General features: G+C 38.7%; 2 protein-coding genes across 3 annotated transcripts; one reads left to right on the plus strand and one right to left on the minus strand.

The window, feature by feature from the left end:
• Positions 1-9,844: 9,844 nt before the first annotated feature.
• Positions 9,845-13,203, minus strand: zfand2a (zinc finger, AN1-type domain 2A). 2 transcript variants are annotated; one of them, XM_061026630.1, is made up of 9 exons: positions 13,108-13,203; positions 12,917-13,011; positions 12,419-12,550; positions 12,189-12,340; positions 11,948-12,076; positions 11,761-11,836; positions 11,592-11,668; positions 10,354-10,438; positions 9,845-10,161 (listed from the first exon to the last, which is right to left on the minus strand). In XM_061026630.1, exons 1-9 carry the CDS (start codon positions 13,160-13,162, stop codon positions 10,123-10,125), a joined length of 840 nt encoding a protein of 279 aa, XP_060882613.1. In that variant the 5' UTR covers positions 13,163-13,203; the 3' UTR covers positions 9,845-10,122. The 2 variants fall into 2 exon arrangements, with proteins under 2 accessions (XP_060882613.1, XP_060882614.1); XM_061026631.1 differs by having other exon boundaries at positions 10,308-10,438.
• An 11,676-nt stretch (positions 13,204-24,879) lies between these two features.
• uncx (UNC homeobox) lies at positions 24,880-29,151 on the plus strand. Its single transcript, XM_061026865.1, has 3 exons — positions 24,880-25,247; positions 25,714-25,889; positions 26,653-29,151. Exons 1-3 carry the CDS (start codon positions 24,989-24,991, stop codon positions 27,703-27,705), a joined length of 1,488 nt encoding a protein of 495 aa, XP_060882848.1. The 5' UTR covers positions 24,880-24,988; the 3' UTR covers positions 27,706-29,151.
• Positions 29,152-67,179: the final 38,028 nt, after the last annotated feature.

Genomic DNA, 67,179 nt, shown 5'->3' on the forward strand with positions numbered 1-67,179 from the left:
CCCCATGTTTAATGTCTTGTGTCAGATAACTTTGTTATCCTGGACTTCAGAGTTTTAATTGATTATTCTTTTAAAAACCTCTAGAACAACTTCTGACAGTACAGAACCACTGCACAAATCCAATTCATCAAAATACGCTCTGCCCAGCTGTACAGATCACTTTTCTTGGATTGAGGAGTCTTCCATAAAAACTGCAGTCCATAAGGTTCATATTCTGAACATTACATCGTCTTTAGCTCACAGCACAGACCAGGCTGGCAGCAGCACTTTTAACAGCTTCCCTGGAGGGGAAGGCGAGCGAACTCATTCTCCTATGATTGCACAATGGACACAATGACCATCCTAGAATTTGGATTTATGCAATGAGTATCATTTAGTGAGAATAAGGGAGGGGGATGAGTGAAAGACAGCCTTCATTGCTATGGACATTATGAGTATCTTGTTACCATGGCAGAAAAGTGTGACTTCCACCAATACTCTGTTCCCTTCTGGGGTTTGTGCTGGCATAGGGGGAGGTCAAGATGGATCCCGAGAAGGTTAGCGCTGTTAAGGCCCTGACACACCTGGGGAGACTGTCGGCCGTCGATCCCAGTTGGACCGTCGGTGAGCGGTCGTCGCCCTAGTTTTTGCGGTGTGTCCGGCTCCGTCACTACCCGTCAGCCTTTTTTTTTTTTTGCCGATTCGACATGTTGAATCGGCATGTGAGAGGGATCTCTCTGATTGGCTGTTGGCAGGTTTCATTTACCTCCAGCTCTCGACACAGGTTCGGGAGAGCACCTTGAGCATGTCGCTGTAGTATCCATGCTTTTACCCATTAGTGCGGTTTCTCCTTATTTGCTACCTACGCCTCTTATTTTCTTTTCCACTAAGACCAAGGGCTGACAACGCCAGCGCCATTTTCAACTTTTTATCAGACATTATTCGCGATTCGTAGGTTACCTATACTAGGAGTGGTGCACGACAGCGGTGTGAACATGGTCTTCACGTATCATAACAACGAGCTGCCGCCACCCCTCATGCATGCACAGACCATACGTGGTGGTTGGCTGTCGGCTGTAGTCTTTACGGTGTGTTCTAGTGCAACTTTTTGGCCATGAGGAGACACCACAGGCGGCCTTTGTCGCCACTAGTTCTTTGTTGTCTGCCTGGTGTGTCAAGGCCTTTAAAAACTGTCTCACACCTTCCTGCCACAATGATCTGTTCTCCAACCCCTTTTGTGTGGAAGACTCTCAGACTGAGTCAGCCTTCACCTCTGCTCCTGTCCTCAATAACCTGATCGTAGTCCACAGTATGTTGTGGAGGTGGACACATCCTATATATATAAAACCTGGACAAGAAAACCCAATGCCCCCCCTCAAAGACACTCTGTTGGAAAATCTCCAGAGAGATAATTTGTTTGACTTTGTCTTACTTCCGAGCCTGATAGCAACAACTAAAAAAATAAATTTTACAGGTGATCTAATGGTAAAGTTTAAAAACCTAGGCGTCCTTGCTGAAATCTACCTCACAATCAGCCATCAGTACAGGAGTAGTTTAGAGAGGCTTCTCCTGCATGAAGAGAGTTAAGGGCGACTGGAGGTCCTCACTGGCTACCCAAATGATCACCTATCTCACGTTCCTGACCATTGATGGGCAGATTTTGGATGCCAAGAAAGCGATATTGAGGTGGTGGCATTCTGGGAAACGTGCCAGTCCTTATTGTACCTGGTGTCAGTGTTCCAGCATTCTTCCTAATGTTCCTCAGAGTACTTTTGATCTGACTATTTTTGACCTAGCCCTTAACCTTACCTTTGCCTCCTGTCTTCTGAGTCGTGCATTTGGCTTAAGATTTGTTGGGGCAGTGTTACCACCTACCACTTCCACTGTGAGCATTTCTCTTCAATGAGGCTTGGACTCTGAAGCCATAATAATATGGATTTTGCAGTACCTTACAAAATTACATCATTAAAAGAAACACAATACAGTGGGTTGTTCAAATTTGCTGTCATTGAATGAATGAGATTCGATCGATAATAATCACACAGGGGAATTCTTCAGCAAACCTAATTAGCTGACTGGCATAATTAATCGGCAGGAAAGTGAAGTATTCATTACTCTCAAATAGCACACACCACTTCAAAAAAAACATCATCAAAACAGCAGATGGGGAGCCCTCATGATTCCCTGAACCAATGATTGCTTCTGCATAATTAACATGCTTGAAGACAAAAGACCAAACTAAGAGCTCTGCAAGAGAATCATAAACAAGCACCATCATCAAACGTGTTTTTTTTAATTAAATCCTTGCACTGGTATAACTTAGTAAAACATTGGAGTTTATACCTGCTGTATGAGTCACCACCTCAGCCTCAGAGCTACTTCAGTTTGTTCTTTTCCAGACTGCTGCAACAGCTGAGAACATCAAGAACCCAGCACAGTAGGTGTTTCTAAAGACATCGGCCCCAGACAGAGGAACACATATAACTACACATGTAACTAATACTGAATTTATAAAACTGGAGACATGTTACAGCCCATAGCCTAAACTGCCTGTTTGGAAAAAATCTATAACCTGATTAATCTCTAACATCTGTCGGAAGAACTTCTAGTAAAGCTTTAGACTATGCACTGCAAGGTACTGTGCTATTCTGTTGTTTTTAAGATGGACTGTTGTGTTCCCAAAACAGTAGATACTGTTACATACATGCAGGTTCCGGGGAAAATGTGTAGTTTTGAAACAAGGGGGTTAAAATGTAGGAGTTGTGGGTATTTTGTAATTAATGCCTAACTTACCAAAAAAAAAAAGAAAACCTCTAATCTGCATGTTGTAAGCGAGAGGCCAAAAACTTAAAATTAAGGTCACAAACTATGCAAAATGCACTTCACCATTGTTTTCTATTACTAACATGTGTTAGTTATCCTTTATAGAGTTCATGTGGAAAATTTAAATGCTAATTACCTGTACACTTTTTTTGATGATTCAGAATTAACCAGTTCAATTCAATTCAATTCAAACCCTAAAGGCATCTGGTTGGACACATGTACAGTCTCCAACCAGTCTATGTTAGTAGTATATTTGACATAGGTGTATCTTAATGAAATTGTAACCATCCCTATTCAATTACTCAAACCCTAAGAACAATTTGATGGAAGTTTGGAAGTGTCTCCATAAGCCTTCCAACAGCCTGTTAAATGTTAGTAGTCATGGTGCATCACCAAACTTGGATTTTGCTGCTTCTGTGGTGCTCAAAATGGGATTTAAAAAAAAATAGTCTCTATTAGCACTTCATAATGGTAAGTCCAACCCAACTCTCAACAAATTATTTAAAGCAGTTCTACTGTAGTTTGTAAAGACAGTGATGTGATTGTAGCTCTTCATCTAGCACCACCATACGAAGGCTTCTGAGTGAAATGTCTCAACATTTAGTGGATATCCATGCATTTGTCCCACAATCTCTTCAGCCTCTGCTGTTCTTTGGTTAGCAAATGTTAGCATGCGACACTAAACTAAGATTCTGATCATGGTATAAATTATACCTGCTTGCATTATCATTGTGGGCATATTAACATGCTAAGATGTAGCTTAAAATATCGACGTGCCTGCATTTTTTGTTAGCTTGCCTGAAGTCATCTTATTTGGCTTCTCAGCAGTGCATTTAACACAACAGTATATTTTTTTTTACACTTTGACACCTTTGAGTTTAAAAGGTTAGTAGTTCTAAGGGTCTTCATGCTTGGGTGCACCGTCTGTGTGTGAAAAAGAAATCACACCTCAACTCTGTTTGCTGAAGCATCACCATGGCAACACCATTAAGACTAATCCGCTCCTGAAATGTGGACACAGATTGTTTAGCATGCTATGTTAAGCTAAAGAAATTGTCCTTCTTTTAATATTGTTTTGAAGAAGAATAAGGCCGTAGCCTGTGATTTAAATGTTGATCGTGTTCAGTGGAACATTTTCCTCCTGACTGAGTGTGGCTGAACTGAACCGTCTTCTAATTGATTGTGGTGCAGGGTGGAGGCAGATTCTCTCCTGTGTCCTTGGGCTTGTTGGACTATGAATCTTGCTGCTGAAATGAAAAGCAGAGTTAATTCCAAGCAGGACCATAAAACCAAAGAATAAACGAATGACACCTTGGGTGATTCAACCTGAAGTGAAAAGAAAATTGGCGTTGGTCATAAATACCCTAACTGAGCTTTTGTCTGCTTCTGACATTCATCCAGATCCCAAAGCTTGACAGACTGACAGAAAAAAAAAGACCTCTGACATTTTTAGCTACACCTTAAACATTTGAATCATACTTATTGTATGCTCTACAGTGTTTCTTATGTACCGTATTTGCCCTAAGTAAGCAAAAAACCAATGCACTTTTTGTTTTTATACTAATGGGAAGAGACACAACGTGTGCTCAATAAATGTCAATAAAAAAGAAACCTGGGGATGTTCATTCAAAAATACTCTTGCTACTCTTGAGTTTATATTTTGGGTTTCTTATTCATTACTTTCCACAGTTGGTTAAATGTAGGCCTACTGTGAACACAAAGTTGAATCTACTATTGTGGGACAATATCAAATCAGTGTTTTACTTCTTGTCAGAATCGATGTTCTGTTATTTGGATATTTTTTATCTTGTGGATGTCCTGAGGTTTTTCTATCTTCTGTAATCATCATGTAGCCATCATTGTATTTTTAAGACCCTTTTAAATGTTTTTGGTATAAACAAGTCAGCCGCAGACAATAAAGAGATAATTAGTTTGTATTTTTGACAAAAACTACAAAAAGCTATGTATGTTTCAATAGGTAAGTTAGCTAAGGCTAAAAGAAAGTTGTTGTATGTGTGTTGTAATACACAAAATCAGAGGTCACAGTCTCGTCTTGGAATAAAAAACACATTTTTATTCAGTCTTGTCTCGGTCTCAGACTGGGTGGACTCCAGATTTTAATTCAAGTCTGGTCAAGACCACCACTGACAGGCTATTTTTCCAGGTTATTACTGTAATAAGAAGGATAACACGCCCTTCTTAAAGAACAAAAAACTTCGATTCATTCATAATTAGATTTTTAACCCCCGGTTATGGGGGTGTTACGGTGAGTGAGTGACAATCCCCCAGCACACAAGACGATTACTTTTCATTGATATTTATCGTCTCGGTCTCGCCCTGCCTTGGTCTTGGTCTTGGTCTTGGTCTTGGTCTTGACTCGGTCTGGATCCCTAAATGTCTTGGTTCTCTTGCTCTCTGAGCCCTCTGGTCTCAGGATTGTCTTGATCTTGGTCAGTGTGGTCTTGACTATAACACTAGTTACCACCAATATCTAGCGCTATTGTTCAGCTAGAAAATAAGAGGTCTGATTTAGAAGTAAGGATCCATGGAACAAATATAAATTCTAAATCTGGACTTCATATGTTCTGAGAAGAACGTCTCAGTTTTTGAGGACTAAAACTTTTATATAAATCAAACACAACGTCTTAACATATCAAAACTGTAATGATTCAATCAGTGTAAATCAACCTTCACTTTACTGAAGTTGGCAGATGATGATGACGACCTTAGCTCCTTAACTCATCCTCATACACTTTGATAATAGATAAATGAAATGGATGAGTTCAATCTCATTGAAGTAAAGGTCGTTTACTTTAACACTATCTTCTATGCACCTACAAGCAGATTTGACAGTGCACCAGAGTATGATCTGTTCTGATTATACACCACTTATCTGTTGATGACTCAACCTACTAGAATTATAAAGGATTACACTCAGTGAGATATTTCCCTGACTAGTCTGTCCTACTTCCATTCCCCCATGGGTGTCAAGTATACTTTACCTTAATCATACCTTTTGAGCTGCAGAGCTCTTACACAGCCTCTGGCTTCCACTTTTATTACGGATGTAATTATGCTCAACCATAATTGTATCCAAAGACATACATGGAACTGTGATTCTTTGAACAGAAGCAGAAAATGTCTATATTCACTTTATGGAAGAGCATCCGGTGAGGCAGAGCTATTATGCTTCATTAAAACGTAATAGTTTTCTGTGAAATGCTTTGAACATGTGACTTCTTGGTCTTTGTAAAGTACTAAAAGAAGGAACTGTTTGGTCATTAACTTGAGAGTTGGAAAAATAATATTAATAACCCAATCTCCTCACATTATGTAAGATTGACAAAAAAAAAGTGAATTATGTGTCTATTTTAAACTTTTTCTGCCAACACTTGGACTTTTCAAGCTAAAATGATGCATTTTGAGCTGAGGAGTAACTACACGTTAACTCAACTGCTACATGAATGTGTCCCTCTCTCTTACTTACATTGTTGCATTTACATAGTAAGCGTCTCGCTAAAATGTGCATTTTTGTTGTATGTATGAAAACTACTTCTGTATTTTGATCTTAATAAGACTCCTCAGGTTTCTGCTTCTTCAAGATTATTTTTTTTTCCTTTTGCAGAGAGGCCGAGTGAGGCACATCCTGCTCCACTCTCCTGTTATCATGCTGCGGAATCACACCTGTGATACCAGGAAATTGCTGCTGTATTTTGTGTTATGCTCTTCGGCTCATAAAAATACCAGCTGGGAAACAAGACTACACTTTTGAGTTAACACATACACCTGTTGCACAACATGAAGTACACATGTAACTATATGGAGGCTCACATTCTACATATAGCAGGGGCTTTTGAACACTTATAACATCCAGTGATCCTAAAATAGGAGTTTGTCAATATTGTAGCTTGAATTTAGCAAGTTCTCAGTCACACTGTGGTATCAAAACGTTTCTACAACAATTCAAGGAAGTTTGTGTAATGAATACAAAAAATCCCAATAGTTGTTCTTCTAATATACCAATAAAATATCACAATTCAAAGCTTGAACTGAGGTAAATAACAAACCACTTTTAAAGTACAAGACCCCTGTTGAAAATAATGACTGACTACATTAATTTTATTCATGGACAAATTTCATGGTCAGCAGTACTGGATCATTTTCTCCCCACTCCGACAATTACTGCCTTTCATTTAGAAAATGACTCAATTTCTCCACAATGGAGCATGCTATCAGTGAAAATGCCTCAAAGGAAGCTGAGTCAAACTCCCACTAAGGGGATCAAGGTCCCTCATTCATCACGGACAATAACAAGACACTTGTTTGGCTCACTGAGTCGGTGCCGCTGTGTCGCTGGGCTCAGGTGCATCAGAGACGGCGGCCTGAACAAGCTCCATCATCACCACCTCGACTGAAATCTTCAGCGACAAGAGGGCCACGTAGGAGAAAAGATTCTGCTTCAAACGTGTCAGAGGCTGAATGTTTTCTTAACCCGGGAAAAAAAAGAAAATTACCTTTACAAAGAGAGTGTCTGAATTTAAATAGATGTCTCTATGTTGATCTTCTAAACCCTCTCACCTTCAGTTTGTGTCATACAAGAAGGGGAAGGGTAAAAGTCATATCTGCTTTAAAGGACTAATGACATTTAGTGCACATGTTTACCTGAATAAACAATCAGCAGCAGTAGGCCTATTATTCTTCCCCTATATTTCTGACACTACTTGTTATTGGGAATGTGCCCGGTTTATATGCTTTGATTTTTGTGAATACATTTTTAAAAAATGCAACTGGTCAGGAAAACACAGATAGCTTACAAAAAAAATCTATATTACATTTAAGTTATTGATGCTCTTCTCATTTGTCACTGCCCCCCTTAAACACAGAGCGTATTACTCAGACAAGACGCTCAGTGTATTTATGTACATGCATCACAGTGCAGATACAGTAATATCTCCTTTAATCTCTTATGATTACCCGTGTTAAAATGAGCAGATCATTTACATTAATTCACATTTCTTCAAATAAAGGGGCCATAAAATTACCTCTATATTCTTTGTAAAGCCTTTTGAAGAAAATTACTTTCTGCATGAGTATGCAAATTCCTGCAGCAAGATGCCACAACCGAGCAGAAGATCTGACGATGCATCATTATGTTCAGCAGTATAGGCTAAGGCCTGCTCTGAATACCTTCAATGAGCTCTGTTCAGAAAAGGAAAGAACAACATGCTGTCACTCTGCAGCGATGACAGCTATTCCGGAAACAAACAGAGGTATAGATTTGATTATTTTGTGACTCACGCTTTACCCTGCAGCAGGCTGAAGAGTTCCGTCAGCAGCTGCCTGCCCTCCATCTGAGCTCATTAACTATTATTATGTAAATGGTTTTGGTCCGTTGGTGTCACCATCATTTGTCACAACACTCAGCTTCCCCACAGATAATTTCACAGCCGGCATTGTCGGTGGACCTTGACATTTTCTCACCTCATCATGTTTGAAAGAAAGGTCGTTGTTGGAACAAATGCAGCAGATTGTACATGACAATTGTTTTTTTTTGTTTTTTTTAAAACACAATAAGACTTAAAATTAAAATGATTACAAAGAAATAGTAGTGGTCTTCTCTAACAAACAGCATCGAAGCCTGCATGCCATGAAAGATTCAACATGAAGTCTTACTGCCCTCTGCTGTTCAAACCCCGAATGACTCTTACTGCAACAAGCGCATTACCAATTTATCTCTCCATGTCTTTTTTTATCCATGTCCCTTTCCTTCTGCCTGCATCTTATTTCATCTCCCTCCATCCCATGGCTGTTCATCATGAGTCTGAACAGAGATATCTGCCTCTATAAAGGACGTTTTTTCTTGCCACTGTCACTTTGCTAAATGTTGCTGTGCTTATCATGGATTAGCGTTGTGTCTTTGTGACATAACAATGAGTAAGGTCTTTTTACCTGCTCTTTTGTAATATTAAACAACAAAGAGTAAGGTATTTTATACGGAGTGTGTCTTGAGATAACATTTGTTATGAATAGGCACTACACAAATAAAGACTGATTGAAAACGTAAACACACATTAAAAAGTGTTGCCAATCTTTTATTATTCATTGAATTTGCTCAAAATGATTTCATTCAGATATAAAAAAACAAGAAAAGAAAGAAAATCCTTCAATTTTAAAATATCAAAGCCAACACTTGTTTTCTTCATAAAAGATTGATGACCAAAGTTGTTGAACAATGATTTACTGTCATTTGGCTTATCAGGGAATTGTTTAAATTCTCATAACACAGTTTTCCAGTTTTGTAAGGCTGACCTTACTTAAATAAATCATCCACTTTTAGGCATCATTCTGACTAAAACTCCTCCATCAGGCTGCATGAAAAAGCTAAAGTTGTGCCTTCTCATTTATTTGTGTTTCATTATTTCAGTCCTGAGCCGTTCATCATTAATAACTTTCTAAGAGGCAAAATAGATATTAAAAAAATAGACATTCATTTACAGACTAAACATGTTGTAAACATGATTTTGTGTTTCCAACTTCAGATTCATTTGATCATCATTCACATAGTTTTTGTATTTTAAGTGTAAATCTTTTCCTTGAACTGTCATCCAGTGCTGAGCTCTGTTAGCATTAGCACTGCTATACAGATGAATTACTAAAGCCCTGTTTCTACCGGAGGAACTTTCCCCCAGAAATATGGTCCTTTTGAAGAACTCATGAGTTTTGACCAAATCTTCCCAGGTTAGAGTGTAGATCTGGGGTAGAAAAAAGACCCTGCTAAGGGTCATGTACTTTCCAACTGACTTTAGGGGGCAGCGTCTGCAGAGGATTGGTTAGGCTATCGTAGCGTAGGAAACGTCTGATTGGCCAAGCAATAGTAGCGTTAGCGCCATGTTTAGAGTGCAGCTTCAAGGGTTAATATAATGTATCCACTTCATCTAAAGCAGATTTGCTAATTCGACTAAACAACAGGTCTCATCATGCAGAGTGTCAGTGTTCACTGTGACTTCATATGTGAATGAATGGAGTGCCTCACATTTCAGGGTGCGTCTTTCAAATAATTTATTCAATATTCATATATGCTAATATAATGCTGTCATCATGGTAAGCTTATAAAATATGTACAGAGCGAATCATTAAAAATGACAGATCCTGCTGGGAGAGTATGTGCTTATATGGTCCAAGGCGGTAATATCTGAGCAAACTTCACAGACTTAATTGAAACTTCATTGAACAATCATTGATCCTGGAGAGATTCATCCCAGATGTGCTGTTTCTAGTAAATTATGAGCACAATTTGGGAGTCTAGAAGGTGGGCGGGGCTTAAGAAAGGCTGCAGTTGGACTGTTTGGACTCCCTCCCCTAAACAGAAGGAAAAACACAGTAAGAAACAAAGACGGTTTCACACACTGGTTACAATGTATCACATGGAAAAAATGAGTCTTTCATCTGTTGCCGAGAAATAAAGTCTAAAGGAGAATGGGTTGCCAGGACAACAGTGTACCTACATGCGTTCCTGTTAGCATGCTACTGACGGCTAAGCTTTCCGGGTACCTGTTGTCTCTGCTGCTGACGTCTGAACTCTTCTTCACTCGCAGCGAGGGCCTGAGCCAGAGCCAGATCCTCCTGCTCCTGAGGGCTGAGACCCACACAAACAAACAAACAGTTAAAACCTGTGAAACACAATCCATTTACAGAGCCGCCTCATTGGTCTTTTACTTCACCTCTAATGACAGCTGATGACAATGTGTACTGTATATACAAATACATGTATAAAAAGATAGTGACAAATTGAAGTTCAATAAACTTCCTGTTTCGTTTCCATGTCATCTTTGTTATTAACACTCTTTGCTCATGTAAACATGCTTATTAGTAACACCCTGTTACTATGAACCCTGTTCATATGAATTACATCTAACATTTAATATAAACAAGTACAGCCATGTCCTTCTTAGTTAGTCTCCAGGATCAAACTCCTCCACAAAATAGTAGTGGGTGAATAAATCACTGTTTTCTTTTCTTTATGTCAGGATCCCAATCTCATCATGATTCTTTTTCATACTGATCTTAAAGACTTTCAAGTTACTGATTTCCCAGTATAATGTTTTTAAAATGCACAAAAACTGTCCTGTTAACTTCAGTATAAAATGTCTTCAGAAACAACCTGTTGGTCAATACTTGAAATAGTTAAATAATTGCTGATAGTTGGCAGTTAGGCACCATCAGAAGGGGGTCTGGAGGTCTCCCCCCACAACATTTATAGCAAATAAAAATGTATTTCTCTGAATGAAGACTGAAGCTGGGGAGTGGGATGAGGTCGCAGGTTTAAGTGTCGTTTTTGAATGAATGCCCTTTACAATACGTCTCCTGCTTCAAGTCATTAAGAATGTTTCCTCAATCCCCTGGAAACTCATTTCATGTATGATTCTTAATAAATTACTGATGTTTTCATGTGGAGATTCAACTTAGACAGCTCAATGACCATCATCTGTATTTATTTTGGTTCCTGTCAAAAAAAAAAAAAATCTCTCATACTTTTGAAGTTTTCCTTTCTGAATAGTGGTCGTTATTTATATTGTAAAATAATAAACTCAAAAAATGAAAGATTGTTTAGAAAAATGAGCCACACTCAACATTCCCTCCACTGATCAGCAATAAGCTGAGTGTCAGTGACGGGAACAAAGACTTCCACTCCTAACAGCAGAACACCGACACAAGTGTGCTAGACATAGTCATGTCGAGCTGATAATAGGATATTTCCGGGATTATGGGTTTCAATGACGTTTACTTACCTAAGGGCCGGCTGAACGGTCGGCCTGGAATCAGCCAGAGACATCTCCAGAGCCCTTTGTAAAGCCTGCTCCTCCGTCTGCAATGACAGCACCACACCCATGTTTACGTTTCGCTCTTATTTGATTTTTTTTAATCATGTGGTCACATGTAAATAACAAGGACACTTACCAAGCCTGCCTGAAATGATGCTGATGACGGGATTACATTCTGTGCGGATACAGAAGTAGGGATCCGCGGGACAGAGCTAAGAAAAAAAGAAAAATCCAGGACAGAAAATGAGAGAATTATTATTTTAGGTGTCTCTGAAACCAATCATATAAGCCAATTAAAATCAACCACAAGAGGAAACACTTGCCCACTGCTGTGGCTTCTGCTATTTGTACTGATGCCATTAGAAACAGGTCGAGAGTGTCCTGAAGCAGATGAACTAGAACCAGAGGCAGAGGAGGAGGAAGCAGCTTGGGCTCTCAACACAGCAGCATGTCTAACACAAGAAAATAAAACAACTCTCAGTCCAACATTTTAGATGAAAGAACAGTATCTGAAGGCATACATTCATACATTTGACTTTGAAGGCATAGTGTGGCTGCACTTACCCGGATTTGGACCGAGGTTTCACATCTGTATTACAATCATGGTCTAGTGGGTGCCGGTGTTTAAGACAGTAATTTAAATGACACTGATCGCAAGTCACACGCATCATTTCCTTCTGCTTACAGCCTCCTTTAGAACATTTATTGGTAAAAATCTGAAACAGAGAAAAAAAAAATGTACATTAGATGTTTAAACTCATTAAGAAGTTATAAAGACTATGTTTAAAACGTACCTTTCTCTTCCTCTGCGCAGGGTCTGATTTACAATCACTATCAATGTGTTCACCGACTTTAATGTCGGGCATTTCTCCTCTCTTGATGGGAATGGGGATGTTGCATAAAGGACAGACTGGAACCTGGACATCCTACAAGGGAACATCAAATAAAACACATGACATACTCACAGGGTTACAGATGATCGCATAATGCATTCTATATTACATATTTAACAGTCTCCACTGGTTTGAACTCTGACTTTTCCAGTAGAGAGAAAAGTAAAAGGTGTTAAGTGGAGTTACATAGCTCATTCGTTGATCATATTTATTTTTGATCTGTTAATTCTTTTGTTGACAGCACATCTTGGTACAGAATAAACTGAAAAGGTTATAATGTCACAGCCTTGCTTGGAAAAAAAATCTTTCATTTGCTATTTTACTTTTCACTGGAGTCCATGAAATAAATACATTTAAAAAAAATAAATAGAAGTTGTACTAAAAAGAGTTATAAATTACCTTTTGGTAGGAGGACATGCACTTGTGATTTGCATAGGTTATGTGGTCCTTGCAGAAAATCTCTTGACAGGCATCGCATTTCATGGGAAGAAAATCTGTAATACCAAGTAGGATTTTAAACACGTGGTTCAGATCTTACTTTTTAGGATTAGTAAACAGGACATTGTCATCCTTGACTGACAGTAACTCACCTAAACGTTTGCAGGTCTTCTCAGAGCAGTGCTCTCCTAAATCTGGAAACTCCATGGCAGAAAAAAAAAATGCTCTACAGCTGACAGTGTTTAAACCTGAAAAGACAAGACAATGTTTGGTGTTTAAAGCAGAACACTGACAGTTGCTGTTAATATTATGTAAACACACAGGAAGGGTGGACTGACTCATTGCATGCTAGTAAAGCTAACATTAAAGTCAAGTCATCATGACTTTTAAGAAATACTTAAGCTTGGTGTTAAAACCGTATCAACACACACATTTTAATTGTATTTAATTGTTTGATTTAATTTAAACCTGGCTTTGATTTTTACAGGTATCCTCTGTCCCAAAAAAATGTGTGAAGTTTACATTTACATAAAATATGAGGCACTGCTAAATTGCTAGCCCCCGTTAGCTAGGCTAGGCTAACATGTAGGAGTATAGTTGGTTACATAACTACGACTCACGTAGCTTAGGATCGTAAAGCACAGACACAAGAAAACAACAGGCAGAAACTACGTTAACGATTATGACAACACATTTACATAATGGTACGTTTTTTGGTGAATAATAGTCGTTTACTCAACATAACCATGTTAGCAGCTATTTTTTTTTGTCTTAAGCTGAATAAACAAAAACATCAAATTCCGTTGTTATTGTAGAGAAATCTCTTAACGTGGGTAAACACAACATCACAATCAGCGTTAACGTAGCTGTATGTTTGATAACGTTAGCTGATAATGCTAAGGTGGCTAATTGAATCTGACAGCTTACCTTAGCCTGTTTATCATATAAACACACCGAACTCCGCTTTGTTGTCAGCCTGTAGTGCACGAGTACGACTCAACACTGTTGTCTTGAATTATCCAGGTAGAAGTCGATATTTTCGTGCCTTTTAGACAGATGTTTACGCACAGCTCCTTCAGCACAGCCGTCTGTTAGCCTCTGCCTGAGCTGTCTGTTTTCATCTAGTTTTGATGCGTCACGTCACGCTGCTCCGCGACTTCAACGTCATTCGACGACGTCACACGCTGCTGCAGGTGTGGTCTGTGGAAAGGACAGGTGAAGTCTGGAATGATCCAGATAATCTGGAATGATCCATACTTATTAATCATTGTAGGCTATATTATTGTCCTTAAGTGGACAGTCGGCGCTTACAACTGTGATTGTGTTATGACTTTTTGTTCCTGTCAAAGTGGTGATATGTAGATTTTCTGCTATGTATGAAGCTCTAGAGAATAATATGTATTTGGTCTTGTTTGTGTTTAGAGTCAGTTTCAGATTACAGAGCACGTTGTAATTGATTAAAAGCCTGCTGGAGGATTTCAATGGCTGAAAGCAAAGTGTTAGCAAAGCAACACAGAAGTGTATCATCAGCACAAAGATGGGTGTTACAATTTATTATAGCAGATTGTAAATTAAACAGGACCCTATTGAACATTGCAGAACCCCCTTTGAATATGGCAAAAACACAGAAATTTAAGGTTATTGTAAAACCTTAAGTGGACAAGTCGGGGCTTACAACTGTGATTTTGTTATAAGCACAAGCAGCACAAGCCTGCATGATGTGCAGAGGTAAACTGTTCCAAAGTGTCGGTGCATGGAAATAAAAATAAAAAAGCACGCTCCCCAGCTGTAGCCTACACACACACACACACACACACACACACACACACACACACACACACACACACACAAATCTTCCCTACCTTCCCTAAAACGGCTAAACTCATATCTTCAATGTAACGAAATGTAACAAAACACTATGGCAAGTTTATTTCTTGAATTTGAAACATTGTAATCTTCTCTGACTAATAGGCCTAAATCTAATATTTGCAGTCTTTGCAGTTAATGGTCATTGCAACAATTAATGACACTTGAAAAGACAGTTGGCTAAAACGTAATGTAATGTTAGTCAGTGAGGGTGTCCTTACGCTTTAGGGTGAAGAATTGGATTGGACCAATTGTGATTTAGGTGTAGACCAGTCAGGCCTTCCGAATTAAAAAAAAAAAAAAAAAAGGTGGCCCACAAAGATGGCGCCGGCTACCTGTTGGAGTGTTGACAAGTTAAAAATCTCTCTTTATCAGTGAGTGGACAGAATATTTCGTACTACAAACTTGGATAAGGCTTTCAAGATTCTAGAAATAGCCTACTTTCAGGAGACGGTAAGTGTTTTGAAACAATCTTGTTCAGACACCTGCTTACATTAATGTTTGAGATCTGCAGATGCGTGTACGAGAAAAGTATCAATAACTTTAATTACACGCTATGCTGATCTGAAAATAATGTCCTGTCAAGTCACAAATAATAGCTACGATAGTATCCCACTCGTTTAGGCACCATCTTCTGATTAACTGCGACTTCTGTTTAATAAAGTAGCTAAATGAATTTTACCCAGTAACTTATGTGTGTTTGATGCCCTCTATTGGCCACGCCGCGGAACTGCAACACATATTGTAAAGTGTAATAATCCAAACTGCATGGTTTTTCATGAAATACATTTGAGTGGTTGAAAGTTTTCTGAAATTTGGGTCGGGATGTGTCATTAAGTTAGTTTTTAGAGTAATTCAAAGTGTCTTGGTCTTACTGGCAAGAGTATCAATGTGTAATTTGAGTTTGTGATCCAACCAGATAGCCTACCAGATATTTGTTTTCGGAGACTCTATCAATACTTTTTGTTCCTGTCAAAGTGGTGATATGTAGATTTTCTGCTATGTATGGGGCTCTAGAGAATAATATGTACTTGGTCTTGTTTGTGTTTAGAACCAGTTTCAGATTACAGAGCACGTTGTAATTGATTAAAAGCTTGCTGGAGGATTTCAATGGCTGAAAGCAAAGTGTTAGCAAAGCAACACAGAAGTGTATCATCAGCACAAAGATGGGTTTTTACAATTTATTATAGCAGATTGTAAATTAAACAGGACCTTATTGAACATTGCAGAACCCCCTTTGAATATGGCAAAAACACAGAAATCTAAGGTTATTGTAAAACCACACATTGCTGTCTCTGTGACAGGTTGTCCAGGAATTATTTATAGGGCTGAGAATCAAAACCAACCAAAGGACCAAAGTGTGCTCAACAGTGACAAACGCTTTTGTTAAAACCTACAAAGAAAGCAGCTTTCGTCAACATTTGTAACACAGATAATTGCAGCAACAGATTAGCTCTGAAACCAGGTTGATGTGGACTCGAGACAGTATTACTTGAGAGGAATGACTTTCAGCTGATTATTTAATAATGATTCTAAGACCTTAGTCAGACAGGACATTTTGGAAATTGGCCTATGGCTATTAAGATCTGTTTCATCGCCGCCCTTATGCAGTTGGACTCCAGACTTTAGGAATAACCTCAGTAGAAATGGACGGATTAAATAGCTCTTTAATTTGTTCAGCAATCTGGATCCAGATTATCCTCCCCAGTTGCTTTCCTGCAATCTTTAGCTTGCAGGGCCTCACTGCAATCTAAACCCATAGGGAGGGTTTGAGGAGGGCACAAGGCTGACAGTTAATTTCATAATAATAATAGATTTTATTTGTAATGCACTTTTCATTTTTTTTCAAAGTGCTACAGAATTTGAGAGACATGATCACAAAAGAGGAGTAAGAGTTGGCAGAAATTAAGAACGATTATTATGAATGGCTCTTGAGTATTAATACGTCTTGAGTATTATTAGAGACAGAACCAGAGTAAAACAAATCAGGTTGATCCCAGACAGCATCAAAATGTGTGTTAAAGGCATGATGTGTATGTGCTGGATTATTTATGAAGCAGTAATTAGATGTTTTATAGGAAGGAATAGATATGTAACTATTGTATCATATCAAGCAATCAGTCACACACTGTAATACTCTGTCCCATAATCTTTAGTTCAGCTTGTGGAAAGCCCTTTTCTCAAACACATCAGTCTAGAATCAGCTAGAAATCCTCCAAAAGACCACTGTGTTGTTTTGAGGTTTTCAAAATGCTCAGTATTTAGTCTTATACTGCTGGATTTCTGGGGACTTCCCCTCTAGTGGGTCACTGATGACTCCTTCATGGTGTCAGTATTTAGTGCTGACATGCATGAGTGGTGAAGAAGAAGAAGAGTTGCCCATCGAGCGGGCAGCAGAAAGGCAGTCCAATAGTTGAATTGGATGCTACGTAGCCGGTTGGCAGCCCACAGGTACCTGTGAACTCCTGCTGCTTTTCTTCACAGGATGTTTTGGGAGGAATATTTGCTCAGTGAACTCTGCTTTCTTTCTTTAGCTCATCATCATAATTAGACAGCATTTAGGACATTCAGTTTGTAGAGAGACACTATGAGGGAATGTCCTTCAAAATTTGTTCAACAACTCCAAATATATTGATATATTCAAATATACTTTATATATTGACTCTGAGGACACAGTGAGTCAAAACGTTAGTCCTTTGCACCTTAAGGGATTTTTTTGCTCCAGTACTTCCTGTTGATTCTACCTCTGGGAAGGAAATCTGAATTATTTTTAACTTCAAGTATACGTCACAGCATTTAGGTATATGATTTTTACCTGAAGTGCATAAGATCTCAAACATTTTCACACTTCACTGTACACTGTTACCTTCTCCAAAAGTCTCACAAGAGACAAACACAGTTGACTCATTTTGATCAGAAGTACTTCAACATCACTTTATAAAGCTACATGTTGCCTTATGTTGTTGTGTATGCAATACACAATATTTGACATTATACATACATAGTATATATTTATCGACTGTACTACATTCATACCACTACGTATTCATATTCACTCTATTCATCAGTTTATCTCTATTAATAACTCTTTTTATATTTGGGCTGCACAATGAATCACATTTTTATAATTTTTGCAGTAAGCGCAATAAAGAAGACAAAATATTCTTTCTTTCAGTATGTGTTCTGTATGATGACATTTGACCTGTTGGATGCATACATGGGTATAATGTAAATGCTTCCACACCATGTTGATGCAGTCAGATGAAGCTCAAATTAGCCAGCAACTACTCTCAGATTATTTGATGCCGATTAAGTGGTGAAAAGGTGACTTTTAGATTCAGGATGGACATGATGCAAGGTATTTTGTGAAACATGAAGAACTGCAAATAGAAATAATAAATGTGAGACATTGCTTATATCCACTCTTTAATATTTGTGTATTTACCACACTTCATTTCAGTAGTGGAATTATTGAACAATTTAATCACACATTATACATTTTTGTAATCTCATGCAGGCCTTAATGTTCATCAAAACACACTGAGTTGGTCTGGTTTGATTTTCTATATATTATTATATCAGAATATAAATCTCAGAAAGAAAATAATCATAGTTTTTTTTTCCAACAATGTGTCATGCAGCACTCATTTATGAGTACTGATTATTGCCTTAGCAAAAAACATTTACTTAATTTCTTTTACATCACTTATCATCTCCTCACCTGAAGTAAAACAAATGTGCACACCAGTATCTCTTTTAAGTATTTTCCAAGTTGAGGGTGGAGTTAGTCTTAATAAGACTGATAATAATGACACTCTTGTAATCTTGGCAAATCTGAAGTTCTCAGCGGCTCTGATCGAGTGATCACTGAAGAGAGAAACCCCGTTATGTGCTTTCCATCCGCTGAAATATTGAACCCCAAAAGACTCTTTGAAAAGCCTGCAGTCATATTCAGCATTCATGAAGATGTGCATAAAGTCAGTGTTATTAAAAAGTGAAATGAAGCCGTATTATTCCAATATTACTTTTTGACATCAATAATTTAAACTGGAGTCCAATCATCCAATCTTTTGACAATTTACCCTGAATGGATCTGAAATGATGTTCTTGAAGCCGAGTGTGGTCGGCTCTCTGAGAGGAGTGGGTGTAATGGAGGGAATTGGAAGCCCAACATTGTTTTAGATGGCGTTCAGGTTAAACCTCTCTCCAGCTGATGGCTTGTAATGTGAGTTCATCAGACCAGAGGACTTGTTGTTGGTTTCACGTTGGCAGGCTGAAGGGTGTGCTTGCAGGTTTGACCAGCTGATGGCAGCAGGATTCTTCTTCAAGCCTCCGTTCACTGAGTGCAATGATACAGCTTATGTCTGACAATACATCGTGGGAAAAATGGCCTTGAAATGTATTTTTATTCAGTAAAAAATAATTGATTTAACACCTTTTATAGACTTCAATGTATTACAAGAAAATTGAGGGGAATGCCATGACTTTTTTAAATAATTATTATTTCCATTTCAACCCCTGAATAAAACATTTATAAAGGGATCAATAAAGTGAATGATTGAAATGACAGTTGAACAGACGACTTTATAAAGATGTTAAGCGTAATGTTAGAGTACATCATCGGACACAAACAGAGGCTCTTACAGAGAACATTAATTTCTGTCCTGTTATGCAACACCTGCCTCATAAAGCCGCGGCCAGATGGTGGCACTCTGAACACACCTGCCCCTCCCTCACACACATCCACAAACACCCACACCTCTTCTTCTATTGTAAAGGAGGCATGATAATCAGTCATGATGAAAGATAACCGAGTCTTTAAGCAGTTCAGTAGAGTGTGACAAAAAGTAGAAAATACAGACTTGTCTTAGGGAGTTTTTTTTTTTTTTTTTGCTAAGTGGCTGTTTTTAGACACAATCACACAAATATATTTTGTTTGCCCCGCCCCTGCCTGATTCACATCACTGATCCATTATGCTAAAGTCTGGACCGTTTGATCATTATGTTTGTGTGTCTGTCTCAAGTGCTGCTTGTGACACACTAAAGAGATGAAACAATAGAAGAAAACAACCACTAGAGGGCACCACAGGTCTTTTTATCCAGTCTGAAGCAGCTCTTCAGAGATTCTGGAGGTCAAAGAGGCCTAAAGGTCTGTAAGTGAAGTAGCCGTGAGGTTTTTATGATGAATTTAAAAACACACGAGGATGTAAGATAATGTAAAGTGATTGTGTCCCTGCAGAATGAGATACTAATCTCAACTTGTGTTCCAAAACTATAGTTTGCAAGACAGCAGTCCTAAAACATTACCCTCAAGTCTGTCAAACGTATTTTTTCAAAAGCACAGTTTGTCTATTTGTGTCAGAACACGATGTCTTGTCGTGCTGCAGTGTCGTCCTACAGTAAATACCTCTGGGGGTTTTCAGCTCTAGCAGATGGCCAGGCTGCAGAGAACAGTCACAGATCTTTGTAATGTGAGGAAACAGCGAGGGGACTGCTCGCTATCCTGCCTTCACTTCTTCCAATTTGGCAACAAACAAATAAACCACACAGCAAGTTTAGCAAATAGCTACATTTCTCAACTATATCCCTGGATTGAGTTCTTTAACATATCTTTAAAGTTTACGAATGTGACTCCAGTCTGGATTATTTACTTCACATCTCTGGGAAACTGGGATGTTGTTGCAGAGTCTTTTGGGGCTGTCCAAGTTGCTTAAAAATGGAGCAAACCCACATTTGAAAAAGTCTTTGTTGTGAACAAACACACATGTAGTCGAGCACAGAGAATCTGAGCTGTAATAACACACTCCCAAAGTGACAGGCACACTATATATATGCACCTTTTCATACTTCCACCCATCCAAAACCATTTGGGATTATATGGAGGATGGCTTAAAAAATTTGGATAGGCTACACTCTTTTTTTTCTTCTTCTTCTTCTCTCTCCTATATTCCTGTAGAGTTGAATTATTAGATTGAAGTTGAATAATAAGCAGTGAGTCAAACAGCACAGCCTTCATCTGCAGAGCTGTAATTAACGGGGGCAAAATGCAGGCGGTGGCGAAGGAAGAAAAAAAAATGCAAATTATTCTGCACAAAGGCTCCTCACAAATTGGCGTCACCATTTCTCAAATTATATCATTACTATATTTTGAAAATGTTAATCTGTTGAGCGGATTTCCCGGGGGAGTTGAGTAAATTAGTTCTATTTCCGAGGCTGCCTCTCTGCAAAGGCTCGGCAGCGACAAGCACCTCTGATTTGCTGATTACAATTAGACTCCCCAGTTTGGGCTCCTTCAAGCATTGATAATTTTCGGCATATTAAGCACGTTTTAGCAAAGGTGATAAGTCAGTTTTAATTGAAATGAAATTATTATTCTAATGGAAGTTTGGTTATTATTATTAGGAGGCACTAGTCATTCTGGCTTCATTTTTAATATATAAATGCTGGGGAGTGAGGAGGAAGAAAAAAAAAGATTTTGAAGGGCATTAGGGTGTCAGGATTGAATGAGGTAATTTGAAGGGAATTACTTTCTCTTCTATCAGAAATGAACTGAATTAAAAGTCCAAATCAATCGCTTTCACTTCTCCATTCTACTTTGACAGCGGCACAATTACAGATAATTAGATGGGAGGAAACTTTTAATTGTGGGATTAGAGGGAGAGAGAATTTGTCGGATCAGAGGGAAATTTCCAGCCAGAGTTTCTTGCTTAAAATCGAATCAAAGGATTTGCGAGCTTAAAATGGCAACCAGCTTCTTTTTTTCACCCTTACTGTTTAATTGGAATTGCATCTAGTTCATCCAAATCATCCAAAACAATTAATTTAGATTTAATTCTATAATTATCATCAAATCAAATAATGTGCAACCTAATTTAGATAGTTAAAAATTAACGTGCGTGAAGTTAATTGAGTAATTAAACTCCTAAACTGCTGCCTATTAATTTGCCTCCCTAATTAAAACTGAATTTGATTCTGTGCTGCTAAAGGAAGCATCAGTGCTGGATGGGCGTCCTGATAAGGCCTGTGTCTTATTTTGGGACTGGGATCATCTGAACACCTTTTATGAAGTTGGCAAGTGTATGAATTTCACTTATCTGCTTATCTGGAGGCAGGTGAGGGGATACTGCTCCAAAATCCTCTAATGGGAGCCTCAGCCAAACTCACAAAACAACACAGGAAGTTGTCATTAAAGAGTTTTTATTAAGTGAAAAGTTCAAGTTGACTTTTGTTTGTTTTGGGGCCCCAAAATAAACTTTGAAAGTCCAATGAATCAAGAAGGAAATCTGTCATGTTTGGACTTTAACTCTAGTTTAAGTATAAATGAAAGGTGGGAGTGTGGGGAGTTTGTTTGTGTGTTGAGTTAACTTCTGATGTTCTGACCCACTGCTGATTCTCATCTCCCAATCGATCACTGTGGTGAACTCCAAAGTGATTACATCAACATTCAACACTCTTAAATGATACCAAAAAACATTTAATAAAAAGCAATAACCACACAGATCAATAGGCCATGAGTCATCATCACTCCTGAATATATTGTGCACTGTCGTCTTCAGTGTGTGTGACTGCTCACATAGTTCTTCAGAATACTTAAAAATGCATCTTTTATGGGGGAACGTGCTATTTTAATACCTAAAATGGTAAGATTTGAAGTATGTGATTAATTGGTCAAACTTTTCTTGCACAATCTGTTATCCCAGTTTGAATGTTTTCTTCTTTTTTTGTTGTAATATTTCAGGTTTTATCTCATTATATATTATATTATTTTTAAAACTTCTTATAGTGCATGCTTTCGTATGATGATCATTATGTGTGTTCTTTGCCTTTGAAGCACATTGAGTCTACGTCTGTTGTATGAATTATGCTGTATAAATAAAGTTGACTTGACTAAATGATGTTTGAAGTGAAGGGTTATGGCTGTCCAAAGGCTGCAGTGGAAAAATAGCCACAAACGGTCGTATTAATAGCAGGGAATTAAATGATTTTTAAAGAAAGTGCAGGTTGCTTTCTATATTTAGGGGGGAATACCAATAGATAAGTTTCTTTTTGGAAGTTTTAAATCATTTTCTTCCTAAAAAGATATTGTTTTGTGCACCTATTTTGGCATTAAACACATGAGGCAAACCCTTAACTGTGTGAATCTTTCATGGTTTCTCTCCAACACATAGGCTACTTCTTCTTGGATTGAAAGTTAATCAATTAGTCTATAGGCCATGTGCTCTTATTGATCCAACATAACTGCAGTAATGACGTTATGTGTCCAGCTGCAACAACACACTCACAACTCCCAATAAGAAAGAAAGAAATGTTTGTATTCTTTTCTTTTCCCTGCACGTGCCAAGAGCAGCTCGTTGTAAAAAAAAAAAAAAAAAAAAAAAGGTAACAAGGCAGGCCTGAATGCTGGCCTTGTTCGCCTTATTATCGGGTTAATTAAAGCTCGAATCTGACAATGTCACTTGGTTTTAGAAAAACGGATTTAAATGCAATGTCTCTGGAGACTGTGTCAAGAGGCTGCCTTCCTTCCTCTGAGCTCCATCGTGCGCCCGAGTTGGGGGGGGGGGGGGGGGGGGGGGGGGGGACAGCCAGTCTATGCTTGGAAATGACGAAAAGCAATTATTGAATTTTTAGATGTTCAAAAAGAAATGAATGGGGAGGAATTATTCATAAGATCTTGTCCGTGTGCGTTAAAATTAAAGTTAAAATACAAAGAGGGGAAGGCTTCAAAGCTGCTGGAAAAAAAGGACGGATAGAAAGAGGAGATAATTTCTGAGGAGTTCATTAACATGTAGGGCTACACGTTGAAATACACAGGGTTGTTATTTGGGCTTGGGGGTCAAGTGACGAGCGGATTATATACTTGCCCATAATAATATTAATTAAACAATTTGCATGCTAATAGGGTAACAATTATCGCAGCTTCTGTTGAGAGATTCAGGTTATTACAACATGCCAATCCGGGTGCCAAGGGTCAGGGAATGAGTGGGGTGCGAAATTTCAACTCTGATTAACATTATGACAGCGGCAGACTCGGGATAAATAAAGTCGAATTAATTATTTGAAAACCTAATGAGCAGACAGGATTTAGGCTGGGCACATATTGGGTGCAGGGGTTGCACAAGTGGTGCAGCTTTCCAATGCAGTGTCCTGACAGGAAATGTTGCCTGTAATGTAGGTTTTTATTCCCTGATATTGAATTCTATTGTCCTTTCCTTTATTTGGTCATATATTTTATTCACAACACAGCTTTTGGGTCGTAACTGAACCTTTCGCCTTGTAACAGTAAAACATTATGGTATCACTTTTGCTTTGTGCCTGCAGCAATATCTCAGCTCCCCTTTAAATACACCAATATTTCAACAATCACCCTATTTGTTTTACGCCCTGCGCGTGAACTTGCAGGATTGTAAAGGTTTAATGCGTTTTAACGATGATCTATAACTAACATGGGGGTTTAGCTGAACTTAGAGGATCTCATAGTGAGACATGGGAAAGAGGAATATGTTTTTTTTTTTTTTTTATGTTTCTCGAAAGAAATGTAATATTTGAATGTAACAAAATGTTGTGTTATTGTTGCTGTTTTTTCGTTTTCTGGATCAGCATCCTATTTTCGGCTGCAGGACATCTGCCGAAAGTAAATAGTAAAATTATCATGTACATACAAAAAAAACAAATGTAATTTAGAATGAATAAGAAACGATCTTTTATATTCTCTAATCTGCTCTAAATTCGTGTAATTGCGGGTCCTCAACTGAACAAAAAGTCGCGGAGCCCCTGGCCTAACCTATCCGCGCGCAGCCTTTTCTTTCCGGGCTTCAGTGAGCCCTTCCTCCCGGTGGGTCCCCCGTGTAGCTGCGATGTAGTTCTTATCAAAGCCCTCCTGTCTTGTTGTGACAGCTCTGATATTGTTTATTGAGGTGGATGTCAGCTTTAATTAGCAATCGATACGGGGAGCGTTTGCAGAGCGCGCCTCTGACGTCAGAGCCCATTACCTCTTCTCATTGGGCCTCATATTCCCCGAGCCTGGGCTAATTATTGGGAGGTTCATGTGGATAAAGTAGAGCTCATCCCTCCCTTCACATCATGTCCCCTGCTCGTTGGCCACACTCGCTGCATGCTTTTTAAATTGCCATCACTGGCCTCCAGACGTCGTTTCCTTCTGCCTGCGGGATGATGGACAGCAGGATACTGGATCCACCTCACGCCCAGTTCGGAGGCTCTCTCGGCGGGATGGTGGGCTTCCCGTACCATCTGAGCCACCATCACGTTTACGAATTAGCCGGGCATCAACTTCAATCTGCGTCCGCGGTCCCTTTCTCGATAGACGGATTACTTAATGGTTCCTGCACGGCGTCGGTGGGTAATTCCAACCCCCTCTTGTCTTCGGGTTGCGGCATGAATGGAGATAATCAGCACTACAAACTGTCAGGTAAGACGCACAATAACATCTCGTCTATTGTACAAAGGCAGAAACAGAAAGAAACAAAGACAGGATATTGCGATACAAGTTGTCTGTTTAGGAAAACAAGCACACACGCAGGCTGAGAGAGGAGTATTCTTCACCTCCCACTTCATTCCAGATGATGAGTCCAAGCAATAACAATGTTCCTGTCAGTCAGTAAATACTAGAGCAAGAAATGCTTCTGTTTACATCTGAATGGTTTCTCCTTTAAAAAAAAAAACAAATAGCCTATTTCATAGAATCTGCAGGCTGCGTGTGTATGTGTGCCACTGCAACATTTCAAATCCTCTCCCCCTCTTCAGCTCTGAAGTTTGCACATTTTTCTGCACATGAACGAAACCAGTATTGGTAGTATTAGCCTATGTTTAGATCTTGGTTATTAAGAAAAATGATATGTATCCACTGTTTACATGTATTCTCGTTCTGCTGCCAGACTCGGGGGACCCAGACAAAGATAGTCCTGGTTGCAAGAGACGGAGAACTCGCACTAATTTCACTGGTTGGCAGCTGGAGGAATTAGAAAAGGCTTTTAATGAGAGCCACTATCCCGACGTTTTCATGAGGGAGGCTCTGGCTCTGCGGCTGGACTTGATAGAATCAAGAGTTCAGGTAAATATTTATTTTCTACCTATAAATGTACACTTGTGATTTTTATGCATGCATGTGTCTCTTACACTCTTTGTTTATTAGCCATCCATTCATGCAGCTTTTTTTTATTATTAACTGCTGTGATAAAAATTGTAAAAATAAAAACAAAAAAAAAATCTTAAGGTAGCAGAGGTCATCATGCATGCCTTGAAATATCGAAATATGCCTATATTTAAAATTATAAAAACTACCAGCAGAGACCTTTCATGGCTTATGTCAGTGTAAAAAAAACCGAAAACATTCTGACCTCATATTGATTTTTTTAAACAATATTTTAAAACACATCTTGCTGATATATATATTTTTTAAAATACTAAAAAAATATATAGTGAGAAATATTGTTGGTATATGTGTTCAATACATTTTACAATATTTGATACATTTTTATTTATATATGGCCTACCTATTATTTTTATTTTTTTATTTTTTTGCTGAGAACAGAGAGCAAATATTTACCCCTAAAGTTTACATAGGACAAAAAATATTTAGACTTTAACTTGCCTTGTGCTTAACTGTTCTCTAAATGTAAATGTCTTTTGTTAGGCTTCATAACAACTTTTTCTAGCTTTTTCTTTGCACAGATTGGATTTTAATTAGGGGCTTATGGAAGGCCTGTAAATTACACAGAGATGCAGGATGTAGCCTCATCATTTGCTTTGATTATCATTCGCTTTTTGGTCACCACAATTCTAAGTTGACCCATTTTCTCTTCATTTCTTTGCAGGTGTGGTTTCAGAATCGCAGAGCCAAGTGGAGGAAGAAGGAGAACACAAAGAAAGGTCCGGGTCGACCTGCCCATAACGCCCACCCCACCACGTGCAGCGGGGAGCCCATGGACCCGGAGGAGATCGCGCGGAGGGAGCTGGACCGAATGGAGAAGAAGAAACGCAAGCAGGAGCGCCGGCTGCTCAAGTCCCAGAACAAGCTGCTGTCCGGGGATTTATTTCACACCCCGGGTTCTGACAGCGACAGCGGGGTGTCGCACGTGACCGACAGTGACCACAACACGGGCCCGCCTTATGACTCTGTGGGGGGAAGCCAAACGCAATCGAGCTGCGACCTAACACCTCACTCTCTCCAGCTCCACAACCAAAGACATTTGGAACAGGATGCTGGCGGATCCGAGCTGGACTCGGCCGAAGCCAGCCATCGGTCCAGCCTGTGCTCCAACACCAACAACAGGGCCTCCGGGGTGCAGAAACTCAACCCCTTTAGCGTGGAGAGCCTCCTTTCGGACGCAAGACCGAGACGCAACCCCGCGGCCTTACCCTCCTCGCGGCCTTTGATAGGGAAGGGACACTTCCTTCTTTATCCCATCACGCAGCCGCTTGGATTCATTGTTCCCCAAACTGCTCTGAAGACAGCAACCACGACAACACACAGTGACAGTGAACCCCCGGCAGAGAGAAACCAGTCCAGTGCGCGCTGCAGTGTCTCTGCGGGATGTAGGAGCAGCTCGCCGGAGTCTGCAGACGCAGCGCAAAGGGGACAGGTGGGCTCAGAGGACAAGACCCGTTCATCATCATCATCATCATCATCACCACACACCAGTCCTTCTACCCCCGCCTTTCCCACTTGCAAAAGTACTCACACCTCTGTTATTTGCAGCGATTCGACTTTCGCCCACGAACACAGTCCACAACTCGTAACGCCTGTCGATGCAGACAGAAAAGAGCATTTAGAGAACCAGGACCAGCTCTCTGTGGACCCCGAGTGCAGTGTCCTCGGTGACAGTCCGGCAGAAACAAAGACAGACTTTAAAGAAGACTTGGAATAATGCATTGGGGGTTAAGAAAAAGGAGAAACATACTGATAAAGCCTCTAAATAACACCTGACATTTAGGCCAAAGCTTCACCTCAAACTAGCCTACATCTTAAACTCTAAAAATCTAGGTTTCCCCTCTCTGCTGATTTGTTGACAATGCTGTGCCCTCTCTCTCTCTTTCTCTCTCTCACTCTCTCTCCTCTTCTCTCTCTCTCTCTCTCTCTGCGTGTGTGTGATTCAGGAGTCTCTAGATATCATTTAATGTGTGATAACTTGTCAGAAAAACAACAACACAAGACCACGAGACCAACAAAAATCCTCAAGAGCTGTAAAAAAAGGTATTATACTATTTATATATGTAAGTTTTTTCTTAAATAAATCTATTGTATACAAGCACCTGAAACCGTGTGAGACCTTAAATAGCTGCACATCCAGTGCAGGACTAGTGTACAGTAGGAAGGGCTTTTCTTAAGAAATCTCATGTTGTACTTTGTATATTGCCTTAACAAATTTATTCATCTATAAGCCCCCACTGAAATGAGGTTACGAGCCTGAGGCGAAAAGGACCCGCTCGACTCCTGCAGAGTTTTGATATGAAAGTAATTATTTTCCCGGTGGCTACTGCAGGGGGATTCAGTTTATTTTAGCTCAAAGGGGGTTATAATACATTACCGATTTCTAGTGATATGAAATCACATAAACTTCCAAGAATAATAGAATTAGCATGAAAAGGCCTGGGTGTCAAATTGAAATAGGAAAATAATAGCCCCGGCAGCTGGGAGTGTGTGTGTTTGTGCATATTGGATAGGAGATGGGGATTCGTGGGGAGGCATTTTCATGAGTTTTTTCCCCCCTCTCCCTCTTCTTCCTCTCCCTCTCTCTCCACTTTGTCAGGGCCCCCTTGTAGCAGGGCTATATTAAGATAGATGTTCGATGATATCCCTCATTGTTCTGTCGCTTTACATTGATGTTTCGGTGTTATCAGCCTATTGATCACGCGTCGGCTGTAATAGGACGGGCTGAGGAAAACGTGCCTATTTACAATAGCAGAACACATTTGTTCTAATAGGGCTGCGGGTCCCCAGGGAAGCCACGCGGGATCTGGGACATCTGCTCCCCTTTTGCAATATTAGCTGTGTTGACCACAATATCACGTCGACCCGAGGAGGAAATGTCGAGTCTGCTGCGTGCGTTTAATTCGCAAATAAAAAAAAATATATATAGGCTGTATAGGCTGTATAAGAAGAAAGAAATCAGACAAAAATCCACCAGCTCTTTCTCCTCAGACCCTTGTTAAAATCCACAACCCCTTTATTGTTCTCCTTGGGTCTTGATTTGCAAATAAATTGAAAATAATCAGAGGGGTGAGCTTTACGTCTGAGCCGGCGCAAATGAATTTCTGAGCCAGTGTCCCTTTCAAAATATTTACATAAATTTCCAGCCATGCAGCTGTTTGCTCTAGGAAGCAATGTCTTATTAGGTTGGAGGGGGGCAGGGGGCGGACACAGCCAACATGGCACACACAGGGAACATGCTGAAGATTAGGCCTGCATAGGCTGTGCTTTAGAGGTTTTAACCTCTGTGTCTGCGTGGTGTTTATATGCTGAGATTATTGGCACCTTCATACTATTTTTCTTATTTCATTTATTTTGATTTTAATGACATCCCTATGACTCTGGATTTAAATATAGACATCAATATGTAGAAGTCACTTGTAATGCTATCGAAAATGTTATTATGAAATAGTTTCAATAACCCTAAATTGATATGTTGAGACATAATTCAAAACCAAAATGGAAACATGTGTATATGAATTCTTTAAAAAAAACAAAAAACAAAGGTAATTGTTCACCTATACATTGTGCAATAACCTACAGGATTCTTCGGTGTGTGTTTTTCCATGCTACTCTGAGGCTATTTGGGACGTATGCCCAGTTCATCCATAATTCATTAGCACCCTGAATGGGAGTATCGCTGGCTGCACATTGGTGGCCTTAAGGTGAAATTAGCGATTTGCTTAAGTAGTTAAGCTTTTCTTGCCTGAGAGCTGCACGCTGCATGATTCAAGACAAACTATCAATCGATATGCCCAGGCAGCCTCCAGGAGCTGTGTCGTCCATGAATCATACTTTATGAATTCAATTTATACCCGCAGAAATTTTCAATTTGAACGCCGGATCATTATGGGAGAGTGTAAATTGTTTTTGCTCTATTATGCATCGGACGCCATCATTTTTCTTTCTAATTACGGAGGTGTCAGGTCGGGCTGTCATGCAGACGCTGATTTTCAATTTAACTGATCATCATGCATTCATTTTCCCATTTGATAAATCTGCTATCTCGAAGCTTCTCCATGCCCGGAATGCTAAAAGAGAGGCACAGATTGGCAAAGTAATAGGGGCCTGTATGCGGCAATAAGTGCAGATCAGGCAGCTAATTTAGCACCTCCTGGTATTTCCATTTCCATTCCTCATTTCCAACTCTCAGAGGAGGAGAAGCAGCCCAAAGGCAGAAAGAAGCTGGGAGGCTTTCACTATCGGAGACAGACAGAGAAAAAAATCTACCAAAACGGCTTGTTTTCAACCACATGATTCCTAAATTAGGATATCAAGCTTAATTAAGGCTAATAGAGTTTTCTCAGTATGTGTTAGTTTTATTTAATAGAAACAAATTTGCACAATTAATTATGGCCATGATATTAGGGCTCTCATTTGCAGCACGCGGGGTGCAGCCGAAATCATCGTCTGCAGAAATAAGCCTCTCATTTCCAAGCCAAAGGTTTTATAACAGTTTCCATCACACATTTTATAATGTAATTATTTTCTATATTATATCCAAGCAAAACAAGACAGATTAGACATGAATTAATCTAGTTTACTGCACCGAATGCCTGAAATACCTAACAAAAAAAAGGCTAATAATATTAATAGTAGTACCGGTAATAACTTTATTTAAAATGCACATTTCGAAACCAGAGCTACAAGGTGTGAATGAATGTTCACTTGTTCTATTTATTTTTGGATAGTTTCAATAGAAGTCTGGTTTTGGACATCTACAATCCAATTTAAAACCTTCCGCACAATACAATAATGTTCTCCTTGCTGCTCGATCCACGCTTCTTGTCTTTTTTTTTTTTTTTTTAAAGGATGCATTTCTGAGTTTTTCTAAGCTTCATGCTCAAGTCAAACTGTCCATCCCACCACAGAGTCGTGTTTTTTTATGCAGGCTCCTTTCGTGCGCCTTGTGCTGCTGTATGAGATCTGAGCGGCTTGGATGAAAAAAGAAGCGTGTCACTTAAAAAGGATCCTCCATAAAATAAAATGGCACTTGACATTTGGCTTCTCCTGCAGCAACTCTGCCATGCCTTTTAGGATTATTTTACATCTACATACTCATTAATGTGCCGCTGGATTTAATCTTTCTTATCGTTCCCGTGCATACCTAGGATAAGCCTGAAATTACCATCTGCATTGATTTCTGGACGATCCTTCAAATATTTTTAATTATCTCTGAGTATTTTGCGAAGAAAAAAAACTCTAACCATTTATTTTAACATAATACTTTAAAATGTTCTGCTTGGATTTCAGTTTGCTGTTAAAACACAACTCAAATTTGGGCTTAACAAGATTTATTTTTGCCCATGTCAAAAATTGACATTAATGACCAAAGGAGAAATTTGATGAGATAGGCTAGGGTGTAAAAAAACAAACTATAACCTTTATAGAGTTGATGATTTTTAGCCCTAACCCTACTGATAAAACTCACAACAAATGTATTCAAAGAGTATAGTTTATGCCAAAGTTAGCCTCCATATTGAAAAGGTTTCTTAGAATTTTGGAATAAAAAAAGAATGGGAATGGGACTTACTGTTGTAGCAAAGCAATTGTCAGAGTAAACCTGATCACTCATTGTCTTTAATAAATCTTTGTGTGCTCATCAAATCCCAAAGTCTTAACAGATCAGTTCAACACATTCCTGAAAATACAAGGCATACAATGAATAAGAAAAACAGGAAAGTAAAGCAGGATTGTACTGTGTGAGCATGTGTGTGGTTTGTCTGCATTTAGCTTTACTTCATGTCAGAATAGTGACATGTTATGCCAATTTAAATGTCGTTTTATGTTTTTTTAATGCAGGCTTTGTAATGAATAATGTATATCAATTTACCCTCCCCAAAATGTTCAGAAATTACATAAATACCACTTTGCATATTAAACAGGTTATTTTAAAATCCACTAAATAAAGGATGACATGACCTAAAGACCAGATAATAGTAACGAGGACACATTTTCAGAGCCAAGTCTAGATTCTGTTTAGTTATAAATATATGTCTTTGTGGATAAATAAAAGGGTGCTTTATTTGTACTGCTCTAAAACTATTTTCCCTCCCTGTTGTTCCAGGAATGGCCATGTGAAACAAAAGATTTTATTGGAAAAGTTTGAGAACCAGTGATGAACTAATACATTTCTTTACATCTCAAACAATCACGATAGTAATTTCACTTTGAAGTTTCACAGTACCTAACTGGTGAAAGCCTTTTTCGTAAGTGCAATAACATCAGTTCTATAACAGAACATTTCTTCCTTTTAAAAAAATGTCTTTCTCATTAAATATTGCACATTTCCGCACATTATGCTGGTTCCATATTGTGTCAGACTAGCTGAAGGGAGGATTAGATATTAGACTCCTCTTCACAATAAGAGCACTTGCATCCTTGTATGATGATGTGAGAGGTGACAGGAGTCTTTTCAGTATGGTCACACCGGTTCCATATCTGTCTGGCCCTCATTATCCAAAGTGAGCCTTGCTTTTGGATTACACTAACTCACAATTCATAGGACAAAGAACACATTAGAAAAAGCTGATAATGTGTCAAAAAAATGTCTTGGTAGTTGAAACATAAGAGGGTCTTCTTATGAGGCGACTGGAGGACATGCGTGGACATAGATTTTAAATCAAATGAACAACTGCTTTCTGATACCTCATTGTCTTTAGTACTTAGGCTTGACAGTTTTCTCCTTCCAAAAACCCAAGTCGAAGTCATCATGTATTAAAATATTTGGCAAGTCCTACTCTGACATTCTAACACAGTATCAGGAATGAATGGGAATCATAAATCCTCCAAAGAAATGTACTCTGGTAATCACTATTTTTGGGGAACACTTTGATGCCTCTTGTCCTTGATTTTCATAGCTTTCAAATCTTCTTCAATTTCCCTTGATTAGTCTTGTGTGTGGACTCGGCTCACTGGTAAGTTTAAAGCAACCATCAACTGCTTGATGCGTAATAAAAAGAATAAGGCTCTGGTTAAGATTTTTGGAAATATATAATTTTTTATATAAGCTGTGCGGGTATGTTTTAAAGCTGAGATATGAGCCAAGCCTACATGTTGCATGGCCCACTTGAGGACTTTGAATGGCAGAGTGATGCTTGGCTCAGGTGATGTTGATTAACAACTAAAAGGTATTGCTGTTAAGCTCAGCATTATTCAAGGTTATATCAGTCAAAACAGTTCCAAAATACAAATGAGCTTATATGGAAATATCTATACAAACTGTACAACTAACAACACATATGTTCATACACACTAATCACAAACTTCTCTATTTCTGGAAACGAAACGTAGTAAAGAGAATTTACAATAAAATCCTTCATTTGGCCCCAGTCTACATGTTTGAGCTAATAGGCAGACTATTGGCAATACATAAAGTATCAAGCATTCAAATATCTTTTGTATGACAGATTTAATATATATATTTTGGTGCATAAAATCATTTAATGTCATGGTACACACAATCTTTTTCTAGACATTAATATGTCAAAACGCATTAAAGCAGTCACAGGTATGTACGGTCTGAGCTATTTTAACAGCACCACCAGTGGGTTCGTTGAAGCAACCATTCTGTAAATGCTCTAATGTAATTATTCTGTATTAGCAAAATCTGTTTTCAGAGGGCTTGACATTAAAACCCTAAACCCAACATATTAAACAGTATGTTGGCAGTATTTTATTATAATGGTAAAATCCCTTCAAAAATATCCATCCTTTAAAATTGTTGATGTTCCACACTAGCTCAAGCATGATTAATGGTATGGCCAAAAAGTTGAGAAACTAACGGCTTTTAGTTTAAGTGAAGAAGATGCTTTGATTAGCTCCACTGCAGATGAATATCTATATGACAGGACGATTGATCTGAAGAAAATAAGCCATGTGATTGGCAATAAGCTTCCTGAAATGCTTGGTGAATCACACTGAAACAGCTCCATCTGGGTGGGATCTAAGACCTTCCAGATCATAAGGCAAGAGACCCTCAATGCACAGCTGGCTAAGCCAAATCAGAGAACAAGATGCAGGCAGGGTTAAGCTATATCATTTTGGAGTGGCTTTGGTTTAACAAGTAAGTAAAATAAATCCTTGAGCCAAGCAGGAAGGGTAGGTTAACACTGACAGAAAACTTGAAGCAATAACAGCATTCAGCCATGCTTCTTGAAGGGTTAGGGCATGATGACCAGTGGCTACGATTAGCTCGTTGAGGCTCTAGCTAAGGCTAAGGGGAAAAGTGCAAGACCTCATTTCTTGATGAGAAGGAACATTCCATCAAAGACCAGGAAACTGGTTGCGGTACACCAGTGGGTTATAGATAGGTTACTACACCTTCCAAAGTTCACTGTACACTCAATATGTTCAGCATTGCTAGCAGAACGGCTCTGGAGGATGCATTTGACAGTGACCGATGAGCTGTTAAGAGGCATGCAAATAAATATTACATAAAGCTTGCTTCCTGTTGATGCTCCAGCTTCCAAAGTCCATCATTTGACCCCTGCAATCTTTTGTTTGACTATAACCAACCACAAAAAGGGAAGTATGAATAAAAGATAAATGGAATACCAGTGATAACATTTCAGATTTAACTGTAATGGCTTTTTCTCATAGAAAATCAGAGAAAGAGAGAGAGAGAGAGACAGAGGGGGGTTGAGATTGAGGTTGAGGTTGTATTCTGTTTTTGTGATCCATGAGTCCAAACAGGAACTATAGGTACTAGTAGGTAGCATGGGGCAAATTAGTGCAGCCGGGTAACCTCAGTGCCTGAGGTGCCAGTATAGGATTTAATCGTTCAATAAGCCTACAATTGTCTTGAATCTCTTCTTACTAAATCAATATGAATCAGCAACAGGATGTTTGTCGCTCAGAAGGAGAACCCAAAGGAATATCCTCAGCTATACCCTGAAAGCCTTGGGAGAGCTCAACTATCTTTTGTTTAATACAAAAAACCCCAAAGGCCCACAGAAGCATTGCCAAGACAGGCCATTGCTAGATCAAAGAAACAAATGGACAAGTAGAACAGGAATGGCAGAAGATGGTTGAATTAAGGGGGATGTGCAATTTCTCACAAACATATTGACTGTAGTTGGGCAGAAAAGTTTATAGAAGGTGCTATTTGAAATTTGAACAGAGTTGATCTAAGTATAGCAAGTTTCTACCCAGAAAGTTGTCATGCAGTCGACTACTCAATATCACTATAGTTAACAACAAATGTACTAATTTCCTAACAGAGCGACATTGAATTTACATGAGTCCAGGTGGACCACAAAGGAAATACAACAAAGTATTTGTTGTTCCAAGCAGGTATAGTCCAGTCTGCAGTGCAGCAGGCCATCCCAACAATGATCCAGAGGAACCTACTCGACAAGAGAGCTTAGGAGCTCCCAGGACAATATTTAAACCAAACAAAAAAGTGGAATTCAGTGCATTATATACGACTTAATATTGTGATTTAGCTTGTTACAATGGATATTCATTGCAAGTAAAGTGATTTTATAAAACTTAAGGCAGGATTTTCTTTGTAGTATTTTTTGAGGGATCAAATATTGTGTTTTTTAAAACCTTTTATGTATTTATCTTTCTTTGTTAATTATTTAAATTTGGCTAACAATACATCAACATGACAAAGAAAACCCCTGCAATTAACACCACAACCTCTTGTTATTTGTCTTTATTAATTATCATAACCTTCCATGCCTTGATCTCTTATCCCGTGTTTAATTATATGCTCATAAAAAAGCCATTAAACCTGATTTTTACGACACATGGGAAATAACCAACTCTCAAATATCTACTTGTAAAATTAAATTGAACATCAGTAAATCTATGATACAGATCTTAATTTTAATTGTATAAAAAGCTAACGAAAAAGACATAGAATGTAGTTTTTGTGTTTTAGTATTGATTTTTCATTATTAAAACTGATACGATTTGAGATAAGGATTAGAATATTCTGTTAATGATGTTGGTAAAGGTGACCTTCAGACCTTTAATAATGCCTAATGCCATTTGTTGTTTAATTTTGTAGTCTAAAAATGTCTTCTTAATAGCCACATTCATAACACTACTTACGTATACATCTCTATTGAAAACACAAATTGAACATTTTCCATTAAAGTGTTATGGCATTAAAACAGTGGTAAACAGTGGTATTGGTAGCTGGCATATATCAATTCAATCTCAGTTACTATGACAAGTAGACCTCATCTTATCACACTGAGTGTTATGAGTGATTTTTCAAGCTTGGTTTTGAGAGAAGTGTTTGTAATATTCTGCTTATTCACATGTACATGAATATTTGTGAACGAGATGTGAAGGTGCATAAACAGCATTTACTCCAATCCACCTGAACCGGAATATCAGCTATTATCTGGAATTGTGTGTGCATGTAAATTTCGACATCGGGGTTTACCGCTTGGTGTTGATTTATATGAAAAAGACAGGCATTTTCCTTCCTAGACTTCCCAGGGAATCTGTACCCTAGAGGTTAATGAAGTGTGAAGTGTGAAAACTTCCTGAGATGGGATGAGTTAAATAGTGTTTTCAGATGTTAAAGCAACACTGTTCAAATTTGTTTGTGCGTGTCAGTTCTTTATGAGTCTAAAAATGTGGCAAACATGCCCCATAGGACATCTGCTAACACTGCTGAGGCCAATGCCAGCTCATGTGTTCCAGTCAGTCCACATAAAAGGGAATAATAACAAGATCTGAGCAAGAATTGGGATTAATTTCATGGAATTAACCACAATTTAATCATCCATTCAATGTTTAATTTATTTAACATGATATATATTGAGAAATAGGCCAAGGTGACAGCATGTTTCTTTATATTGGATTTTGGGGCAAGTTTGGAGCTATGAGAATGACAGTGATCAAGATTAATTTCCAGCAAATTCTTAAAGAAATATAAAGGCATTTAACACAACAATGAACAGATATAGAGGCTGTTGGTTTTACACTAATAACAAAAAGCCTATAACAAGAACACTAATAACAAAAAGCCTATAACAACAAGAACATTTATAACATAAAGCCTATAACAAGAACACTAAGAACAAAAAGCCTATAACAAGAACACTAAGAACAAAAAGCCTATAACAAGAACACTAAGAACAAAAAGCCTATAACAACAAGAACACTAATAAAAAGCCTATAACAACAAGAACACTAATAAAAAGCCTATAACAACAAGAACACTAATAAAAAGCCTATTAAAACAAGAACACTAATAAAAAACCTATAATAACAATAACACTTATAACAAAAAGCCTATAACAACAATAACAAAGCTCACAACAGCAATAATAACAAGAAAACACCAATGATACAGCAGACAACACATTAAAAGCAATACAAAAATATGGAAACAATTATGATACAAAAAAGACTACTGATACAATCTTTGAAATGATATATTTCAGCCATCTGTATGACCTCTTTATGGATACAATATGTGCCTAAGGGAAGCTTCTCTAATAGACATTTTTGGTTGCAATTAAAAGCGTTCCCATGAAAGGCCTGACATGTCCTCTAAGGCGAGTCTCAGACCTGGCTCTTTCCTTTCGTCATTAAAGTGGTATTGCAAATGTTCTTAGCACATCAAGGCCAAGACCTCAGATCTCACTATTACATGCACATTATTTAATCCTTGGGCTCTCTGGTAGTACTGACATGTACAATTTCTGTCATTAACGTGCCTGCAAGCTCAGGGAGGGACCAGACTCAGAGATCCACTTCAGGTCCAGTTTTTCATTTATTGGCCCAAAGGGGGAAGAAGGTTGAACTGGCCCTGCTCTGTAGATGAGTGTGTTATGGCTCTGTAGTCAGATCAATCGATCACATTAGGGCTAAGAAAGTGGTGAGATGTGACAGCCCAGAAACATTTCAATACTGACACAATGTGTCTGAGAGCTTCAGGCACACTTCTGAAAATATAAAATGCCTCGTATCAGTCCTGTAAACGGGTGTGATTAGGCATAAAGGAGCTTATTGTGCAGAGGCTGGAAGCAAATTAGAGGTGATAGTGGGATAGAATCAATGCTGTTTACCTCTCAGAGGTGTGAGCTTATCCATCAGCAGCACTGAGGATGGCAGAGAATCCCTCCTTCTCACTCTTTATTGACAGTTTGAGGAGGACCTGAGGAAGGAACATTTTAAGACATAACATTCATTTCTCTGGTATTGATGGGTAGACAGGACTTGTAAAATAAGTGATTAAAAGAGGGATAAACTAATTAAAGCAATGCCTGCAGCTTCTTTAGCCGGAGATATATGGCAGTTTAGGGAAAGGCATACATTCACATTCTTCATTTCTTTAAGGGCAAATAGTATTATCTACAACTTTACTGTATAAAGTCAGCAAATAGGTTTTTATTGTTTCCAGGTTTGACTTTAAACTTAGTGACTTTGAAAACAAAGTCTGAATCTGCGAGTTTTATCTTTTTGTGAAGGTTATTCAAAACATCAATGTCAGAAAAGTATTATTTCTATGAATAGTCTTTTGTCAAGCTTTTTTCGATCTTAAGATAGTTAACGTTTTGTGTTGTAAAGGATCTAAAGCCTTCTGAGGTAGATTTGAGATTGAGGCCTATTTATACACATGAAAATGGCTTGACCTGCTATGCAGTTCTCTGTACAACAAACCTTAGAGTTATGGCTTGGAAAATGTTGTGCCCCAAAAAGTTAAACTCTTAAATAAAAGTATTCTGCCATGTCAAGGAAATTCAACGTTTTATAAGACAGATTAAAATGATCCAAAGTTTGACGGTGTGCTACAAACAAAGCCAACTTCCTCTACACCATCTTAAAACAGTACTTGCATGCCAACATTATTGTTCATTCTGTCTGTGTTGGTCATGATGTCAGTATGGTAATAAAACCCCAGTCAACAACTTGTTTATAAATCACTTTGAGACTTGAGCATTCTTGTTAAGAAAAATCAAGTTTATGTCTTCCAAAGTTACAAAAGTATCTCTTTGTGTTTAAAAAGGACACTGATTCATGGGTGCAGCAGAGGACCACCAGCATATAGACACTGTCTCGTGTAAAAATAATGTTTTTGGAAGACAACCTCTTAGATATCTGTCTATGGTGGCTAAAGTCTGACTTCATCCTCAGATCTTTTTACAATGCATTTTTTGTGTGAGGATTTTGAATTTCGCCTCTTACCTTTTTTATTGCATTGCAAACAGCAAATAAATTATTTTTTGAGACTGCAATTGGACATGCTTTATCTACCCTTATCAGCCATAACATTATGGCAATCTGTATAATATTGTGTAGTCATCCATCTTAACAGGTCAGGGCTGACGAGACATGGACTCCAGTAGACATCTGAAGGCGTGCTGTGGTATCTGGCGACAAGAAGTCAGCAGCAGATCCTTCAAGTCCTGTTAGTTGTGAGTTTGGGCCTCCGTGGATCGGACGTTTTTTCCAGCACATCCAACAAATACTTGAATAAATTGAGATCTAGGAAATGTTGTTGTATTCCTCTAGGTCATCTTCTTCCATTGCTCTGAGGTCCAGTTCTGATACACACTGTTTTGATTTGAACTGATGACACATTATTTTGAAACCAAAATCTTGTCAGGACTCATGTTTAAATCAATTGTAATAAATTATATGCAAAGGTCTGAGCCTAACTATTTTTTACATAACTATAAATGTACAAATGGCAATATTATCCACATTAATTAATAAAGTTTTACTTAACTTGATAAAGCATGATTGATTACATACACAGACATGTAAGAGGTGTTCAAAACAAACACATAATCTGTCTGTTACAGCAGCACTTGTATCTGTCGTTTCACTTTCCTAACAATGTCTCAGACGGGTGTTGTTGGTTTGGTCGACAGCAGTGGCTGGAGAATACACCAAACAAGTCAATCACCAGGAAAGTCACACACTGGGCGAGAGAAGACATTAAGGAAATAAAAGTATAACTTGCAGTGAAGAGGTGAGCTGACCTAGTTCTAGCAGTTAGATTCACAAGCCCACAGTGAGTCTCAGAGGACTCCATTCTCCTCAGAGAAAGGTGACTGTGTCCTTGATGGAAGTCAGTCAGTGGCCTCTCAGCACAACAAGATTTTCCTTCAAACAGACATGTATGATGCCAGTTTAAAATCAAGTAAAATCAGGATTTTATTCAGGTTTTTTTTCCTTCTAGTATCATATAGCAGTAAAAGCTACATGTAGGTGTAATGTTGTTGCATGTCTGTTATACCCCTCCCCTGAGTTGCATCTGTCAAATCACAGCTTGGCGACTATAATAATGCAAACCAGATCTGTCAAGCTCCACATTCCACCCCATATAAAGTGGCATAATGGCTTAAGTCAAAATGATACTCTGAATATTTACATTTTAGGTATTGTTCTTTTTTTCTTCAGCATTTTCAAATCAAAATACAATTAAAAACTGCTCAATACATATCTGGCTATATAGTTTAATAGAAACAGTCATAGAAAGGTTAAATGGTTGTCTGACTGTTGGCTAGGGTTAGGGGCTTTGTATTTGTAGAAGTTGGTACTCTCACCCAACCCAATTGTAGAGATACATTCCCCAGATGATGCTGTCAATCTTCAATTGAATCCTTGTCTCTTGTAAGGTTAAATATAAAAGTATGTCTTAAAAAAATAAATCCAAGCAGTTAATCAAAACATAATAATTAAACATTTGTCTGATCTTTGGTTTTTCCTTCATGCTTGGTGGTACACTGAACAACAAGCTCAAAAATGCTGAATGTGCTAATCAACTAGTGACGGTGTTTAGAAAGTAAGGGATGTTTTCTTTGAGTCTGGAATATGCATCTTCAGAATTTTAGCATGATAATCATCAAGTGTATATTTCAGACCAGTGGTTCGGGGTTGACACATTAAAAAGGCTGGCTACTTAAAAAGTAGCAAGATAAAGATGATGTCATTATTTTCCCATAACATCTTTGAAAAGTATTTTTTTTCAGTCATTGAAGGGCGTATAGTATATCTCAGAGGAGGTTCAGTCTAATTTGATCAATCAATCCAACTGAGTTCTTAAAGACGTCCTCCAATGCTATATTATACCATGTCAAGCTATTTTCAGATTCTCAATATATTTTAAGTTGAGACACCTGCTGAGTCTCTTCTAAACAGCTGTTTAGAAGTTGAATCGTGCGGTAAAAATGTAATTTCAAAAGCCTTATCAAGAGCACCCTTCTTTTAAATACTCACCCAGACAACACAGAGTTTCTGACAAAGGCAGGCTCTGTCAGAGATCTTATAGCATGTCTGCAAATCCAAGATATCCTCCACTACAAAAGTGCTTTCCCATTAATGAATAGAACATGAGCCAAGGAAATTATTCCTTGAATTCTCTGGATAGATAATGATTCTCATCTTTATCAGTGGTTTATCTTCTAAGGTCAAGATTAAAGTGAAAAGTGATGTGAACCCCCAGTGTCTCCAATTAAGAAGAGCGAGCGAGTTAGAGAGAGGGAATGAGAGCGAGCAGAGGTGGACTCTGCTACATTACTCTGCTTTCTGCTCCCCTAAGTCTCCCTGAGAAATAGAAAACAACACAATTAAATTATGACACCTGACACCTAGACCTCACATCAGTGTGAATCATAATGGACTAACCGCTGAAAGTGAGATCCTGTCAGACGATTAATGTGATCACACACATTAGCACCTTTCCAACATGACACTTTTTGAAATCTTTTTCCAGGTTTGATAAAGACCAAGAAATCCATAGTAACTATACAGCTGGATCTTGAAAAAGAATAATAATAAATACATTATAACATTGAGCCATGTCCTCCAAGTGCTATCGTTCAAGTTATTATCTCAGAACAAGAACAACATCTTTCTGTTTCTGCTGCAGTCATTGAGTTTTCAGACCCCATTTATCTTTAATGAGTCTCCAAGAAACAGTATCCAAGAGCTAAGGTCTCATTTTCCCTCAATTTTTAACACTTTCATTTTGAAATGTTGATGTATTGTTTTCACAATTAAATGTTCTAAATATACAATCAAGGTAAACTAGCTCTAAAATCCACATGTGTGTGTGTGTGAGTGTGTCTAAATGGTTGTCTGTCTTTGTGTGTCATCCATGTGATTGATTGGCGGCCTGTTGACGCCTCTTGTCCATTGTCTCCACCCTCAGGGGTGTAGCTAATGGATGGATTGATGGTGGTTGGAAGTATTGTACCTCCATCTTGGTGTCAATGCTGTTGAGACAGATGATTTTATAGCACATTTCATGAGCCAGCCATGTTTGATTAACCATAGATCATGAAACATATTCCGTATAGAGTGCCCCTAGTTTGAGCAATAAAATGGTTACCATTTAGAGAAGAACTCCTCTGAGAATTTGTCCTCAAACATGCTGTGGATGTTAATAATTATATATTTAATATGATTATAAAAAGAGAAACATATAAGATGCTTTAAAAGCAGGGGTCCTACTAGAGATGCTACCTTCTCTGACAAGATGTGACACTAGACCCTGTCATCATATAACAGTTGAGTGTCACCTCAGTAGTAACCTCCAACTTTAGCTCCTATTAAGTATTGTGTATTTTAATGGGGCCCACTACCTGTGCGCCAAATTAAAAGACTTCCAACACAAGAGAAAAAATCTGCCTAGAGCAGCGCCTCCCTACTGAGAGGGGGTGGTGACATGCATGTATATGTTAATGTACAACCAGGCCAATCGCTTTATAAGAAACTACACTTCTCTTGCTAATATAACTAGTTGACAACACCAGCAGATCTTTATGTTCAACTGCCAATAGAAGCTCTCTTAAAAATTATTAGGTATATCATTAAACACATTTTTTTTTTTTAGCATTAAGCTCTTGTTTTTACAGGGGGAGAAAAAATCTTTAAAACAAGTATCTGAACTTTTCAATTTCATTTTGCTGTCAAATAAAGGGATCAACATGTCATATAACGAAGTCAGGCACAAATTCACTGACTGTTTCTTACAATGTTGAAGAGCCTGTGAAGTCCCAAAAAGTAAAAAAAAAAAAATTAACTCGCACAACATACTGTAATAATATGTGAAAACAGGATAATGATCTTGTGTGCACAAGATTTTTTTTTTACTTTTTGGGACTCCACACTGTTGCGTCTGTTGCACTCCCTGCGATCAGGCTTTGCATTCAAATGGCTCCCTGATGTTTCTGTGATTTTAGAGAATAGACCTGTTTGAACTTAGGTTCAGAAATTGTAAATTGATTATCTTCTTACGTTTTATGACTGCACAGCTTCTGTTAAAAGAAAGTGGGGTATGTTTCGTCTCATGCAGAGGACAGTCACAGACGCTGTGGACTTCTGCAGGTCAGATTGTTAACTGATCAAGCCTTTCAGTCCACCCTGTTTTGAAATACTGATACATTCAAATTTTGTAAAGAAAGAGTCTCATCCTTTAAAAAAAAGTGGAATGACTGCAACTTGTTTGTGTCATCATGTCATGCCATTGAGCCTATAAGAAATAGAGTTTGATCTTTTAACCTTCAGGTTGCTTTATTAGCTGTGATTTGGTGAAACACTGGTTGCATCTTGCAGGTATGGATGGTCTGCAGCATCTGTGAGCGAGCATTAATCTCTAAGTAACCAGACTAACTATGTTGACACTAAATGACAGGTTTATTAACCAGTCATAGGAGGGTTGGGAATGAGGACAGCTAAATAAACTCATAATATCCAAAAGGATGATACAGGTAGCTTGTAAGCTGCCACATTCTTGCCCCAGCAGTAAATGGAGGTAGGTGTAACTAAACTTTAGTCTTTTGGCACAGCAAGAAACATATATTTTCTCTGAAGACATGTTGAAGACATAGCGCCACAACTGATGCTGCTAATTTACAAAAACATCCTGCCAATATGCCCGTGGAAAGCTCTTCAGATAAAGAAACAACATCAGAAAAATGTCTGCTTATATATTTATTATTTATAAAGGTTTAAAGTTGTGGACCAAAATGTCATCAATCTAAAAACTTTACATTTCAACTATTTCATTAAATTCCTGAACTTTGAGCTACAGTAGTAACCCTTTTTTTTTTAAATGAACAGAAATCATATTTTAAGCACACACACACACGCTCATATAACACCTAACACCTACACATTATGTCCACATTATAACAGCGGGCGCTTTGTTATCAACACGAGGCAGCAAATCCAAGTGATTCAGTGGCAACATAACACAAGTGCAACACATTTAATTGCTGTAAGCTTTTGTGTCACTATAAGAAACAATAACAATTCATGGGACTTAACTAAAGCCCCCTCAAAGATGAAAATATCACTGCTGATATAGAGAACAAATACAACGTGAAAACCAATCATGTTCTTCACAATACGACACTTGGAATTAATACTACAAAGCAATTCTTTACTTTAGCATGAGAAAAATAAATAGTTATCATAAACGAGCCAAGGAGAGTTTTACCTACTATAACAGACAGTGAGAGTTACCAAAGGTGGGTGCAATAAACATGAATTTCATCATCAAACACATAACTTTATTTTTTGACTTATACAATTATTTGATAAACACGGTGTTGTAGTATAGATTGCAAATATACAGTAAGTGAGTCCAAACACATTTTCACAAACTTGTTTCATTTTGTAAGTGAAATGGATGAAAAGCGTGCAGGGTTTAACTAAACAAATAAAAATGTAAAAACAGTTATATGTTCTGTGTTCAGACTCAGAGCGTCCAAAGAACAATAGAAGACTTTATTTAACGTGATGGAGTAAAAAGAACAATATTAGCCTTTAAATTCAACTGTATTGTTCATGAGGGATTTTTTTCAAGCCAAGTAAAACCATATAACATGTAGAAGAATATACATGAATACATCAAATGACAACAGAAAAATCCCCATTAACGATCGGTTGAAGAAGTGAACATGACAGAGCTTAATCTACTGGGTCACCATAAGAACATAGCCTCTGAAATATAATAAATTATACTGTATTCTATGTTTGAGGTGACTTTTAACCACTAAATATAAAGGTACACTTGGAGATTTATTCACCTTAAACATATTTTAAATGACAAAGATTAGAATTGGCTTTACTTTTGCATTATTGAATTCAAATCTCAAAAGACAGAAATACAACAATTAAAAGATGACCTTGTGGAGCTAAAAAGAAAAGGTACCTCCAACATGTTTTAGTCCTTCATAGTCAATTCTAACTCAAAATGATAACTATTCCTTTACTTGACTGCTGAAAAGACTGATGTGTGAACATCCTGTAACCCAGTTGACAAGTTGAACCAAATGATGATAACAGGGATAACAAGGCTTTCCACTCAGTGTGATGTCTACCAAACCTCCTGTAGTGACAGAATCAAGTAGCCTTCAATCAGTTTAATGTCCTAAAGAGTCCCATTTTATTTAGTACAAACAATAGAAGAGACAAAGGGACGCAGGGAAAGAAAAAGCAATCCTTTTGCTCCAGTGATCCATGACAGATGGATGATTCCTCCAGGTAGATTTTTTTTACGTGAGCTGAGCTGCATTGATTTGGCAGCATCGGCTGGATGTCACACATGCACTGAACAATGCTCAATGACTTTGCTGTCCTATTCCCATTTAAATTGCCTCTACGTTTCCTCTCTGACACCTGTTTAAATCAATGCCTTCCTCTGCAGGTCATGGGCTGAATGTACTAAGGCGCACACCAGCCGCCTCTCAAATCCACTAAAATCAACACAATAATTGAAATATTTTCAAGCTGATTACACCAAAGCCCTGGGCTTGGCTGGTTGCTAAGAGTGCACTCCCTAGTTGCTAGGGGGAGTAAATCATCTTGCATTATTTGATTTTTGTTACTGATATGAAACTGCTAGTCCCTCGATTAAATGTCTCACAGTCAAACACCTAGGGGATGGACAGGAGAGAAAAAATAAAATAGCCGCTTCGAACCTGTAAAATAGCATCTCTAACTTCTCTTTTCCGTGGGGCTTCAGCACAAATCTATCTGCTTGTTTGTTTGTTCCTGCGGAAATAAACAAAGCTATAAAGCTGTTTTTTCTGTCATTGAGGGAAAGCAGAAAAGACAGCGAAATGTCTAGATATTCCATATATATCCCGCTCAGGTTTGGTAAGATCACGAGTAATCTGCAACTCTCCGTCTGCTTTATCGAAACAGATTGCATAGACAAAACCATCATGTTTTTGTAGCAATCTCAAAGTGGTGGGTATATAAAGCCGTTGATTGACTGAATGTTGTACTGTCATAGACAACTTCAAGATAATATATCGATTTACATGTGTCATAATTTATAGAGCACCTTAATTATTTACTTTTATCTTGAAATTGTGTTGGCAGTTTGGAGTTAAACAATGAAATTCAATCCCTTTAACAGAGAAGTTGATTATAACAACTACCAATACATTTCCTTCCCTAAGCATTTTAAAAGAAGAGAGGGGGGTGGGGACTACTCTTGGATCTGATGCTCACTGATTAGAACTGGACCTCCACTCTCATTCCATTTACTATTAATACTGCATAGAGGAGGATTTTCTCCAAAGACTTGTCAGACATTGAGGGCTGCTCCAGCCAGCCTTGTCAAATGAGATCAGTGCTCACCATAATGGTGAGGTCAAGTGGAGGGTCAGCCTCTCAACTCCATAACAGCCTGACAGCCAGCATTATATTCTGCTCCGTAAGCATGGAGCACGTAGACATATGCGGTCCTACACATTTAAAACTACAGATGCACTTGACGCACAGCCAAGGTGTGCCGTATCATTAAAAAAAAAAAAATGTCAACGTAATCCTACAAATGGGTGTCAGCTCAATTAGTTAATCTACTTATGCAACATTAGATTATATCTACCACAGGACTAAACTCCCGTGAATAGAATACAAGGCATTTAACAATATTCCTTGACCTCGGCTATGAGCTGGCCCCTGATTTCGACAGCCAGCCAATAGGAAAGAGCTGGCTGACAGCACTACTAAAAGGTGGCTGAGCGGTGATCAGTGCCTTGCTGCTAAATAAGCACCTAACCATGAATCAGAGTCCCTTCATTAGCCGGCAGTCAGGTTTGTTCGATCGATAAGGCCGTGCCACTCTGTTTTTTATTTATTTACCAAGTGGCATATTTCTTGTAACTGAGTTGACTTTAAACTGTGCGGCTGTTTAACTGCTTTATTCAGCCCCTGTTTGAGACCATCTGGTCCCCTGTCCTGTAAGTCTCTCCTAAAGCCCCGGCCTGACAAGCAAGAGATATGTCAATGCAGTCCTCAGCACAAAGCAACATCTGCCATCCCTGACGCCCACCATTGTATGGCCATTTAATCTGTCCCCCTCCTCCCCTTAACGGCACACAACAGTTCCTGGTATTATGTTTTGCCACTCAATTAGCATTATCATCCCGCTGAAATAGAAGCCAATTTACCTTTAATGACGTGATTGTTAGATGAGTGACAGCAGTCGGTGCTGCCACTATCACTAGATAAACGGAGGCCTGCCCCTGTTTTCCTGACTGGTCGCGCCGGGGGCCAGGAAGTCAGAGCCAGCCAATCACCGTGGCCTGGCTTCACCCCTCACCACCAACATTGTTTCCTCCGGTTCATAGAGGCAGTGTGCTGGAAAATTGAGTCCAGATTCATTAGGTTTTCAGTGTGCCGCTCGAGTCAGTTAAATTGATACATTTCCTAACAAAATTGAAGTGCTTTTGTGGTGCCTGCGGATGGCTGGTGACCCCACTCGGCCCACTGAGCAGCCGAAGCAAGCTGATGGATCCATTAGACCGCTTAGACTGCTTATTCCTCTCCCTCCATCTCTGACTGACACTGTAAATCTGAACCAATTTCAGACTCTAATCACCATTACAAACCCCTTCCACTGTCCATTTGTTACTCTGCAATTCGAATACACTACCTAGATTGGTTCAGAAATACCAGTTTAGAGGGGCCCTCCTGCTTTCCCATGGTTAAATGGCTCATGACTGGTCCTTTTTCCCGGCTGAAGCGGAAAAAGCAGTGGCTGCTGGAGGAGGAAGAAGAGGAGGAGGAGGAGGAGGGTGGGGATAACATACAGTGAAACAAAAGGCCTTGAACAATTCCCAAAAGATAACCGGAATTAAGAAAAATGACGGATAAATGAATAAATACGAGGAGAAAATAGGAAGTGTGAAATTCAGTGAGATGACAGACAGGCCTCAAGGCCACACTGGCAGCTGTGGTAGTAGGCTGTCCCTTGAATAACAATCACTGTTACACCTCCAAAACATTTCCTCATCCACTAGCCATTTTTACCCGAGCTTTTATCTGCTCAGTCAACCGCACAGCACTAGCGAAGCGGCTGGAGGATATTATTTCCCTGTTGGCCCCAGTCATATAACTCTGCTTAATATGCACTCTATAATTTAAGAAACTCGAATTATAACCCGAATACGCCTTGCTATATATTATCTATCTAACCTTCAACTTTGTTCAACTTTGAATTAGTGACTGAACATTTTCACATAACAGGTAAAAATGCTCAAAAAGTAAAGCCGCACATGCATTATTTATGCCCTTAAATCATAGCAGTTCAATTGAAGGGCTTATATTGAAAACCGGTGAGCTCACCCGTCAGTCTCTACATCTAATTAACTGCTGCTCCTCATATCCTCTAAGTGCGCTGGAAACACATTTTAATTGATATTGAGATGTTTATGCCCTTAGAAAGTAATTAAGATTTTCAATTAATCCTGTCTTATTTCCGGACATCTTTGTTCGGTGTCCTTGAGCGTCCAGCGATTAACTCCCCAAACCTCGTCCAATGAGGAAACTTCAATTACTTTTGCACTGAATCACAACCCTGTGAGTGACCTCATCCAAGGCTGCATCATCATTTAAATTAAAGGCAATGCAAACCCAATTAAATCATATAAGGTTGGGTGAAACCAGGAGGAGGAGAATGGTTTGTTTCGTATGTTCCATATATGTGGTAACAAACAAATTTCCTTTGTGTCTCCTGAGAATAGGAAGGAAAGCTCTAATGAAACCAGCTCTTTTTGTGTTATCAATAATTCTCTAGCAATCAATTATAACAGCCTTCACACAGAAAGTGATGTCCCCTTTGGGATCTGAAAGCAGTCTGTGCCTTTACAACTGACCTATTCCCACTCTCCTGTGTCTCCATTTGCTTGTTTATTACATTCAAACATGCACAACACTCCACTAGAAAAATGTTTGCTCACCAAGTGGAAAAAGGGAGACACAGACGTTATCAATCAACTACAAAAAAACAGTTGATTCCTCTTCCTAGAGAGACCCCCTTACAGATAAAGGTAAAATGTAAGGCCTGATATGAAAACATAATCTATCTCCTACTGTATTTTCATACCTTTGGAATTACATCTCCCCAAACCTCACATGTGTACTCACAATATGACAACACCCTGACTGTCCAAACCTCTATTGTCATGCCAAGAATAAATAATAATTTCTCTGTGCTGCCCTTGCACTGCTGTTTTGCTCACACATACAATCACCTGCCCATCTAGCAACAAAAAGCCTGCTTGGGGATTATGGTGACATAATCTTAGCAGTGGCCTGTGAGTCGGGGGCTGAATGGGTTTGAACCCTCTATGCCACGCTGAGATAACATTTGTCACCGGGGTTCCTGGGCGCCCTATTCATAGATTAGTGGACTGTCGCCTTTTCAAAATGTGAAATGGCTTTGGCACTGCTGCATGTTTATTTTCAAAAACCTGTGCCTCCAAGGATGAGGAGAGCATCTTGTCCTTTTCTTGAGAGCAACGCCGCTTGGCCTCGTGTGAGCACATAGAAATCAGCGGCTTCCGTTGTCTATGTGTATCTGTGAGGACAGTGAACACCCAGGAATACTGTTACATCCCCTTGTTGCTCCCTGGGCATCCTGAGATAATACATGATATGTTTGCCGAGCAAAGTGTTATCATTTGAGATGTTTTTAAGTGGAATAAGCAGGGTTTCTGTTTGTATTATATGTCGGGTTAAACCCTTAGCCATAGCATAAAAGAACAAAGAATGCTCCAACCTTCTGTAAAAAGAAAAGGTCAACATTTTCTCGGGAATTGACTTCTGTTTTTTTTTTTTTGGCAAGACCTATTATATATTCTACACTATATACTTATGTATATAAGTATATAAATATATATTTATACTTTTGTCATATGTGTCTATATGAAGCCAAAGCTAGCAGCTGTTTAGCTTAGCTTAGCATAAATAGGGGAAATTTATGATCTGGCTTTGCCCGAAAGCACAGTAACCAACAAGTACACACGTGTTATTTGTTGAATACATGCATAAACACATTCGTAAATCATAATTCATTATTTGATAGGTGTCGTCTTATGCAGGATATCTTTGCTGTGGCCCATAAGTTTCATTCATAAACCCTGAAGATATTCATCTTGCCAAGAAATAACCCCCATAAATAATGACAGATTCTTATTTTAACACTTGTTTGTGTGTTCAGAATAAATAATTCCAGATTAAAATGGTTAATTATGCTTTACATGTGCTTGTTTGCTAATTCCCCAGTCTTAATGCAAAGCTAGGCTAAATGATAGAATACTGCTAGAATACATGACAATGGTATCTATCTGCTAATCTCCAATACAACTATTTCCAGAAATTGAACTATTCCTAAAAGAATGCACTTTACAAGGTAGACTGGACCATGAGTGATTGGCGATTTATTTATTTATGTATTGAAATACATTCAGAACAGGAGATTTGGGGATGTTCGCGACTGCAACGTCTCCGCTGTCCCTCTCTAAACAACCACACTGTATTATTTGAGCACGCTTCAAGGGGTCTTTAATCAGGCTGAGCGGTCCCCACAGTTAGCATTTAAAGCGAATCTTTGCATCACAAAAGGGTGGGATGTGTAAATGAGATGTGACATTTTATTTGTGCGGGGCTATGCAGCAAATAAATAAATATCAGGCCATGACAGACAGAGACTGCTGGGAAAATCTTCTCTACATTGCACTCACTGGTTAACTGTCACACCATTAAATTGACTTTCTCGTTGACATGTTGCCTTCCGATTGGTTAGCAGATGTAAAAAGAAGGAACACTTGCCAAACAGTTTCCAAGAGCATGAAATTGATATTGTGAATCATATGTGACAGTGACTCTTCTGCCCTATAATTGATCTACATTAAGGCTACAAGGCTGCAGCCTGTGATTGGAAAGCGGGGCACATCATGAGGCTCTGTGTATCCCCGGCTGGCTGCCAGAGGAGTTTATTCTTGCACTGGAAAGATTACATCTTCAATTTTACCTGGGGTGTATAGACCTCAGTAGGCCAGCAGATATCTCTCTATAAGTGGGACCTTACTTATTGCTCTTTCAAGTGCTAGATCTATCCATTCACTCTAATTAAATTGAGGTTTTTAATCTGGTTCCTCTAATCCAGAGTCAAGTGTGTTGGGACTTGGATGATGTGATTTGAAAGGGAATACTCTTGATTCGCTGAAACACTGTTATCTCTTACACACTATTGAAATAAATTTGAAAATGAGGTTTGTGCACTTAAGCACCACACACTCAGACGGCTTGATCCGGGTGCTTTGGCGCACAATGTATTCCGAGTAAAGTAGGAGGATATAATAGAAAGTAAAAGCCCTCAATCACCACCTGCCTTCTTTTTTAAGTGAATGAATTTACCGGAAAGGTGTGATTAAACTAGCCCTTAGCGGTGATATAAAATAGCTTTGCTTTTTATATATTTAATTTATTTTTGGCTAAACAAACATGGCATAAACATGTTGCTAAAACCTTATCATATGTGCCAGATTGGTGAGAAATTCTTAACCAAAGTTCCTGGCCATGAAATGGATTTCTGTGCTAAATTCCTCTTGGAAAGTATGGTCAAATGTATTGAGACATAAATAAATGGATCAATGAGTGTGATCATAAGATGAGGGAGACCTCTCCTGGCAAAGCTAGGGTCCATGTGACAAAGGGTTTGCCGCTGAAAAGCAGCAAGCATTCATTGCGCCAACATCTCTGCCGGGAGAATTCACACAGTTTGGTCTTCAAGATCCAAATCAGGCGGAGGCTTGATAAAGCTTGTTCTAGCTGGGTATCCAGAGATAGGGGTCTTACCTATGAGTCATTTTCAGCATGATCGCCCTTATCTGTGCTGAGCTGGGCTCCCCTGGCTACTCAGAGGCCTCCGTTTAACCCTGGCCCTTCACTGCCAAACACAAAAAATACACTCCCAGCCAAAGATGCTTGTTTGTCAGGGATTAAAGGTATTTTCCCTGCTTCTGTTGCTGCATCCTTATTTTGGCAACAGCAGCCCTCTAATTCAGGTCACAGTGCCATTGGTATCACCAACAAACTGTAGGCGTCTTTCCAAGTTACACTGGCTCACGCAAACCTGTGCAAATCATGCTGGACAAACATCAGAGCAGCCAACTGCCCCAGGGAGACAACAAAACGGTAGGAATTGAAAATAAAAGTTTAACAGTTGATTTCCAGCAATGATGATGCTAAAATCATGAGAAAATGGAATGAGATTGTTCCATGGATTTGACTAAAAAGAAAAGGATGACGAGCATATTTTATGCAATTACCTCAAAGAGAATATTGACATAATTTATGTCAGCCAAGATAAAAGTAATTCACAGCACAGAAACTAAAGAGCTGATCTCCTAATGGACATTTGAATCAAGTCTCTTAAAAAGAAAAAACAACCTATCAAGTTCCAATTTAAATTTACGAGTAAAGAAATGATTTCAGAGACAAGCTGCAAGAGGTTGTGCAGGAATATAGTTAAACCTAAAGAACTCAGATTACATTATAATTGCAGCCTACTTTTTTAAATGTTTACTTCTAGATTTTTTATATCCATCAGCTGCCATTACCTGCAGTTATGCAGAAAAAGAAGTCTGTAAAACAATGAAAAAAATGTTCCCTTTAAAGTTTCCATCAATATTTCATGTAAGTCTAGGGACAAAATAAGGTTGACTTTAATTCGAGGCTTTCTCCTGCAATATATTCTGTATGTTTACTCCCTTCCTCTTGGGAACATGCATGCATGTATGTCTGCCATCGTCAAAAGGGACCCCAGTAAACTATTCATGAAGCTCTGACACCAGCATCTCTCATGTTTGAGGAGTACTCTACTTTAGACTAATTGTCAATGCTGTGCACACCCACTGAGACATCACTCAACATGTCTTCACAATTGAAATGTACGATAGTTAAAAACAGAATCCTCGTCTTTCTTTTGCACACTCGTCTTGCAAAATCAACAGGAGATCTCACCTTAGGCCTTGATTTGGATAACAGACAAACACCAATTCTGCTACAATGATTCCATCTATTTAAGCTTACATTCATTCCATCTTAAATGGCCTAAATGAAGGTATTAAACACCAGCTTGTAAACAAACAGCAAGTGTGGTGGGAATGGTCTTTCCACTCTGGGGGGTTGTAGATGGAATCTCTCCATAGTGACAGGATGTGATCGGAGACGTCCCTGCTGAAATCTATCCAGGTTACACACAGCAAAGGAGGCTGCATTTAAAAAAAAAAAAAAAAAAAAATCTTTGTGGCTATTGACCTCAAATGCATGTATCCTAGGAAAACAAAAAACAATTCTGGTGTGGATGTAACTAACAAAAAAGAAAAAGGATAAAGAGGGAAAAAAAACCAAGACAACAGGGGGGAGGGATAAAATATGTGTGCTGTGTATTTGTCCAATGTGAAGCCAAGAGGGAGGAATAAATGGGGAGATGGGGCTACAAAGGAGGGAAATGACAGAAAAAAGGAAGGAAGTATTGGGGTCACACTGATGGGCACTGAATTGTGTCGAGAATTGAATGAACTCATCTTTAAAAGACTACTGTGTATTCCCCCTTTTTATTGAGAAAATAGCCATATTAACATCCTGTTCTCTTTGCGAAACAGAGCCATATCCGGTGATGATTGGGTTTGGGGTACGCTCTGATGGAAAAATAGAGCCCATCGCATCCACATCACCATCTCACACCACATTGGCATACGCGGCTCACTGCGTCCCACTTTTGGCCAAAATTGAAGGGCTTGCACAGAGGAAAATAAATAGATGGTTGAATAGCAATGGCCTCTGCCACTGAACCTTTTATCAGTGGGAATCTAACAGCCGTGCCGTTTCAGAATTTCAGTTTAGCTTCCGATTACGGTATGTCCCGGCATTTTATTCCCTACATCTCTATGCTTCATAGCCTTCAAACACTTCTCGGTAACTGCCTATTATCCAACAGTTCCACTCCACTGACCCTGCCAATAAAACTTTTCATATCCTTATAAATGAACTCAATTGCCGCGTTCTAAACATTTACACTGCACTAACAGATCATCTCCACACCTTGGAATTGGGTAAATTCCCTTTTCCTTATGAATATATAGGAGGAGATTAGAGATATGATAGCTTTTCAGATTGCTGCACCCGGTGAAATTAGTTTAGTGAGCATTTACAGACTAAATTGGAACCATTAAATAGCGGATTGAATTGATGGCACATTCATTGTCTCTCCATCGGTATCACTGTAAAATCAATTAGCCGTCACTTTTCCATTCTCAATAAAGTATGATTGTCAGCCACGGATGAATAAAGAAGACCCTGACAGCCACTCAGACCAGAACACCATGTGAAAACAAATGTGTGTGTGTAGGCCAGGGGGCTGGCAAATGTGACCTGTAATTGTGCAAAAAGGCACAATTGTCTTTATCAAAAGGCCACTGTGCATAGAATGGGTCATTAGTTTAAAAATGTACCGCTTCAAAGTGATACAGAGAACTGGGAGACAATTCCAACAATTGTTTCAGTGCAAGGATAAATAAAGATTGCTTATTGAACTGTTATTAGTCATAGAGAAATGTTTAATGTTAGTTTTATGTTTAAATTTGACGGTCATAAAAATTCTTATTTAATATGAGATAGTTTTGAAAAACTGGGACAAGTGAATAACTGAACAATGAAAGTATGTTCTGTTTGAGGAAGCTTTCAAGAAATCACAGCAGTACGTGTAAAAATCAACGATTTTCACATGTCAGCTTTGACATAATGTAAAAGTCACCTGAAAGCACAGAAGCACGACAAATACTTTGCCTTGGTGTTTTTTCTATTAGGTGATATTCATCTTTTATTCTTTATCAATAAGCGTAACATCATTTGTTTAACCAGACTCCCTGTTTGTGAATCACATGAATTGCCAGTCAGATGTTTGGTTTTGGTTGCAAATCAAACAGCGTTAGGTCTGTCAATTTGCCAGAGGCAGTGCTGAGTGTCCTCTGAGATCAGGACTTTCATCTAATTTTTCCCGTCTAATGAAATCAAATAGGGTCTCCCAATATCCCTCATCACAATGCTGTGTGCACTGAGAGCCTCTGCTCCGACAGCTGAAGTCCCCTCCTCTTTATTTTCTCTGTACTGAGTAACATATGAACATGCATATGAAAATTACCAGAGGCGGCAGCATCGCATATGCTATCATGCCAAAGATGGCACAATGAAACATGCCAGTTTTTCATTAAGCCATTTTGGTGTATTGATAGAACAGCTGAAGCATCTTTTTTCTTCTGCTTCTTGAATATGCCAAAAGCCTGATGGACTGCAAACACAGTGACTTTTAGGACCTGCCAACAATCACAAGTCAGGGCTTCAAAGCACTAATGCCAACACTGCTTGTCAACAATATTGTGATTTCAAGATTTCTTTTTTTTTTTTGTTGCACAGAATTTACAGTTCACGGCAAATGTTGCTACTTGAAATTCCAACCATTTCCAAAAAGGGGAGAGGCAAAATTGTTAACCTCAGTAAAGAGAAAATGAAGACACTCAGTCAGCCAAACGTTTGCTCCAACATTTTACTGCAAACAATAAGAATGAAAGAATGTTTACGAAAGCCAAAGAGAAATTCAAGCATTTCTGATCCCGGTAATTTAAAAATAAGACTCTGTGTGCTGAAAGAAACCACTAAATGCAGCTCAAATGCAATGCATCCTGATAAAAAAAAAATATGTGCCATAGCATTTACATGTATTAAATTCACTATCAGAACCATATTGGTTTAATTTAAAAAAAAAAGAAAAAAAGAATGCTCATCTCCATGCTGCAATTACTCCCCAGTGTGCATTGTGCTGGCAGAGGATTGGTTATCTCGGCACAAAGTAGAGGGCTTTAGGATCCTCAGATGAAAGGTGAGATGGAAATGCGATCAGGTATTATTGCTGCATGTTATCAACACTTCAGCTTCCAGTATATGTACTGATACATTGTAGATGCTCATCTCAGAGGTAAATACTTTGATTTCATGAATACAAATGGTTGCTCACAAAAGGCAGGGTAAGAATTCAATCTATATCAATCTGATTCAGCGACTATTCCCCGGCCCTTTGAGGAGAATGAAGGGATCCAGCGGCAGCCTTCAGATATGAGCTCTGTGTTTGGTTAAGGCGAAGAGGGAAAGTATAATAAACTGCCTGTGTGTTTGTGCAGTCGGCCAATAGCTGCTGAGCTCTCAGGTATGGTGTGAGATTGACAATGTTTAAGGAGGCAGTGCCGAGCAGCATCAGGGTCAGAAGATGTCCCAGGTAGCAGATCAACCCCAGAAGCGTGGAGGAGCTCTGTAATGTTCAGGAACTATAGTGGAAGGTGAGAAAAGCTTAGACGGGGCTTTCTCATGAACCTGGCCGACCCGGTGGGAGAGGCTGAAGGGGAGGACTGGGGCTTTGGTTGGAAAAATAGACAGCTGATGTTTGGTAGCAGGTGGGGTGCTGCTCTGTCCACAGGTGCTGCACAGATGCCTCCGAATCAGAGCGAGCTACAGTTATCCAGGGACGCCAGGACCCGCCGGAGTCTCCTGATTCCGTCTCACCCACAGCCCTCGCATCTGCTCAACCATTCTCTTGCAGTAATTACACATGGCACCGGGTGGGCACATGATGGATGCTGGGAAACAAGGACAGAAAATCTGACATGGTTTTCCTTTAAGGTTCAGTGGAAGCAAATTAAGCGAGATTCTTTTTTATTTCCTCGGTAATTTAAATGATGTTTTGAATGTAGACGTGAGGTCAGGCGTCAGTCCTCCTTTCCAAAGAGAATTTTCAAGATGTTCGGTATTTCAAAGCCATAATGGAGGAGAAATGAAATGTATGAGGAAATGCTGTCCAATTGGTGTCATAATTGCTATTTGGAGGATTCATAATTACAGAGTGCAGCCATCAGATAAAGGAGTGCAGATAAAAAGGACTTCAGCTGGTAATGGAAATCTGTTTGGAGAGGAATAGTTGCTAATAAGTAATTTTGCCTAATAAACTATAACCGATTTAATCTCCACCTTATCAGGCCAAGATTTCACCACTTTCGTTTTTAATTGGCTATTTTGTAATCCCAATTCCCCACAGAGCGGATGGTCTGTCTGCCTCTCCTGAGAGTTAGCATGAAATCAGTTTAAAACACTGTGTCAATCTCATTCTGAAGTGGCCATCTGGCCAGTGTACAGGAGCCGGGGCTGGAACAGTGAACCGCAGGGTCTCTGTGAGGCAATCATCAGCAGATTTACACAATGTGTTAATGCAAATTTAATAGAGACTTCCTATCGGCCACTTTAATCTTCCATGTGCTCCCAGTGTCACCAAAAACCTCCAGTACATGAGGAAAAAAGCTGCTCATCTCACATAGATTACATATTCAGCGCGTATGCCACTCCAGTTTTTTCTCTCCAGATTTCATACCTCTTTTGTTTTTGTGGAGTTGCAGTACAAATGCCAAACATTTCAAGTGAAACTGGTAAAAGTAAAGTCTTTAAAGTCTTACATGCAGCTACACATGTTAACTAATAGTGTTTAGTTTTTGCTGTTACCATATTTAAGGTTGTTTTAAGAACATGTGTGAATTTTTAACGGTAGTTTAAACTGTTGATTTAAGGACCAGCATAAATGATCATTTGACACAGATTTTACATGCATGGAGTTTTATTGTGTAAAATCGTTTTTGGCTCATGACTGAAATCTGTGTCCATCCACAAACATCCGAGTCCTAAGCATTTAAAATGTATTTAATCGTCATACATATGGAAGATAAATATGACACTTTATGTATATGATAGTGACTCACACTACAGGTTCTTGCATTGCCCAGAGAGCCTTGCAGAAGTTCAGAGTTGTGCAGCAGAATTTGCTTTGTTACCGTGCTTAGTGCTTACTTAACAATATAACAACTATCTGGACCTTTTACAAGCAACACTGCACCTGCTCTAGCAACTGAAGTCAAGTGTTTCTAAAATCATTATAGTCTCATACAGTCTAAAATATCTTTGTGTAATGAATTACATTTTACTAGAGCGTCGTTAATGACTGCATTAAAAAAAACCCAGTGTAAGGATTCCAGTGGAGCTCTGCTGTGAGAACCCTGAGCAGTAACTTCTAGCATGGTTTACAAAAATAAATCTATTCCCTCTATTCATTAAAGAGGAATACATCATACAGAACCATAGCTAGGAATTCAGGGATCCTTGAAAGAATATTGCTCTGGGCCCTGCTTAATTAATTCATACACCATACCAAGATTTTTATGGTCCCTCCACAGCTGTGGGGGCCTAATATTATCCCCACCTTTCACCCGACTCCATTCGGATTGGCTTTTTCCCAGATATAATCTTTAATTTCAATTAGGGAAATATTGTGCATTTTGATTATGTGCATAATAAAAAAACATAATTAATGAAAACTAAGTACTAAGTGCCACAGCTTCCAATTCCTAAAATATCCTGAATATTGCAAAATGTTTGCCCACTTACACACTTACAGTCCTCAGAAGGCAAAAAGGTAATTCTAGGTCAAAGGATGTGTTTGAACTATAGAATTATCAGGTCATCATAACTTTAACTGACTTAAAAGCATGTCATCGTGCATATTTTAAAACTGTTCAGTCTTATTAAATCCCACAAGTTCCAAAATCGCAGATGGAAAGTCTATTCCAGACTCCAGAACTTGAACAGCTCTCGGAGAGAAAACAAAACAGAGCTATAAAACCCTGAGGGCGGCTCATTGAATGGGCAACAGTTCTATTGTAGCAGTGTTTTTCTTCTCCAAAGCTATAAAATGTTGTCTGATCACCTCACCACAGTTTTCCTGACCCTCTGTGTGTGACCTGTTTGCTTTTTTTTCCAATCCATTTCCTGCGGAAGGACACATCAGTGTGACACACAGATCACAAAGTGTGTAAAAAAACACTCTTGTTTCATAGATGGTTTCCTGCAATGTCCTGGGATTAATAATATGGCTAGAATAATCTTTTTTCTTTGTCTATCTGCATGTTTTGCTCATTTTCATGGTTATTGTGCCTTTTTACCTCTACTTAACCAAGCCAGGACTCAATTAAATGACTCATTTAAAGTTCATGTATGAAGCCTTAATAATGACTTCTATTAATGTTTCATTTAGCTGCCCTAAAGAGCATGTCCATTTAAACCCTGTTTGAAAATGTTATTTCAGTGTAAATACAATTATCTTCAAGGTAATATCAGTACAAATGAAGAGGACTTATTTCAGCAACATATACTGGCCATTGGTCCAAGTGGCTTAACTTTTTTATTCAGAGTAACCTGTAACCAGGAAACAAGATTTTAGAGTTTGCTCATTTATGTTGCTTTAACAGCGGGTCGAATCTCACTCAATTACAAACTATTTTATGCTTGGCTCATCCTTTCCTGCAAAATGTTGAAGAGAAAAGATACATTTTGAAACTTGCATATTAATCTTGATAAGGTATAATCATGGTTTTAGTTATCAAAGTCTGGATAAAGTTTGGACACTAGACAGTGTTTTGATGTTAAGATCGACTGGAGCAATATTAACGATAAAAGTTTATGACTCATTAGGCTGAAGCTTTATGAAAGTACTGCATTAACTTTCAATACGCCTACATTTTAGCATGGGAGGAGAGCTGTAGATGATTAAAAGAAAAAGCTCTAGATGACTGTATATTTACTTGAAAATGAATATATGTGTAGCTTTACAACGCATGAATGGCTCATTAAATCTGTAGATTTTCTCACTCTAGTTCATTTAATCAAACTGAAAAGCAGAAGTGAAAGAATTAAGAGTTGCAAAAATAGATCAGTCAGGTGGATTTAAGCTTGGCTTTTGAACGTCAGTTAGAGATCTGTGGAAGAAAATGTTTCTTTCTCTCTGTGTGTTGAAGCCCAAACGCATCCCTCTTATCAATGCTCAGCAAAAAATGGAAGTCCCTTTACTGCGATGTCCATGTTTGTTTATTGTTTTGTATCTTAAGTGGAGTTTTCTTCTTTTTAATTCATTAGTTTATCCACGTAAAAAGCTTTCCTTTTTATATTTATTTGTGATTTAAGGCGGGGGAGTAGTTTAGTTGAGTTGACGTGGAAGATGACAGTGTCGTCTCTAAAGGACTTTTTTTTTTTTCCTTTTGTTCACAGACAGTTACTAGCCATTGCCTTGCCAAGTTCCTGTCTTTATTATGTTGCTCTGCTCATGTCAGGCCCTTTGTTGGCTCATAATGCAGGATGCTTTACAGCAGTCACATCAGTCACATATGCATCAGTGCTCGCCAGTGGGAGCATTGTTATGTAAATGCATATTAATGAACTCGCCTGCCACTGGTGTCGGTGCTGTTTGGACTCTTGACTTATAAAGGCAGCAGAAGACATGATGTCCCTTTCTTTGACTGCTGCATCGATATGAGAAGATATCTTTAACCTTCTCTTTACAATGAGAGGTAAAAAGATGAAGAAGAAGAAGAGAGGGTTCAACTTAGATGCTCCATGAAATATTGTAGTCCTGCTAAACTCTGAATAACACTGGGACACATGAATCCAACTTTATAAAATCAATTTAATAAACGAGTGAACTTTTAAATTGGCAAAATACATCTAATCAGAATAATAGTAAATGCAATTGTTTTGCCTCCAAATATTTTGAATAGGATCTTTTAGCTTTCAGGAAGCCTCAAATAGTTTTGGTCATGCTAAATTCTGAAGTAATTAAACTCCCACAGAATGTTTTTTTTTTAACAAAATGGCATTGTCATATCTGCATAATAGAATGGATTTGTGTGAATTGCTAAGAGCAGGTAAATAAAACCTTTGATTTCATTACAGTGTTTTCTTAACAAAAGCGACATGGTCAAAGAAAGAAAAACCGATATCAAAATGGAAATTTTTCCGGCTGTTTAATTGGATGGCTACTTCACTTAACTTATCTTTGCAGCCCAAATCATTCGCTGGATGTGAGCTTTTTCCAATTAGAGAAAATAACAATTTTGGGCCCCAATTCAAAGGCAGCTCTTCTGCTTGGGTATGCAGTTATACTGGCATGTACCAGTGTAAACAAATAAGGTACTCAGCATTGTCCTCTTTTAACCCTGCTGACTGTTAAATGAGCTCTGAAGTACGCACACACACACACACACACACACACACACACACACACACACACACACACACACACACACACACACACACACACACACACACTCACGTTTGCAGGTTTATAAAACACATATGTCATTCAAAATCACACCTGCATCATAAAAATCTTCAATAGCATAAAACATGTTCTTATTTATAGCTCAGAAGAATGATTCCGGCACAAACAGCCACCCTGGAGATCATCTCTAAGTAAGTCAATATGACATGCATCATGATGAACGACATTTTAAACGACACACCGTTACAATCTTAACAATATTTGGAGCTGGGTGAAGAACAAACGATTTTGTCCCGTATATAGCCTCAGAATAATGGAAGTGGCTCCTACATTATTGCCCATTTTTTTTCCTGGAAGCTATAGAAACTGACATTAATCCCAACTGTCTGTAAAATTGAAGCAATAAAAGCACAAGCAGTGGCATCAAATTTCGCCATGACGATACTGCTCAAAAATATAGATCCTCCGATAAAAAAAAAAGACGTTATACTTGATTGTTTCAGTAAAGATTCCTGGACTCTACGCATTCCCTTTGTTGTACATAAGAGAGACATTACACTGCTGGTGGAATATGACCTCATTTGCTGCAAAGAGGAAATTTAATTAACAGAGCAAACAGCGTCTGCCAATATGCCTCCGTAGAGACTGCAGTGGATAAGAAATACCTTTCACAAGAACCTGCAATACTGTTTTGAGACTGGACCAACAGTTGGACTCATGATACAAACCCTCTGTCTTCTTACATGGAAAAAAACATGGAGAGAGATAATTGAAAGGGTCCACTCTACAAACCGTAACCAATGCCCAAAATGTCACAAAGTCATGAAAGCTGCATGAAAGGAGATCAGACGCAAAGAACCAAAAGTGTCCTTCTGTGCACCATTAGCAAAAACTCCAATATCATCACAAATATCACGGTGGCTTTTTGTTTTAACTTGCAGAACTGCTCACTTATTGTTGTTCTTCTTGGCTGCTCCTCTAGTGCCAAAGTAAAGTGAAAATCCTCAGAGGAGCTCTGTGTGTATTTTTTTTAATCAATTGTAGTTCATCTCGTGGCCAAACCTACTTAAATACAAATAATAAGGCTTTATCCACACTTCACAAGGAATTGGTTTTATTGAAATTCACTTCATGAATCTGCAATGCTTACACATGTACAGGTTAACGTTTAAGAGCCAGCGTAGAACAAAGCTCTGGTGCCATGCTTTACATTGATTGACAGGCTTTTATGTCCTCTTAAATCTTGTCTTGAAATCTTAAATATTTCCCAATTCATTATTAATTTACAAATAAGCAACAAAAAAAAAAAAAAAAAAAAAAAAGATCAATATTTATAGCGGTTTCAATTTACCAAGTAAATCTGCTTTATGAGGTTTGAATGGGTGGTTTGGTCAGATTTAATTGTCCAAGATGGAGCAGCTCAGCCACTCTCATTGCTCTCTAATTAAAATGCTGCTGCATTGTGATTGGAGCAAATGAGAACGTGACATAAGTGTTTCACATCTGAGCCCTGCTGCTCAGAACCATGCAGCGACATTTCAGGAAAAAAAAAAAAAAAAATCACATGTCAAAAGGATTCAAATATGTGCAGAGGTCATTGCTTTTCAGGCTTTAAATGCTTGTTGGGAGCTATATTATTTTATAAATGTGAATGTAGCAAAAAAATCTATATATGATCAGAAATGGGTCTTAAACCTTTAAGTACAAAGAAACTGAACCTCAGGATTTAAATAAGACGTCTGTTTGGCTAGATTCACCACCACTGTTGCTTAACATTTACCTTTAAAGGAATGGGGGGACATAACGAGTCAGGTGTATACAGAACCGAACAGGGATGTTACATTAAATTAACTCATCACCTTTGAGCTTTGCTAATGACTCTTGGCGCTGTCTCGACTTTTTCCGCTGCCTTTACAATGTGCTAACATTGCTCAACTTGTGTGAAAGCAACACCTTCACATATCACACAGCACATATAGTGGCGCTGCTCTATTAGCGATGTAGCCAGTTCATGGTTGTCATCATTATTTCTTTCACTGCTCTTCCTGTGATAAACAGACTTCCAGAGGACTAGCTTTCACTGAATCTCTGGCAAAGCGATCGCTGAGTGGACTGATTTGTTTGCCCTGGTAAATTGTTCATGTGTTAACATGAACTAATAAAACACACGGGAAGTCTGGACTGTTTGGACTTGAAGCATATCATCTTCAGTCAAAACCAAAGAGAAAAAAAAGAATATCCACAATAAATGTCAATATATCTCCTTTATTTTTTGATTCCTTAATCTTTTATGTAGACGGATAATTGGTTTCTGGAAAATAAACTCATAGCTAAAATAAGCAGAATCCAAACGTGGGTAAACAATTTTAAGCCTAATTTGGTATGAGACATGACTGGCCCAGTGGCAGTGTTGCAATTCCAATTATGATAAGGATTAAGCACATGCAATCAAAAGATAGAACAAGATAATGTGCAAAGATACATTTGGCGAGCAAGCAATTAATTGGAGAAGCATGACACCCTGCCTGCTGAGGATGATGCTTCAACACTTCCACATTATTAATGGCAGAGAGTACTGATTTGTCTCTCTGTTCATCACAAGGAAGCGGCTGTCTGTGTGATTGGGAGGAGGCAGAAGGAGCTGTCAGGGAGTCCACTGCGTTTGGTGGTCGCTACGTCTGTAAATGCTGCCTGTGCCTGCTGGAACCCAAGAGGCCGGAAATGACCGAGTTCACCAGTTGATTAATGAGCGCGCTGCCACCAGTTGTCAAAATATGACACTGATTGTGGCGCTTTAAGAAATCTCCTTTGATGAATCAATTTAGCGCCGAAATTGGACTGATTCATACAGAGAGGTTGTGGACACATATCTAAGGGAAGTATGTGCAGCCTTGACTCAAAAGAAAAATCAAATACTTCCAGGATTGTGCAGAAAAATTCAAACTCTGATCCTGAGGCGCAAAAAAAAAAAAAAAAAGAATGACAGATACTGTATCCACTTTGCATGAGAAATGGTTCCAGAGTTGTAGTGGTGCTGCTTCACATATGTGGAGTCTGTTTAGCTGCTGACTGTCCAACTGTTAGCGGTGATGATGAGATTAATTAGGAGTGGGATGGCTACTGAGGGAGAGATGAAGCTGTCATTATACAGTAGGTGTTGAGTAATGATGACTGCCTCGTCTTTATCCTCGGGAAGTCTGTCTCCGCCACGCTTTTAACTCTGACCCAATTAATGCTGCAGGTAAACAGATTCCCCGCCGTGGTCACGAGCGTTTTGTTCTCCTGAGAGAAAGCGGTGAAATGGAGCTGTACATTTTGTCTGTGCATCATGGTTGGAAAGTCAACTTGACAGAACAAGGGGCGCTTGATAAACAGTCTATCTAGGCCACTCACTGTATAGCACATCTCTCGAGGGGCGCAGACAAAACCCAAGACATTACAGAGAAACCCAAAGCAAATTATCCTGACATGGATGAAACAATAGCAAATTGGACAAATGATATAATTTGAGTCATATAGGCCCCAGCAGAGTCATGTTGTTTCTTGCACTCAGAGGGATTTGGGAACGAGAATAGTGTTTGATAGTAAAGGTCAGGAAACAAAGGTGGGTTTCCTGCGTGGTATGAAGACACTGTGTTCCTATAAAACACCCCACAGCAAAATATATTCATCAGTTTCTTCCTGTTTTGTAATGTTGCTCATATCAGATGAATACTGCTTTCATTTTTCAGGACAATTTCCTTTGAAAGATGTTGAAAATACCAGGAAAATGTCCTTTGGTGTTTTGATATTTTATCTAAAAAAGGGATTTGTTAATAATTTCTCTTCATTTCTCACAACAAGCAGCGCTCCTTGCCAATGTTGCTAATTAATATCTTTACTTCAATGCAGAGAAATACACACTGGAGATTTAATTAACTGTAAAATGCACCATTTGTCCATCTAATTAGGCTTGATTCACAAAGATTTAAATCCAACTTTCCACTTCAAAATCTCTCACAGTTTATTTTTATTTCAGTCAGAGACATGATGTTTCAGGTGGATACATGTTTCCCGTGGTTTTAAAGTCCTCAATAACTGGTATGGATGTCTGTTTTGCAAAGATGCCGGTATAGGTTGGGGAAATCTGAGTCTAGACTGAGTGTGCACTTTTCAGCAGCAGGGATGCACAGTGAGTCATTAATCACCAGCCACTGACACCGAAAACCTTCTGCCCCTCATAAGGGCAAAATAACCTCTAACAGTGAGAGGAACTAAGTGGCCAGAGACAATGGGATATTGCGTGGTAGTTTATGTTCCTCTCATAAGCAGCCCAGCCACCCTCAGACGATGGAGCAGCCATTGGATGCAGCTCCCTGACTGTACACAGCAGCGGGGAGGGACATTACATGGCCGGCCTCAGTGAAGCGGCCTATACAGATTCAAAGTGCATAGTGGAACCTATGTCGTTTCTCTCAATGAAACTGACCCTCTGTAGCATCATTACATGCACATTTAAGGCTGGAAGAGCAAAAGCGAGCTATCACAGCAAGCAAACCCTTGGGTTAAATGGCATGTTTGGCGCAAAATAGCATACTTGACACTTGGCTGAAGTCTACTATTCTCCTTTGCAAACAGCCTCTCATTGTGACCTATGGCTACGAGTAAAGATGATGACCGTGATGGTGGAGAAAGTATTTGGAGAGTGACATCATTTTATTCTTTAAAAATGGTTCAGTTTGAAGTCAAAGTCCACGGTTCAAAATGCAACTTCAATCTGAATGAGGCTCAAAAAAAAAACATGCTTACATTATTATGGCAGCCAGGCGCGTCACATCATGTATGAGCCACAGGACTTGGCTGCATTTGTCGTCGTTTTGGATAATTTCTCTTGAAAATATCAGAAGATGCTGTTCAATCAACAGACAATCAGATGTTGGGATACAGTAATTATTTTATTTCTAAATTTTGATAATAAGAATCCAGCGGTATCTTTGCTAAAGGTGCTTTACAGAAAAAGGGAGAAGACTGTTTTTTTTAATAAACTATTGTTTTTAGACACTCTTTTAGTCAAGAAGTCCAGTCAGCTACCCAAACAAATATGAAAACAGGCCTTTGACAAAACCTTCACCAGCTCCACCCTCTTGGCTCACACGGTCTCTTCTGGTTCCTTGAAAATGTAAAAAGACATGCACATCGCTCAGTGGGTGCTGGATCCAAAAACACAAATCAAAAAGGTAAAGAAAAACAAACAAGGTCCGCACACCAAGAGGCTCCTGTTTGAGGGATTTATTAATAAGTGATGTTTGAGCAAACATGCTGTTAGCACGATAAGATCCGCACACCAAGAAGATTCGAAGGATTTATTGACGAGCCAACAGCATGTTGGCCTGAAATGTCACTTATCAATAAATCCTTCAAACGGGAGCTTCTTGGTGTGCGGATCTTGCTTGTTTTTCTTCTGGTTCTTTAATGAAATCCAAAAACTATAGCGCATAACAAAAGGTTGAACTCAGTGCTTCAAAAGAACGGTTCACAAGCAAGTGGGTGAAGCCACCTTGACTATGTCCGCTACTTATCAGTCTATTTTTAAAACGTTAGATAATGCCATTAGATTAGGAAATCTATATCATTTATACCTGTAGGCGCTCACTTAATATAATTCTGCAACCAGCAGCTAATCAGTTTTGCACAACTGGAAATGAGGGAGATCATCTGAAACAATCCAGCCATGAAGAG

Source organism: Labrus mixtus, chromosome 20 (assembly GCF_963584025.1).
Source record: "Labrus mixtus chromosome 20, fLabMix1.1, whole genome shotgun sequence".
NCBI lineage: Eukaryota > Metazoa > Chordata > Actinopteri > Labriformes > Labridae > Labrus > Labrus mixtus.

What these genes read in the sequence shown, in the direction of transcription:
- zfand2a (XM_061026630.1), bottom strand. Translation starts at nt 13,162, where the DNA reads ATGGAGTTTCCAGATTTAGGAGAGCACTGCTCTGAGAAGACCTGCAAA. An exon ending in AAACCTCGGTCCAAATCCGG is followed by an intron (nt 12,077 to 12,188) that starts GTAAGTGCAGCC and finishes TTCTTGTGTTAG; the next exon opens with ACATGCTGCTGTGTTGAGAG. An exon ending in CATCATTTCAGGCAGGCTTG is followed by an intron (nt 11,669 to 11,760) that starts GTAAGTGTCCTT and finishes CTGTCATTGCAG; the next exon opens with ACGGAGGAGCAGGCTTTACA.
- uncx (XM_061026865.1), top strand. Translation starts at nt 24,989, where the DNA reads ATGATGGACAGCAGGATACTGGATCCACCTCACGCCCAGTTCGGAGGC. An exon ending in TCAGCACTACAAACTGTCAG is followed by an intron (nt 25,248 to 25,713) that starts GTAAGACGCACA and finishes TTCTGCTGCCAG; the next exon opens with ACTCGGGGGACCCAGACAAA. An exon ending in TGATAGAATCAAGAGTTCAG is followed by an intron (nt 25,890 to 26,652) that starts GTAAATATTTAT and finishes ATTTCTTTGCAG; the next exon opens with GTGTGGTTTCAGAATCGCAG.